The sequence below is a fragment of the Heptranchias perlo genome, chromosome X, assembly GCF_035084215.1.
Source record: "Heptranchias perlo isolate sHepPer1 chromosome X, sHepPer1.hap1, whole genome shotgun sequence".
Classification (NCBI taxonomy): domain Eukaryota; kingdom Metazoa; phylum Chordata; class Chondrichthyes; order Hexanchiformes; family Hexanchidae; genus Heptranchias; species Heptranchias perlo.
In genome coordinates, this window is record NC_090370.1 from 27,458,466 (window position 1) to 27,530,554 (window position 72,089).

The 72,089-nt window shown below is 45.4% G+C and overlaps 3 non-coding genes and 1 pseudogene across 3 annotated transcripts; 1 reads left to right on the plus strand and 3 right to left on the minus strand.

The window, feature by feature from the left end:
- Positions 1–16,939: 16,939 nt before the first annotated feature.
- Positions 16,940–46,804, minus strand: LOC137306998 (protein FAM200A-like; annotated as a pseudogene).
- Positions 29,388–29,459, minus strand: trnag-ucc (transfer RNA glycine (anticodon UCC)). The gene has a single exon. It is a non-coding gene; the product is annotated as a tRNA-Gly (tRNA).
- Positions 46,805–47,972: 1,168 nt separating the features above from the next.
- Positions 47,973–48,043, minus strand: trnag-gcc (transfer RNA glycine (anticodon GCC)). Its single transcript has one exon. It is a non-coding gene; the product is annotated as a tRNA-Gly (tRNA).
- An 11,256-nt stretch (positions 48,044–59,299) lies between these two features.
- On the plus strand, positions 59,300–59,381 carry trnas-gcu (transfer RNA serine (anticodon GCU)). The gene has a single exon. It is a non-coding gene; the product is annotated as a tRNA-Ser (tRNA).
- Positions 59,382–72,089: the final 12,708 nt, after the last annotated feature.

Genomic DNA, 72,089 nt, shown 5'->3' on the forward strand with positions numbered 1-72,089 from the left:
CCTTTATCCCATTACAGCAGGTGAACAATTCCAATTATCCGTCTATATTTAAACAAAATATAAACAATCTAGGGACACAGCCTTAAAGCTCCGGTGTCGGATTGATAATAATAGCATTCAAGCCCATTTTGATTGCACAAAACTTACGGAGGGCCGCAACAAAAGTTCAATACAATAACGACTCGGATGGGGTTCGGGCCAATACATACAGAGCACAATGGATTAGCCGACCATTTCTGAATCGAAACAGCAGAAATAAAGTCACTTTTACACTATGTCCTGCCCGTGCACCCAGATCGACAATATTGAAAATGTCGAGTCAACTTCTGCAAGCAAAGGAATTTACGTTCCATCAGGTCAGTTACTGCAAGAAACGGCCCGGTGCGGAACAGTTGCGGTGCACATTGGAACAAGTGTAAAAACGACCGCGGCTGGATTCGAACCTGTAATCTTCTGATAACATCACGATTAATACCGAAGTAAAAAAAAACGCCTTATCCATTAGGCCACGCGGCCGCCGTAACAGCGGTTTAGCAAAAGATCTGAAACCGGGGCAGGAGTGGTGCAGACACTGCTTGCTTCTTTCTCTTCCTTTCACTTTGTTGATGTTGTCCATTTATTGTTTTCTCTCTTGCAGCAAGTTGGCTCTGCTCTTTCCGAATTATCAGGAAACGACAACTGAACTTCCACTGGGTCTCCGAGAAACCTGCAATCAGAATAAACAAATCTTTGATCAAAATGTTTTGCCTCCAAAGCGAATCTCTTTCGCACTCAGTCTGCAAAATAGAGAGAGGGGAAATAAAATAAAAGACAAATCGGTAAACTAAAAATGTACACGGAGAACAACACCGAGCGGAGAATGTGAACAGAATTTACTATCCAAGCTGTTGACCGGAAGTCACCGGTTAACGGTTTTAGCTTAGTACACAGAGGAAGAGTCAATTCTCTCTTCATTCTCAATTCGCTTTATTAACGTTATTAGATCATGTACATACTGCTTACACGTCTAGTTAGATATAGGCATGTAGTTTACAGCAGGTTATACAGGTTTATACTCAAACTAGGATTTTAACGCACACCCACTAGGTTTCTCTATTAATACTCCCCGAGTATCAAGCTTTAAACGCACACCCACTAGGTTTCCTGACGACACTCCCAGAGTGGTCCCAGAATAGAAAGGATGTTATATTACCCGGAAAAGAGAGACGCTGCTGGCCAGGCAATTCTCCCTCTTACTCCCGACGTCGTCTCCACGTCCTTGACGCAGGGTTCCTACTTCCACGAGGGTTAGTTTCCAGAATCTCCCAGAGTCTCCTTCACAAACAAAGACACACCAACAAAAACACACACACACACACACATACACACACACACACACACACACTCTCTCTCTTGCTCACAAACAAACAAAGACACACACTGACTCAAAGCCAGCAACTCCTCAGTTTTTATTCCCCAAGTCTGTCTTTTCGAACGATGCTGTCTTCTCCGGTTGGCTCAGAGTTGCTGGAGTGACCGATGTCATCCCCTGATTGGCTCTGTTCCAAGGGCTCAGGTAGCACACCGTCCCTTTGTCTCTCTAAGAAGCGGAACGAATTCAAACCGGTTCTGGCCAGTTCAGACCAGTGACTGAACTCCAGGTCACCTCAGTTCAAAAGGTCAGTGTCTTTGTTAGCACTTTGAATCCAGCTCAGCAGTCTTCTGCAGCCTCTGGCCAACATCTCCCCCCTTTTGATCCAAAGATGCCTATCTTAGGATCATTATTCTCCCTTTCTGGGTACCACTCCTGAGGCCGTCATTGTCCCCCAATGGGCATGTTACATCCACGATATAGTATGATTATAGAAAAAATAATATGAATGGTTACATAAACAATACAAAAAGGAAGCGTATAAAATATACTTCACACACTGTCCTTATGTTGATAATCGCTTCTTCTGTTTCATTATAGCACTAACATTCAATTGTTGCAAAATTTCAATTTTCCACCTTCTAAGCTGATATACATTAAATATGACAAGTATTAATGCACATAAAATCACAATTACAGCAGCATGTGATAAAATCCTGACTCATGGATGTATTTGAACATTAGATCCCCAATTCCAAAACTTATTCCAGAACCCAGGGTCCCGTAACAGTTCATCTGCTTTATCAGCATGAGTTTTAATTATTTTTGTGTGTTTAGACCATCGATGAATTATCTCATTGGCTTCCTCCGCTATTTGCATCCAATCTGCAGTCAGGTGCGGAATGGGTGGTAGTTCGGTCGGAACATATTTCCACAGATCTTGGTCTATATCGGTACGCTGGACTGAGGTTTTCATTTATTACCATCCTCATTATTGGCTTAGGCAGAACTTGTCCACCGACAACCAGGTCTGAGGTCACATTGTTAATGGCCACATTGTGTCCTTCCAGAGGGCACTGTTTCCATCCTTTGTTATAGCTCATAGCCGCTATGGTTATGTAATACATTTGTCCCACAAGGGCGTATTGTAAAAAGGACTGGTTGTTAACCGGCAAAATGGACAATGAACAATTTTCATAAGTACTGAACCCACAATTAGTAAGTCTCTGTCTCGTTATCTCTTCTGGACAGGCCCAGTGATTCCCTCCTTGGTGACACTTTGACAAATCTACCCCTTTCTCAGCACCGTCCATTACAATAGCATGAGATGGTGGATTGCTCAAAGATATCCAAGTACCCTCATGATACTTGCCCACGTTATGAACTCTTTTTAAAGGATAGGTCAAATTGCTTCCGTGCCGGGGAATATGAAGCACCGCCCCAACGTAATATTTCCCTTTTATTCACTACCCCAATCAATATTTACATAGGTGTGGTCCCAGTGGACCATAATTTTACCTCGACCGTTGCTCCCCGATGGTCGCTCCATAAATGGACCCACAAATTGATTAATAATATTTCCCTCTGGGATTACCGATAATGTCACCTCTAGAACTGTGTTACATGAAAACTGTACTCCCGCTCCCTCCGGTATACCCAAAGTCTTTCTTACACACGCTAACCCATTCACTCCCGTATAATACAAATTTAAATCCCCTCTTTTCCCTTTGTTGGTTCGGACTGTCTTATTCTGCAGAGCAAAGTTGTCCCTGGTCTCGGGATATCCCTCCGCCGTCGACACTGCTTCAGGCACGTTCATTCGTCGTGACGGCTCCGAGGCAGGTTCAACCACAGTTCTGATGACGATCAATCCGATAGCAACAAAATGCATCATCCCCTTCATTCTAGGCTGGACCTGGAATAAACAAGCGTAACTTCTGCTCTTATGTACAGTTTCTTTTAGGTACTATCATCAGTCCAGTCTCTCCATATACTGAGCCAGACCGTCCAAATCCTGTTCCCAATTTCTTTCAGATTCTAACCGTCCGTTTCTTCGAACCCACTTCCTCTCCCTTTTTGTTTTATTTTCCCTTCGTTTTGTTCCTGGATTCGCCTCTGCATGCGAACGCACAGTATCAAATTTGTTTTCGATCACCTCCTCTTGGACCTGTAACTGGTCCAGTTCTTGATCTCCCTGACCTTCAGAATTCAGAACATCGTTAGCATCGAGCAGCACATGCCAATGATGGTTATCTTGTTTTTCTCCTACCAACTGTAGCTGATTAATGTGGTACCAGCCACTCTTATCTGGTGCCGTTAATATCCTGTATACAGATGGACTAGCTTTGTCTACTATCTCATAGGGACCGGCAAACTTTGGACTCAGGAATGAGGTGGGCTGATATATTCTAATCATTACTCTCTGTCCAGGGCTCAACTCTATCGGACTGGCTTTTGCATCGAAATAAGCCTTGCTTTGCTGTTTCTTCTTTCCCTGTCCTGTACTGATGAAGAGCCATCCACAAAAATTTTAAAAGAGGGTTCTTCCTTTCCTGTTTCCTTTGTCTTTCTGCTTTCAGGCCCCGTCTTACCCCCTCCTTTTTGTTTTGATACAAATGGGCCCTTGGGGTCATTTGCTATCATCAATTGACACTCATGTTTTTCTCCCTGATAAACTAAGTTGTCTGCTAACATAGTAGTGGTTTTTACCCCCTTTACGGTTATATTTCTCCCTTGCAGCAACAATGTCCATCTAGCGATTCTATTTTGGCTAACTGAACCATCCTTAATCCTTTCATCTAACAGTAACTGTACTGGGGTGTGTTCTGTTAATATTGTAAGTGGGTTTAGTCCCACTATATAAGTAAAATGCTGCACTGCCCAAAAGACAGCATACCGTATACCCCTGCTCTACTGGTGAGAGCATACGTGAGGCGTACGCTACTGGTCGTAATTTCCCGTGTGTCTCCTGTAATAGAACCACCGAGAGGGTGGTGTGTGTGGTAGCCACCTCCAATGCAAACGGTTCCGTTGGATTTGGGGTTTTTAAAGCAGGCGCGGCAGCTAGTGCTTGCTTTAAATCAGTCATGGCCTGGCTGTGTTCTGTTTTCCACTCCCAGGCCACATTCTTTTTTAATAATTCCATCAGCGGGGCCGCCTTTGTGGCGAATCCATCAATATGGTCCCTGCAATATCCCACCAACCCTAAGAAGGACCTTAACCCTTTTACATCCCGCGGAACAGGGAGTCTGCCAACTGTCTCTACCCTTCGCTTGTCAATGTCCCTTTGTCCCGGCGTCAGAATCACTCCCAAGTAAGTAACTTTTTGTTTCATGATCTGCGTTTTTGTAGGGTTAATCTTTAATCCCAAGTCATGTAACAACTGCAGTAATTCACTTAGCAGTTGATAATGTTCCTTCTTGGTTTCAGTTTGTAGGAGTAAGTCGTCTACATACTGCACTAGACATTCAGGCCTTGAGAATCCTTTTAACCCTTCCCTCAGTCGTTGGTGAAATATGGACGGGGAATTGTGAAACCCCTGCGGCAGGGCGGTCCATGTATATTGCTGTCCTTGGAAAGTAAATGCAAATTTATATTGACATTCTTTCTCCAGTGGAATAGACCAAAAACCGTTACTTATGTCCAAAACCGTAAACCACTGCGCATCCTCATTTTGTCGAACTACTGTCTCTGGGCTAGTTGCTACTGTAGGGGCTGTTAACGGGGTGACTTTATTTAATTCTCTGTAGTCTATCGTTAGTCGCCAGCTACCGTCGGGTTTCCTTACTGGCCAAATAGGTGCGTTATTAGTAGAAGCTATTGGTCTTAATATCCCTTGCTGCAGCAGACTCTGTATCACCTTCTCTATCTCTTCTTCTGCTTGTTTTGGGAAACCATACTGCTTCTGTGGTTTGGGGTCTGGACCTTGTATACACACACTCCCGGTCATTTTCCCACAATCATGTTTATGTCGGGCAAATACGATTGAGTTTTGTACAATAATCTGTTGTACTTCACGATCGTTACTCATTTCTGCTGGTTCTATCCACATTTCCCCGATCATGCATATCCTATCCTGATATTCCCCCACTGGGACGAGTGTGTGATTTATACTGCCCATGCCCAACGGCATTTGCCAAATCATACAATTAACAGGGTCGAAGCAGAATCCCGCTTTGGCCATAAAGTCACTCCCTAATATATGTTCTTGTTCTCTAGGTAATTTAATAAGGACCACTGAATGCTCTATCACTATGTCTCCCACACCGACTTCCAACGGTACACTCACATATCCCACTTGTGAATGCCCTGTGAATCCTCTTAGAATAATTTTGTTTTGAATTTTCCAATCTGTGTCATTGATCTGAGTGGTGTTAACGGTGGTTCGAGATCCCCCTGTGTCCCAAAGAAATGTAAGAGGGCGGCCTCCGACCCTACCATTCACTAGGGGTCTCCCCGTGTCATCCAACCGCGCGTCACACACCCATAACGGAGAGGCCTGACACCGTCATTGCAGTTCAGGGTACAACCCGGAACTCGGTGATATTTCTATCGTATCACACTGAGGACTTGGTCTATTCGGCCCTTCCACGGGTCGGCTCTGATTCCTTCCCCGACCTGCACTCTCTCGTCTTGGGTTCGGGCAGTCCCTTGCGAAGTGTCCCTCTTGGCCACAGTTATAGCATTTGGACACCTCGTCTTGAGTTCTCCCCGTTCCTGAGAAGTTTCCTTTGCCTCTACCTCTTCCCACTGTCTGATAAGCTGGAGGGGGTTCCCCCTTAGTAGGTCCCCTCCCTTCATTTCTCCAAATTATCACCTGATCTTTAACAGGCATTGCTCTGTCCCCGGATGCCTTGGATCGTTTGGGTATTTCCCTTTCCCATACTCTAACCATCTTCCTGATTATCCAGGGTTCCGTATGTGTGTCATCAGCGGGGTCAAATTGATCTAGTGCCTTCCTCGACTCCTCAGTGCCATGCGACACTAGTGTTCTCAACCATCGGTTCCTAACCTCCCGCTGTAAATTCTCCCAGTCTAAGTCTGTACCATAGACCCCCTGAAACACCGCCCAAATGCGAGCCGAAAATACAGTGGGGTGTTCACCTTTCCTTTGATAGCATCTCATCAGCGCCTCCACTGGATCCCCTCTGTTATCGCCCATGACAGATAATACCTGGTCCTTTAAGGCTTCATTTGTGCCTCTACCAAGTTTTTGTTCCTCCGGTAGGGCGGAGTGTATATGTGGGTGTAGGCATATTAGGATTAATTTCCTTTCCTCAGCATCATCTAAGCCATGTATCGCTCTCTGTTGCCTGACCGCTAGGAACAACTCCCTAGGATCATCCCCAGGTGCACACGTTCCAATATCTTTCGCAATAACCCTCAGTTCCTGTACCCCAAGTGGGGTGGAATATGTCATATCCTGACCATCTTCCCCCATCTGTGCTCTAGTAGTTACAAGGGGGGCCATTGGGGCAGACGGTTTTTTCTGCTCTGGAGCATATGCTGGCGGTGGGTCCCCTAGTGGAGGTTCCCTATCACCGCTGCTGTATCTATCCGCCTTGTCTGCTAAATCATCCCAATCTACATCCCCTAAACACTTTCTTCACCTCTCCCGGGTGCAAAAGCACACAATATGCCTCTCTGTGCGGCTAGCTGATCTTGCAGCCTCCCTATCACTTTCTGACACGTTGTGTGATCGCCAGTACTACTCCTCTTCTCCTGAGCTGCTCTGTGAATCACATTCATAGCAGTTTTTAAATCACTACATTGTTGTTTCCATCTCTCCACCTCAGCTTTAGCTGCTTGGGCTTCTCCCTCTCTCTTATTCTTTTCATTAGTCAATTTTTCGCACTGTAACTGATATTGGTTCATGTGCATCAAATCTGCACTTCTCTGTCCCTGTCGATCAGTTACCTTCTCACTAAGGCGGGCGATCTCCTCACGGAGTTTTTTATTCTCTTCCCCTAATTCATCTTGGATTTTCTGAGTCTCTTCTTTCTCTCTCCTAGCCTGCTGTCGGCATTCTATCCATTCCTCAAGTAAACATCCGATCGCTACGGACTTTTGTATATTTTAAATTTCCTATCTGACATCTTTGTTTGCGCAATTTTCCAAAGGACCTCCCCAACAGGCGTTCCCTTGTCTCCAATGTGACCCGCAAACTCCCCGTATTGCAGCCACTTCCCGATTACGTATTTTTGAAGGAGTCCCTTCCAATTAAAACAGTCCAAGTCCCCAGGGCTTGGTGATTTCCCTTTATTCGTCATCTTACGTTATTAACTATGAATTAACTCAAACTCCTGTTCTCTGTATACTTTGCCAAATTCGGTTCGCCTCGAGGCTCCCACTGACGCAACGGAGAGATTTATCCTCGAGCCCACCCAGGGACGCCAAATATGTTGACCGGAACTCACCGGTTAACGGTTTTAGCTTCGTACACAGAGGAAGAGTCTATTCTCTCTTAATTCTCAATTCGTTTTATTAACGTTATTAGATCATGTACATACCGCTTACACGTCTCGTTAGATATAGGCATGTAGTTTACAGCAGGTTATACAGGTTTATACTCAAACTAGGATTTAAACGCACACCCACTAGGTTTCTCTATTAATACTCCCCGAGTATCAAGCTTTAAACGCACACCCACTAGGTTTCCTGACGACACTCCCAGAGTGGTCCCAGAATAGAAAGGATATTATATTACCCGGAAAAGAGAGACGCTGCTGGCCAGGCAATTCTCCCTCTGACTCCCGACGTCGTCTCCACGTCCTTGACGCAGGGTTCCTACTTCCACGAGGGTTAGTTTCCAGAGTCTCCCAGAGTCTCCTTCACAAACAAAGACACACCAACAAAAACACACACACACACACACACACACACACTCTCTCTCTCTCTCTCTCTCTCACTCTCTCTCTCTCTCTCTTGCTCACAAACAAACAAAGACACACACTGACTCCAAGCCAGCAACTCCTCAGTTTTTATTCCCCAAGTCTGTCTTTTCGAACGATGCTGTCTTCTCCGGTTGGCTCAGAGTTGCTGGAGTGACCGATGTCATCCCCTGATTGGCTCTGTTCCAAGGGCTCAGGGAGCATCACGGTCCCTTTGTCTCTCTAAGAAGCGGAACGAATTCAAACCGGTTCTGGCCAGTTCAGACCAGTGACTGAACTCCAGGTCACCTCAGTTCAAAAGGTCAGTGTCTTTGTGAGCACTTTGAATCCAGCTCAGCAGTCTTCTGCAGCCTCTGGCCAACAAAGCCCAACGGGCCGAGTGGCCTCATCCTGGCCTGTAAAATACGAACAATCTCCAATTCTGCTGGGTGAGATTATTATTTTCTCATTTTCTTTTTTTGGTAAATATAAACGCGGACGGGGTCCCGCACCACGTGGTAAACGGGTCAGATCCAGACCTGGCGTTCAGTGTTAGTGTTAATATTGAGCACGGTATTCTATCCGTGTAAAAATACAATCGCGGGTTTCTTTCTATATATTCGATATTATCCCTTGCTGTGTGTTTAATCAGGGCAGGGAATGTTTTGCTGGTTTCGTGATCATCACTTTTCAGGAAATTAGTAAACTCGTCTCGAAACATGAGTTTTCCACTTTCTATTTCGCTAAATGGAGTTGAGGTGCAGATCAGCGATGAGCTGCTGTGACTCCGCCCCGTCGGTTTAATAGGAATTCGACGTTTCAGTGAAGTGAACCGTCTCAATCCGGTTTATTTCTTTATTTATAACATTGTTTATTTTGAGTGACAGATTTATCGAAAATTCATTGAGAGTTCAGTTCTCAGTTCTCTGATCATTTGGAATCTGAAGAAGATAAAAATAAGGAAAGAAAAAACATTCCGAAGGTCAAAACTCGAACTGATCCAATCAACTTGTCTCCGTCTTTAAAGGTGATTAATTCTCCCCGGAGAACAGCCACATCACCACAACACATTATCTGCTCATTATCACATCGCTGTGTTTGGGATCTTGCTGGGTGCAAATTGGGTGCCTCGTTTCCTGCATGTCAGCAGTGATTACACTTCAAAAAATGCTTCATTGTCTGTAAAGCGTTTTGGGACGTCTGAGGTGGTGAAGGGCGCTATCTCAATGCAAACTTTCTACCTGTGGCCCCATGTGCCAGATACCATATTGGAATCCTGTCGGCTGGCATATGCAGGAAATTTGGGGGTAAATTGGATAAAGGCCTTATTTCGGCGCAGGTAGCGTGATGCGCTGTTTCCCCGCGCCCAATGACCCTTCCGCAGGCAGGATGCAAGATTCGACTGTCCCGAAGACTCCCCTGCTTTCAGCGTTCCATTCCGGGCCTTGCACGTGGGATCAATGCAATATGCGCTTTCCACCACCAGGGGAGCTCAATCTCTTAAAGGTTGGATATTTCTCAGAAATCGATCAAAGGTCGCTGGTACCTGTTATTTGCTGAAAATAACAGTCTACTGTCTGCACGGAGTCTGAACTGAGATGAGACATCACACACGTAAAACACAGCTGCAGGTTCCATCCTTCTGTTCACACGCTGATGAGTTATGTTAACACATTGAATAAAGGTTGTACACAACTAAATCCCACATCCTCCAATCTGCACGCCAGTCCTCACCAATCTGTCGATATCAGTTGGTACCAAGCCTGGAGAGTGCATGCACCAAGCTCCTCTGCTGATGCTGAGAGACCTGGTTGCAAGAGGTGGGCAGAAGGAGGGACATCCTATATTTGCAGAGGTTGGGGGGTGGGGGTGGGCAAGAGGCCCTCCAGACATATATCCAAAAGGCAGCGGGAGACAGTGGGGGACGAAGTCATTGCCAGGCGCACAGTAGCATGGACTTCGATGCAGTACAGGAGGAAGTTCAATGCTTTGACATTAGTGGTCAAGGTGAGTGAGGTCAACTCTCAAATGAAGTCACCTACCAACTGCACCACGCACGACATCCCCATCACCCAGATACCAACAAACTCTTTCCATCAGTACTCAACTCTTCAAACCAGAGACTTCCTCTCACCCTTACACGTTACCACTGTTGCAAGCCGCCCACCAACAACTCACAGTTCACACACACTGGCAGCTATCAGCCATCACACAGACACACGTCCCGCTTTCTTGCAGGTGAAAGTGGCGCATATCAGGAGGCAGCAAGTGGCAGCGGCATTTAGCCCGTCGAGCCTGTTGCACCATTCAATGAAATCATGGTGGAGCTGTGACCTAACTCCAAAAATCCGTCTTAGCCTCATATCCCTCAATAACATTGGTTCACAGAAATCTATTAATACCAGATTTAACAATCACAAGTGAGTTCGCATCAATTACCGTCTGAAGAAGAATGTTCCAACCGTCTCATTCTTTCCTTGCAGAAGCCGAGGTGACGTGTGTGCAACACACCTGGAAAAAAGAAAATGTCTCATGATGTTGTGAAGATTGAAGCTGAATATGAATTTATCCCATTTCACACATTGTCATTAATGCAGAATGAAAATGCTCTTGGGGGGTAATCAAACCCCAGATTTCTGTGTGGCAGGCAAGAATTCGACCACGAAAACATCAATGCCCGAGCGGCAGTTGGCTGCATGTGTCCACTTGGAAACCTGTCTGAAAGAACATACAATCTTACAGACCGAAATTGAGGTTGTTTGATGAGAAACAGACAGCCATCCAGCGCAATCGGTTAGCGCGCGGTACTTACATAACAATATCAAGCTCGAGCAATGTCGAGGTTGTGAGTTCGAGCCTCACCTGGAGCAGGTGAAGCTTTAGCATCTGAATATTTCCACCGGAGTTCAAGGTGCAGCTTGTCTGTTCCAAAAACATCTCCTTCTTCGTGTTCTCATGTGGGCACTTTGGTTCCTCTGGTCGGCCGTATTGCAATAGCAGGTGTGAGTTTAGTTTTTAACAGGCGGGAGAAGGAGCGATTGGCGACAGCATGAAATGGCAAAGGAGGCGCCACGAGATCTGAAAATCTAAAAAACCGAACACACAATTCTTCATTTCGTGAAACAGGCATTCTTCTGTTTGAAGTGCCGTGTGGGAATATGGGGGTCGGGCGGGAAAATAAAGTCGAGGTCGAAGATCAGCCATGAATGGCGAAACAGGCTCGAGGGGCCGTCAGGCCGACTCCGGCTCCTATTTATTATGTTCTCATGTAACAGCTGACACGCTCCTGGTTGCTTGGCTGTTTGTTTTGCAATATCCCTCCCCGCCTATCCGCTTAATCCAGTTTGTTGCTCCCACTTTCAAATACAACTTGTTTCACTTCCTGATCATGTGATAAAAATAGTGGAGTGCAGAAGGTTCATAACCCGCAGGAAGATCAACGGTGGAAGGAATGAAAGCAGCGATTTTGCTTCGACAACAATGACGAAACAATCACTTTTCCTTCATTTTTCTCTCTTAGAGTAAACTTTGGGGAAAGTGAAACGAACTTGAGTGACTGTAAAATCACCAGGGGTTCTTGCTGCACAAGATGAAATTGGCGACATCGGCATCTGAAAGGCTGAAATCGTGAACATTGTTCCCGAGTTTCGGTAAGAGGCGGCACGGATTGATTTGGAGCGCTGAATGTCTCTGCATTCTACCGCCCACGTAGATGATGCTGGAAGTGTCTGCAAGGAGTGGGTGGGGGTTAAAAAGTATCCAATTTACTCGAGCAAAGAAATCAGATCAGCCCAACTAAACTCCGTGTTAACCATCCAATTAACAAGCTACAGATAAATGCACCAATCCAAATATTTCCAGATAACGATGGAAGAGACTCACTTTGAAGCAGTTTAAACACTAAGCAATCTCTGTACAAACAAGGGACGGGTGGTGTGAACGGGCAATCAGTGGTCTGTCGAAATGATCATCGACAGTCCGAATGTTTCTGGGAAAAATGTTGATCAGAGAAGAACAAAGTCCATTTCTGAGAATGCTCACCAAAAGTCAACATATTGACACACATCGTCTCTCCGGCAGTTGTTCCTCCGCTGGAGGACAAGAACTTGCCAGCTGTTTTTAATTTAACAGCCTGAAACAAGGATTATGAACTCTGGACCCTCAGATCACGACTTGGCTGAGCTGATGCTTTCCGGACTGAGCTATCCATGTTCACGGTTTTGTAACACTCCATCATAAAGATTCATGGTAGGTCTGTAAATTATCGCTTGTGGGCGTCGAACTCGAGTGAGGTTCCGTTTGACAAAATTCTCAGTAATGTCTTAAGGAAAATCTTTGTTTGTTTTGAATCTGATGTGAGAAACATGGAGAGGTAACTCGTGAGTTTACAATTCTTCCTGTTTGTGCCAAATGTCTTGTCATTCGTTTGAACCAATTAAAAAAAACACTTTACCCAGTTGCTCAAAATCTAAACTTGTCCCACACGGGAGCTGGAATAGTCTCTCGACCTGTCAGCGGATCAACAACTGAAATCGGAATAATTCCACCCGTTACTCAGTGACACCGGGCAACACATTAACCTTCCGAATTTTCCGAAACGGCACTTCAAACAGAAGAATGTCTGTTTCACGAAAAGAAGAATTGTGTGTTCGGTTATTTAGATTTAAGGATCTGGTGCCGCCTCCTTTGCCATTTCATGCTGTCGCCAATCGCTCCCTCTCCCGCCTATTAACAAATAAACTCACACCTGCTATTGCAATACGGCCGGCCAGAGGAACAGAAGTGCCCACATGAGAACACGAAGAAGGAGATGCTTCATGGAACAGACCAGCCGTGTCTTGAACTCGGGTGGAAGTGTTCAGAAGCAAAAGGTAAAACTGCGCCACGTGAGAGTTGAACTCACAACCTCGGGCCTGATACTGTTAAATAAGTCCCGCGCAGCTTACCGATTGCGCCACGAGAGCTGCATGCGATTGTTTTTCACATCAAACACCCTCATTTTCGGCCTGTGAGATTGTATATTCTTTCTGACAGGTTTCCAAGTGGAAACATGCAGCCAACTGCCGTTCGGCCATTGGTGTTTTCGTGGTCAAATTCTTGCCTGTCACACAGGAAGCAGAGGTTTGATTACCGCCCAATGCAGGAGCATTTTCATTCCGCATTCATGACATCGCGTGAACTGGGATAAATTCACAATCAGCTTCAATTTGCACACCATCTTGGGACATTTTCTTTTCTCCACGTGTGTTGTGTTGAGGAAACCTCGGTATTTTGTCCTCTGGAGCTGAAACTTGCTTTGGAATTCAGGTAATCCTGCCTTCTGTATCGCTGAAAAAATGTGAGAAGCAAATGAGTGAATTTTCACCGTAAGTTGCGACACAGCCGTGCTGGATTTGGATTTAAACCCGGAGAACTCTCGCGCAAAATATCAGTGAAACCTCCGTAAGCGATAATTATACCCCAAGACCAAACAGCCGCCAGGAACAAGGCCGTGCAACTAGTGTACAATTCGCAGCCACCCACAGCCGACCAGCCAGCCTTTCAGATCCCTTCTGTTCATCCAATCTCGTTTTCTATTCCGATGTTCAGCAATGTCAAGTTGAGCACCAACCATTTCAAGTCACCAATATTAGGCTCTCTTTACCACATTCGTTTTGAATGAACGACTTGAATTATCAAGTAAAACTTTGTAGAATTTACTGCTCTAAAGCGACATTGTCATCTGTCTCGGCATCCGCAGGTTATACACTGAACCATAAGTATAATAAAATTGTTACTTTTTCACTGTGAGGGGGAAGAGAGATAAATGTGGAGACATTCGCTCCGAATTCAGCTGGGATGTACTTTTGCTTTTCCTACCGTCTCAGTCTTTCTTTCTTTACCCTTCTCTGTTGGTTTTGCAGGTTCGATCAGCCTTGGCCGTTCAAGGAAGCCTGAGAAGTCCATCAGGGGAAAATACAAAGAGTCAAGAGACTGAGACAGGGAGAGATAGAGAGATTGAAGTATAGGAAAAAAGAGTGTAATTGTCAACTTTTGCGAATAATCAGAATTTAAGATGGAGCTGGGAACAATTCCTTCATGTATTTTGAAGTCTTGCAAGAGATCATTGGATTCCCAACTGAAAGTGCCCGCGTTGCGGAGAATCTTTCCGAGAGTTGGAAAGACGATTATTTTGCTTGAACCCAAACACTGAACATGCCTTGGAAAAGTCGATTAAATTATAAGTCTAAAGCCTTAACCATTCAGCCATTTCTATACGGCTGTGCATCAGAATGCATACGGTTATCACAGGCGATCTGGCAGACTGCAAATTCTTTCAGACAGGTTTCCAAAGCGATATATGTAACCTGCTGCCGTTTAAACATTGAGGGTTAAGTGGGAGAAATCTCGCTTTCTTTGCAATTCAGTAGGTTTCGTTTCCCAGCCATTGAGGAAACTTTTTGCATTAAGAACCCATGAGATTGCCTGAATTGGGATCAATTCAAACTCAGATTCAATCCACACACCATTTTGAGACGTTGTCTGTGCTGCCCGGATGTTGCGTCGATGAACACTTTGCAAGGGTGGGAGACGTTTGGAACGCACTTCTGTTGATGGTAGTTGATGGTAGCTCACTTGTGAATGTTAAATCTGAGATTGATAGATTACTGTGAACCAAGAGTATTCAGGGATATCGGGCTAAGCCGGGTATATGGAGTTAAGTCACAGGTCCATATCTAAATGCCACTGCCACTTGCTGCCTCCTGATTTGCGCTAGCTTCACCTGCAAGAAAGCGGGACGTGTGTCTGGGTGATGTGCCTGTCATGGTTAAATAGCTGCCAGCGTGTGTAACCTATGAATTGTGGGTGGGCGGCTTGCAACAGTGGTAATGTGTAAGAGTGAGAGGAAGCGTCTGGTTACAAGAGTTGAGTACTGATGGAAAGAGTTTGTTGGTATTTGGGGGATGGGGGTGTATTGCATGGTGCAGTTGGTAGGAGATGCCACTTGAGAATTGCCCTCACTCACCTTGACCACTCATGTCAAAGCATTGAACTTCTCCCTGCACTGCATCCATGTTCATGATGATGTGCGCCTGGCATTGAATTCGTCCCCCGCTGCCTCCCACTGCCTTTTGTATATATATCTGGAGGGCCTCTTGCCCGCACCCACCCCTGCGGATATAGCATGCTCCTCCTTCTGTTCAACTCCTGCACCACAGTCTCTCAGCATCAGCAGAGAACCTTGGTGAATGTACCCTCCAGGCCTGGTACCAACTCAGATCGGCAGATTGGTGAGGCCTGGCGTGCAGATTGGAGGATGTGGGATTTACTAGTGTGTAACTTTTATTCAATGTTTTAACATAACTCATCAGTGTGCAAACATAGGGATGGAACCTGCATCTGTGTTTTACGTGTGCAATGTCTGATCTCCGATCAGACTCAGTTTAGACAGTAGACTGTTATTTTAAGCGATTTCGAAGAAAAATCCTCCCTTTAAGAGATTAACCTCCCCCGGGCGGTGGAAAGTGCGAATTGCAAAGATTCCACGTGCAAGGCCCGGAATGGAACGATGAATGCAGGTGAGTCATCGGGCCAGCCGAATCTTGCGTCCTGCCTGCCCAAGGGTCAATGGGCGCGGAGTAACCGCGCATCACGCTACCTGCGCCCAAAACGGCCCTTATCCAATTTTTCCCCCAACGTTTCCTGTTTGCGCCAGTCGACAGGATTCGGATATGGTACCTGGCACATGGGGCCACAGGAAGAAAGATTGTGTTCAGATTGCGATATTCACCAACTCGGACGTCTCAAAGCGCTTCACAGACAACGAACCACTCTTTGAAGTGTAGACACTGCTGACATGTAGGAAACGAGGCAGCCAATTTGCACACAGCAAGATCCCAAACACAGCGATGTGACAATGACCAGATAATGTGTTATAGTGATGTTACTGGAGCGATAAATATTGAACAGGGTAGCAGGGAGAACGAATTACCCTTAAAGGTGAAGACAAGGTGATTGTATCAGTTCGAGTTTTGACCTTTGTAATGTTTTTCTTTCCTCATTTTTATCTTCTTCAGATTCCAACTGATTAGAAAACTGACAACTGAACTCTCAATGAAATTTCGATAAATCTGTCACTCAAAATAAACAATGTTAGAAATAAAGAAATAAACCGGATTGAGACGGTTCACTTCACTTCACTGAAACGTCTAATTCCGGTTAAACCGGCGCGGCGGAGTCACAACAGCTCATCGCTGATCTACACCTCAACTCCATTTAGCGAAATGTTTCGAGACGAGTTTACTTATTTCCTGAAAAATGAATATCGCTAAACCAGCAAAACATTCCCTGCCCTGATTAAACACACAGCAAGGGAATTTGTCGAATATACAGCATGAAACCCGCGATTTTATTATCACACGGATAGAATACCGTGCTCAATATTAACATTAACACTGAGCGGTTCAGCCCGTGCTGCGGGACCCCGTCCACCATAAAGAAAAAAAAAATCAGAAAATAATAATCTCAACCAGCAGAATTGGGAATTGTTCGTATTTTACAGGACAGGATGAGGCCACTCGGCCCGTCGGGATTGGATAGTAAATTTTGTTCACATTCTCCGCTCGGTGTTCTCCGTGTACATTTTTAGTTTACCGATTTGTCTTTTGTTTCATTTCCCCACACTCTATTTTGCAGACTGAGTGCGAAAGCGATTCGCATTGGAGGCGAAACATTTTGATCAAAGATTTGAACATTGTTTATTCTGATTGTCGGTTTCTCGGAGACCCGGCGGGAGTTCAGTTGTCAGTTTCCGGATCAGTCGGAAACAGTGGAGCCAACTTGCTGCAAGAGAGAAAACAATAAATGAACAACATCAACAAAGTGAAAGGAAGAGAAAGATACAAGCAGAATCTTAACCATCCCTGCCCAGCGTTTAGGATCATTTGGTGAAACAATTTGTTATCGGCCACGTGGCCTAATGGATAAGGCGTCTGACTTCGGAATTGAGTTGTTGTGAGAAGATTGCAGGTTCGAGTCCTGTCGCGGTCGTTTTACTCGCTGGGTGAAAAATTGTCCGACGTGCGCCCGAACTGTTTTGCACCCGCCCGTTTCGAACAGGCGGATGGAACAGAAATCCGTAAATTACTTTGCTTTCAGAAATTGACTCCACATTTTCAACATTGTCGGTCTGGGTGCACGGGCAGGACATAGTGTAGAAGTGAATTTATTTCTACTGTTTGGATTCAGAAATGGTCGGCGAATCCATTGTGCTCTGTCGGTATGGGTCCGAGTCCCATCCGTGTCGTTATTGTATTGAACTTTTGTTACGGCCCTACGTAAGTTTTGGACAATCAAAATGGGCTTGAAAGCTATTAATACCAATCCGACACCGGTGTTTTAAGTCTGTATCCCTGGATAGTTTATATTTTGTTGAAATGGAGAGGGACAACTTGTCTTATCAACCATGATGTGGAGATGCCGGTGATGGGCTGGGGTGGACAAATGTAAGGAATCTTACAACACCAGGTTATAGTCCAACAGATTCCTTACATTTGTCTTATCAAGTAAGACTTTCTAAAATGTAAATGCTCTGAAGCTACATTGCCGTTTGTGTGAGAATAGATGCACCAGGTAGACGAGCGCTAATACGCATTTCCTAATGTAAAACACACACATTAAACTATTGTGCAGTATTTGTAGGAGGTCACCCACAGGAGGAGGTCAGGGCCTGGTGTGTCACAGACATTACTCACCAACATTTTGTGGGAAGAGATGAGAAATGTAATAGGACAAGACCAGATTGTCTGGAGAGAGTGTGGGAATACAAAAGGATGAATATAGCGAAATATATGATGTACTGACAGGAGATAAGGAAGAGAAGATCATGACTGATACCCATGGTTTCCCATGCAGAGACCGATGAACAAAAGATAGATGTTATTGCGCAGACGTTTTGAGGGAGAAGGCGCAACAAAGTGGCTTGGCAAATGTGTCAATACCATAACGTTTGGAAATAATCACAAACATGTGGGCGCCATGGCTCAGCGGTTAAAGCACCTGTTGTATAAACCGAATATCGTCGGTTCAAATACCAGCAGTGCATTTCGCAAAGTTCTCCACAATAACATCTGGGGACTTGGTTAAAATTGGGCAGAATTGTCCGACAGACTGGTCAAGTAACAGCCTGACATGGCCATGCTCACAGAATCATAGTTTTCAGCCAATGTCCCCGACGCTTCCATCATCATCCCTCAGGCGCTCTTGTCCCACCGGCTGGACAGACCAACCAGCGATGGCAGTACAGTATAGACGGGTCAGGCACCAATCAAAGGTGAAGAAAAAGACGTCAATATTTCCCTCCTGCCAATATTCCCCCCTGGGTCCCCACTCAGAGAGCCAGGGGACAGCTCCTTCAGACGGCTGGGCGAATGCACCGTCCAGGGCTGAGCCCCAGAGGTTCGAAAAGTCCAATGCTCGAGCTCGGGCCTGCTGCTGAGGTTCCAATTCTTGCCTTTGACCTCGGCTGCACTTGTCTCAGTACCCTCGGGCTTCGGTTGGGGGGGCGGGGGTTTGTGGGGACAACTTGTGAGGAGGAGAGTGTGCCAGGCAGCTCCTTAACCTGAGGAGTGGGTGACGAGGAAATTGACTGGAATGGTGCCAGGGATGAGGGACTCCAGTTACGGGGAAAGACTGAAGAAGCTGGGGTTGTTCCCCCTGGACCAGTCAAGGTTAATTACACAGAATCACTTTGAGATTACAGAACGGGGACAGGCCATTCGGCCCATCAAGGCCATGCCGGTGCTTATGCTCCACACGAGCTTCATCTCACCCTATTCTTCTATTCCTTTCTCCATCATGTCTTTATCTGCTGTTCGCCCCAACCACTCCTTGTGGGAGTGAGTTCCACATTCTCACCACTCTCTGGGTGAAGAAGTTTCTCCTGAATTCCCTTCCTGTCTGAAATGCCTTTATATCTTCTTCGATCTCTCCTTCCAATGTCCTGCCCACCTTGCTGGTCTCTGTGGTAAATAGAAACATCGAAAATAGGAGCAAGAGAAGGCCATTCGGCCCTTCGAGCCTGCTCCACCATTCAAAATGATCATGGCTGATCGTCTAACTCAGTACCCTGTTCTCGCTTTTTCCCCATATCCCTTGATCCCTTTCGCATTGAGAAATATATCTATCTCCTTCTTGAATACATCTAATGACTTGGCCTAACTGCCTTCTGTGCTGGAGAAATCCACAGGTTCACCACCCTCTGAGTGAAGAAATTTCTCCTCGTCTCTGTTCTAAATGGCATACCCCGTATCCTGAGACTGTGACGCCTGGTTCTGGACTCCCCAGCCATTGGGGACCATCTCCCTGCATCCAATCGGTCTGGTCCTGTTAGAATTTTATATGTTTCGATGAGATCACCTCTCATTCTTCTAAACTCTAGTGAATATAGGCCTACTCGACCCAATCTCTCCTCATACGTCAGTGCTGCCATCCCAGGAATCAGTCTGGTAAACCTTCGTTGCACTCCCTCCATGGCAAGGACATCCTTCCTCAGATAAGGAGACCAAAACTGCACACAATACTCCAGATGTGGTCTCACCAAGGCCCTGTATAACTGCAGTAAGACATCCCTGCTCCTGTACTCAAATCCTGCTGCAATGAAGGCTAACATACCGTTCGCCTTCCGAACGGCTTGCTGCACCTGAATGCTCGCTTTCAGCGACTGGTGTACAAGAACACCCAGGTCTCGTTGCACCTCCCCTTTTCCCAATCCATCACCATTCAGATAATAATCTGCTTTTCTGTTTTTACAACCAAAGTGGATAACCTCACAAATACTGCCGCAAAGTAATTATTGAATATTCCCACCATTTCGCTGTCATTACCTATGAGTTTATCCAATGTATCCCTCAGTGGCCCGATCCCTATCCTGATTTTTCTTCTGTTATTTTTGTGTCTGTAGAATCATTTACTAATTTTATACTGCTTGATAATTTAATTTAATCTCGACGTTCCTCTTTGCTTTCCGAATAGTTTTTTTTACGTCGTTCTCAATCTTCTCACATTCCCTTTTCCCATCCTCTCCTTTACTGTCTATTTACTCAGCGGAAGCCTTTTTCTTTAGTTTTAATTTTATTCAATATTCGCGGGTGACTCATCTCCTGACTCCCCAAAGACTTTCCACCATCTACAAGGCACAAGTCAGGAGTTTGATCGAATACTCTCCACTTGCCTGGATGAGTGCAGCTCCAACAACACTCAAGAAGCTCGACACGGTGAAGGTTCCCATCTCTCTCTCTCTCCTCCCCTGACGGTGCTGACTCTGGCTGGGTTCAGTTCTGCACTCACTGATTCACCTCGCTCTCCTCCCCTGAAGGTGCTGACTCTGACTGGGTTCAGTTCTACACTCACTGGTGCCCCTCTCTCTCTCTCTCCTACCCTGAAGGTGCTGACTCTGACTGGGTTCAGTTCTACACTCACAGGTTCCCCTCCCTCTCCTCCCCTGAAAGTCCTGAATCTGACTGGGTTCAGTTCTGCACTTGTTGTTTCCCCTCCCTCTCTCACCTCCCCCCCCCACCCCACAACCACCACGAAGGTCCAGGCTCCGACTGGGATCAGTTCTACACTCATTGGTTCGTCTCCCTCTCTCCACCCCTCTCCCTCCACCACGAAGGTCCAGGCTCTGACTGGGTTCAGTTCCACACTCAGTGGTTCCCCTCCCTCTCCTCCCCTGAAGATCCTGACACTGGCCGGGTATATATGCTCTCCCACTCATTTCGACATTACGTCCCTCCCGATTGCTGCCGGTAAGCTGTCCATCTGTGGTATCTCCCACTTTTGGCGACGGACTCTCTCTGACCAGTCACCATTTCTCCTTCATTTAAAGACGGTCCCAAATCTGTCACTATTCTCCTTCATTTGCAGATAATCCAAGACCAGTCATAATTTTTCTTTCAACTACAGACACTCCCTGACCAGTCACTATTTCTCCTTAATTTGAAGATTCACCCTGACCCGTCACTATTTCTCATTCAGTTACAAACATTAAATGACCCGTCGCCATTTCTCCTTCATTTACAGACACTGCCTGACCCGTCAACATTTTTCCTTCATTGACAGACACTCCCTAACCAGTTCCCTCCTCTCTCCGCATCTCCCTCCAGATGTCCGTTCACTTGTGAACAAGGACCTTGCCATCCACAACCTTATTGCGGGTGGCTGCATCTGGAAACATAGGAACAGGAGGAAACCATTCCGCCCCAGCCTGTTCCGTCATTAAATTAGACCATGGCTGATCTGTATCTTAACTCTATCTGCCTGGCTTGGTATCATAAATCATAATACACTATCAATCTCAATTTTCAAATTTTTAATTGACCCCCAGCCTCAACAGCATTTTGGAGTGAGGAGAGTTCCAGATTTCCACTGCCCTTTGTGTGAAGAATTCCTTCTGAAATCACCCCTCAACAGCCTCGCTCTAATTTTAAGGTGATTCCTCCTTGTTCCAGACTCTCACAAAACAGAAAATCGTTTCGCTTTATCTCCCCTAACAAATCCTTTAATCATCTGAAACACCTCAATTCGATCACCCATTAATCTTGTATATTCAAGTGAATACAAGCCTAGTCCATGCAACGATCCTCATAATTTACATAAGTGATCACTGTAAGTACAGGATAGAAATTCGGAACAGACAGTTTGAGTTTTTGTGGAACATTATTTTCCACATAGCCCCAAGAAGATGTAAATCCCCCGTCCCACACTCTCCCTCCTTGCACCGAAAAAGCTGTAAATCCCCCGTCCCACACTCTCCCACCTTGCTCCGATAAAGCTCTAAATCCCCCGTCCCATACTCTCCCTCCTTGTTCCTATTAAGCTGTAAATCCCCCGTCCCACACTCTCCCTCCTTGTTCCTATTAAGCTGTAAATCCCCCGTCCCACACTCTCCCTCCTTGTTCCTATTAAGCTGTAAATCCCCCGTCCCACACTCTCCCTCCTTGCTCCTATGCAGCTGTAAATCCCCCGTCCCGCAATCTCCCTCCTTGTCCCAATTAAGCTGCAAATCCCCCGTCCAAACACTCTCCCTCCTTGCTCCTATTAAGCTGTAAATCCCCCGTCCCACACTCTCCCTCCTTGTTCCTATTAAGCTGTAAATCCCCCGTCCCACACTATCTCTCCTTGCTCCTATTAAGCTGTAAATCGCCCGTCCCACACTCTCCCTCCTTGCTCCTATTAAACTGTAAATCCCCCGTCCCACACTCTCCCTCCTTGCTCCTATTAAGCTGTAAATCCCCCGTCCCACACTCTCCCTCCTTGCTCCTATTAAGCTGTGAATCCCCCGTCCCAACACTCTCCCTCCTTGTTCCTATTAAGCTGTAAATCCCCTGACCCACAATCTCCTTCCTTGTTCCGATTAAGCTGTAAATCCCCTGACCCACAATCTCCTTCCTTGTTCCTATTAAACTGTAAATCCCACGACCCACACTCTCCCTCCTTGCTCCTATTAAGCTGTAAATCCCCCGTCCCACACTCTCCCTCCTTGTTCCTATCAAGCTGTACATCCCCCATCCCACACTCTCCCACCTTGTTCCTATTAAGCTGTAAATCCCCCGTCCAAACACTCTCCCTCCTTGCTCCTATGCAGCTGTAAATCCCCCGTCCCGCACTATCCCTCCTTGTCCCTATTAAGCTGTAAATCCCCCGTCCCGCACTATCCCCCCTTGTCCCTATTAAGCTGTAAATCCCCCGTCCAAACACTCTCCCTCCTTGCTCCTATTAAGCTGTAAATCCCCCGTCCCACACTCTCCCTCCTTGTTCCTTTTAAGCTGTAAATCCCCCGTCCCACACTCTCCCTCCTTGCTCCTATTAAGCTGTAAATCCCCCGTCCCACACTCTCCCTCCTTGCTCCTATTAAACTGTAAATCCCCCGTCCCGCACTCTCCCTCCTTGTTCCTATTAAGCTGTAAATCCCCCGTCCCACACTCTCCCTCCTTGTTCCTATTAAGCTGTAAATCCCCCGTCCCACACTCTCCCTCCTTGTTCCTATTAAGCTGTAAATCCCCCGTCCCACACTCTCCCCCCTTGTCCCTATTAAGCTGTAAATCCCCCGTCCAAACACTCTCCCTCCTTGCTCCTATGCAGCTGTAAATCCCCCGTCCCGCAATCTCCCTCCTTGTCCCAATTAAGCTGCAAATCCCCCGTCCAAACACTCTCCCTCCTTGCTCCTATTAAGCTGTAAATCCCCCGTCCCACACTCTCCCTCCTTGTTCCTATTAAGCTGTAAATCCCCCGTCTCGCACTCTCCCTCCTTGTTCCTATTAAGCTGTAAATCCCCCGTCCCACACTATCTCTCCTTGCTCCTATTAAGCTGTAAATCGCCCGTCCCACACTCTCCCTCCTTGCTCCTATTAAACTGTAAATCCCCCGTCCCACACTCTCCCTCCTTGCTCCTATTAAGCTGTAAATCCCCCGTCCCACACTCTCCCTCCTTGCTCCTATTAAACTGTAAATCCCCCGTCCCACACTCTCCCTCCTTGCTCCTATTAAGCTGTAAATCCCCCGTCCCACACTCTCCCTCCTTGTTCCTATTAAGCTGTGAATCCCCCGTCCCACACTCTCCTTCCTTGTTCCTATTAAGCTGTAAATCCCACGACCCACACTCTCCCTCCTTGCTCCTATTAAGCTGTAAATCCCCCGTCCCACACTCTCCCTCCTTGTTCCTATCAAGCTGTACATCCCCCATCCCACACACTCTCCCTCCTTGTTCCTATTAAGCTGTAAATCCCCCGTCCAAACACTCTCCCTCCTTGCTCCTATTAAGCTGTAAATCCCCCGTCCCACACTCTCCCTCCTTGTTCCTTTTAAGCTGTAAATCCCCCGTCCCACACTCTCCCTCCTTGCTCCTATTAAGCTGTAAATCCCCCGTCCCACACTCTCCCTCCTTGCTCCTATTAAACTGTAAATCCCCCGTCCCACACTCTCCCTCCTTGCTCCTATTAAGCTGTAAATCCCCTGTCCCACACTCTCCCTGCTTGCTCCTATTAAACTGTAAATCCCCCGTCCCAAACTCTCCCTCCTTGCTCCTATTAAACTGTAAATCCCCCGTCCCACACTCTCCCTGCTTGCTCCTATTAAACTGTAAATCCCCCGTCCCACACTCTCCCTCCTTGCTCCTATTAAGCTGTAAATCCCCCGTCCCACACTCTCCCTGCTTGCTCCTATTAAACTGTAAATCCCCTGTCCCACACTCTCCCTGCTTGCTCCTATTAAGCTGTAAATCCCCCGTCCCACACTCTCCCACCTTGTTCCTATTAAGCTGTTAATCCCACGACCGACACTCTGCCTCCTTGCTCCTATTAAGCTGTAAATCCCCCGTCCCACACACTCTCCCTGCTTGACACGTCCTCGCTGTTTGAAATCCAGATTCATCGCAGGCTCTAATTTTCTGCCTTTCTCTCCTGAAGATGCAGCTTGATGGTGGGGTTCGGCCCCAGTCACTGTCTGCCCTCCAGTACCAGGCCAAGTGGTAATTCTGCAGTTGTGAGCCGAAACAGCGACCTGCCGGTATTTCGACCATCGGTAGCCGCCGTCTCTGGCTGATTCTCTCCGGCAAAGCTGAGGCCAACGGTGGCAGATCAACAATCACCTGCATTCACACTGAGCGGAGTCTCAGCAACACCGAGTGCGGCTCAGGCCCCGAATCAGAGCCGGGGGACCCGGCGGACGGACGGGCGGAGGGCCGCGGGCACCATTAAACCGATCACCCAACGCCTCTCACGTCCAACCCGCCGTTTCCCGATTTCTTCTCCCGTTTCCACCGAGTCCGACTGGAGACAAGAGACAGGGCAGAGGCGCTCACAGAATGCGGGGCGGGCCTGGGGAGCTTGCGCCGTCTGAGCGGAAATGCAGCGCCTTGGAGAAATAGAGGGGTTTCTGGGGCGCGGTGGATTGTGGGGCCATCAGTGTTTTGTTGCCCGCGTCGCGCACAGAACCGTTTCCAGAAATGCAGACTGAGGAGTTCAGAGCCGGTTTGCTGAACAGACACTGACCGTACAATGTCGAAGTGTTTTTCAAACTATTTTTCTCGTGACCCAGTGAATGAAAAACACTTCCCTCAGGGACCCAAAACAATAATATCTTCTGACTGGAGTTTTCATCAAATCCCAATAGAGGACAATCCATGCTCGCTCTTCACTTCACTTCAAGGAATAACTAAAATTAGACATCGACGTTACTTGAAAAACATTTTAAATACAGTATTAATAAAGTAAAAATAGATCAGGTTGAGTTTCACTTTCTTCATGTGAAGGGCTGGACTCTCGCTTGTTCATGATCTCGTTCCAATCTGGATCACACGATGAAAGCTCTACACGCATGTCAGGTGCGCTCTTGAGTCGGTTTCTTTCTCTTGTTTTTAACCTTGTCAAAGTCGAAAATCCAAGTTCGCACATGTCGGTTGTTGTGAAGGGCAGCAAAAACAGAACGCTAATCTTACTTAACAGCGGATATTCTTTGAAAATACTGATCCAAAAAGATGACAAACTGAATGACTTGTGGCGTGTTTTCAGTGTGCAATCACAGGTGAGTCGCACCAGCTCGTTTTCTTGCTCAGGCATCAAGTTTCGCTTCATTATTGATTCAGGGTTTTCGAAAACAAAATGACCTTTCATCCAACACTTTGCCTTCAAATTTTCAAACCTAGCTGCAGGGACCTAGCGACTGAAATGGTCAGACAGAGCAGCGAGATGGAACTGTATGACACATTTCATTTCATTCCCTTTTTCTTCATTGATGCTGTTCTCCTCAGTGTGTTGTATCAATGTTGGGAACATGGAATAGCTCGGGCGATTACTTTTCACTCCGGCTTGCCACAGTTCTAATGATTTTTGAAAGTTTGTATCTGTTCACAATGTCGAAACAAATCATTGCCTCTTCCTTGTAACTTCAAATTCAGATCGTTTAAAATTGAGAACATGTCAGCCAGGTATGACAACTTCATTAACCAACTGTCATCGTAAAACAAATTTGTCATGTTAGACTGTTTCTCTACCAGAAAAAAAATGTGAATCTCTTTCCTGAGGTCGGACACCCTTGTAAGCACCCTGCCCCGTGACAGCCATCGTACTTCAGTGTGAAACAGTAAATGAGTAAGCTCGGCTCCCATTTCTCAGCAAAAACTTCAAAAAGCCTGCACTTCAGTGAGTTTCCTTCAATGAAATTAACAATTTTCACTACTTCCTTCATAAATGCCATAAGATCAGGGGGAATACCGTTGGACGGCAAAGCTTCGTGGTGAATGAAACAGTGATTCCAAACATCATGATCAGCTGCCTCAGATATTCTTCTCATGACTCCACTATTTCTACCTGTCATATTTGCTGCTCCATCACTTGGAATTCCTTTGCAATTAGCCCAGTCCAATTTGTATTTTCCATCTACACAGTCATGCAGTGCTTCGAATATTTGTGCTCCTGTTGCATTTATTGGTAAAGTTAGACAACACAGCCAACCTTCCATAAAGTCATCTTGCCCGACATATCTCACAGATACTAACAGTGTTTCACAATTTGAAATATCAGCACTCTCGTCAAGTTGGATCGCAAAATCCCCGGCTGACTGTAACCGAGTAATAATCTTGGCTTCTGAATCCTCAGCAACAGAACATATTCGCCGAGACATTGTGCTATCACTGAGAGGAACGCTTCTCAATTTTTCAGCAGGCTTCTCGTCGAAGATTTCCGCACCATATCCAGAGATGCTGAAATTCTTCCAGCATCTCTGAAAAAGTTTTTCGGCAACTGTAAGGGTCATTTTCTCTTTTGCAACACTGTATGCGACCAAATGTGACACCAGTTGTGCCTTATCATTCAGAGCATTTGACCGATTAAGAACTGGTGCTGATAACTTTAATCCCCGTTGCTTCCTTTGAAAATATTCAAGCGGGTGATCAACGAGTTCCCCATGTTTTGTTTCAAAATGTCTTTTTAATTTTGACGGTTTTAAACTCTCGTTTACAAGCACCTCGCTACAAATAACACACTGGGGCTTTGGATCATGGTTTGCGTTTGCACAATTGATGAAACCACATTTCAAAAAAGCCTCACTATACTGCCGCGTCTACGATTTGGTTTTCTTCTTAGTGGACGGTTCAGGCCAGGTCGACATGGCAGAAGTTTGTCCCTCATTTCTCGAACTTCCTGTTGGAGACGACGTACTTACACATGTTGCTTTTATTGTCGGATGTGGATGGGTTTGAGAGCTGTGTTTTCGAACTTCTTTGTTTTATTATAAATTGATCAATTTTGGGAATTAAGGTTTGGTGATTAAGCCGCCGCTGGCTCCTTTCCCCGTGAGACTGGGCCGAGACCAGCGCCACTCACCGTGGCTTTGGTGGCGAGGAAGTACGCGTCCTGGGTGATGCTCGGAAACACTAAACCGAACAGAATTACTGTTTCACTGGAACAAGATCATCGCTCCACAGAATGAAATGACTGCCTGTTATCTGCCCAACGGGAATTACCGAATAAAAACGTGAATGTGAACTTCAGTCCAACATTCAACCAATCAACGTCACGCAATCACAAGTTCTGACTACAAAACTGCCTGTGACATTTCATCTCTTCATTAAATAATTGTTTGCCCTTTTCTTACTTAATGTCCAGTTATGGTTCATTTGATTTTCTTGTGTTTGTATTGTGACCGTACCCATTTAATGGCAGTGAGCTGATATTGCCAATCGGGCTCAGCATTCTCTGGCGAGCAGTTACCTGCCCTATAAGCTCCGCTGATTATCTGATATCTGACGAATTTCCTTTCCATGTTCCATTACATTTATGCTTTTCTTTTTCGGGTTCAAACGAGGGGGCACAAAGTTAAACACAAAGCAATTTGGCAACATGCAGGTCTCCCTATCAATGCGAGAGCACGCAGAAGGAATCCCAATGGACCAAACCCCTTCTCATTCACTGCCACTGGAAAAAATCCGAATCGACTAAACCCTTTCCGATTCCCTCCCATTGCATAGAATCCAAAAGAGAAAAACCCCTTCACAGTCCAAGCCATTATCGAGAGTGCGGTGCCCAGAACTGAACAGAGTTCTCGAAATGAGGTCTAACCAGAGCCTTGTGTAACTGTGACATAACTTCCACTCCTTTTTATTCCAGCTCCCTTGAGATAAAGATCAAAATTTAATCTCCATTTTACCTTATATTTTTTATGAATTCTGTACTTGGACCCCTAAATCTCTCTCCTCCCCCACAGTTCCTATCTTCTTGCCATTTAGAAAATACTCTGATCTATCTTTTTAAGGATCAAAGTGGATGACCTCACACTTTCCACGTTGAACTCCATCTGCCACTGTTTTGCCCACTCACTGAATCTATCAATGTCCCTTTGCAACTTTCTGCTCCCATCTATAATGCTTACTCTTCCACCTAACTTAGTTTCGTCAGCACACTGGGTTATAAGGTTCTCTACATAAGAACAGAACAAATAGGAACAGGATTAGGCCCGACGGCCCCTCGAGCCTGTTCCGCCATTCAATCAGACCATGGCTGATCTTCAACCTCAACTCCACTTTCCCGCCCGATCACCATATCCCTTGATTCCCCTCAAATCCAAAACTCGATCGATCTCAGAATTGAATATACTCAACGACTGAGCGTCCAAAGTCCTCTGGGTGAGAGAATTCCGAAGATTCACAACCCTTTGAGTGAAGAATTTGTTCCTCATGTAGGTCCTAAATGGCCGACCCCTTATCTTGAGACTATGACCTCTAGTTCTTGACTCTCCAGCCAGGGGAATCAGCCTCTCAGCATCGACACTGTCAAGCCGTCGAAGAATTTTATACATTGCAATGTGATCACGTCTCTTTCTTCTAAACTCCAGCGAATGTAGGCCAATTTTACACAATATCTCCGCACAGTAAAATTACAGCAAGTCCTCCTTGCTCTTATATTCCAACACCCTTGCAATAAAGACGAATATTTTATTTGCCTTCCTCACTCTCATTGGACCCTTGGTAACTCACTATTTCCATTTTGTTTTTCCTCCATTCCTTCTGTTGGGAAAATAAATCAATGTTGAAAACATTTCACTCCAATTATACCCGTTTAAGTTTGGGGAACAAATTCCAGCTGAACTGCAAACTTAGAGTTCCTGAAGAAAGCGGATTAATGTGAACGTTGAATTGCGATGGCCGGGGATCGAACCCAGATCAACTGCTTGGAAGGCAGCTATACTCACCACTATACCACCATCGTTGAAACAAATTATCAATAAAATGGTTCCCAACCATCAGATCCTGAACAGACACTGCAGGGTGTTGCATTTTTATTCTTAATTTGAACTGGTTTCTGACGGATCCTTTCTCGCTCTATTCCAGTTCCCGTTTCCGTCCAGTCGATGACGCCAAGCCCCAATCAATGGAAATTACACAACAGCCAGTAATTCTTCACCTAAAATCGGACTGAAGAGATAGTCGATACCTGCAATACTTGACCAGCTGGAAATACACATTGCCGCAACTCACATCAGCGATTGTGTCAAATTGAGTAATTTCATTCAATCATTCCGGAGACCTGACGACGAACTGGGCACAAATGGCAGCTTAATATTCAAGTCTATAAGATCTTTAGAAAGGACCGAGAAGCAGTGAAAGGAGTAGGAGTAGCAATATTGCTAATGGAAAATATTACAGCAGTTGAAAGATCGAATATCAGTGAGGGTGAGGGGGCAGTGTAAACACTCAGAGAGAGACCGATCAAAATGGCCCCACTGTAATCCTCCAGAAGGTATAAGAAGGGCGAGTTCGGGAGGATTTCTTCATTCTTTGTGAAAGTGTTTGTGAGATTGTGGAAATGTCTGAAAGAGGAAAATCCGGTGGGAAAACTCGGGCCAAGGCCAAGTCTCGCTCATCCTGGGCAGGACTGCAGTTCCATGTGGGCCGTGTTCACAGGTCCTGTGAAAGGGGAACAATGCTGAATGTGAAGGTGCCGGAGCTCCGGTCAATCTGGCTGCTGTGCTCGAGCACCTGACGGCTGAAATCCTCGAGCTGGTTGGTAATGCGGCCCGCGAGAACATGATGACGCGCATCATCCCCAGACACCTGCAACTGGCCGTCCGCAACGACGAGGAGCTCAACAAGCTGCTGTGAGATGTGACCATCGCTCAGGATGGGGTGCTTCCTAATATCCAGGCCTATTTCTGTGACGTAATTTCGATGTAAATGCTCTTTTCAGAGCCACCCATTGTATCTGTGAAAGGGCTGGTTACTGTCTGAAGGGAGACGCTGATATCATGCTACTAGTGTTGCTTTGAGCTGCTTTTTTTCTCGTTGTGGACGAGATGAGGTATTAATGGGACTGGAGTCGGTGCACCGACCACATTCCGATACTTTAAACCGTAACTTATGGAACCCAGTCCACACATCACCAGATTTCAAATACTTGTAATGCTGGGCTCGTAAAGCATCACCAGAACTGCTCGACAAAAACTTTTCACATCTGTGGGATTCAGCGCTTCGCTCCGTTTCTGTTCTATTTTGTTGGATTATTCAATAACTCATCAAACTCACTGGGGAATCACTGAAATGTAACTCTGTACAGAAACAAATGACAGTGAACGGCCTGGTGCCCAGGAGATCAGAAATATTATTCGCCTTTCGCCTTGTTGACCAGAAAACCGTGTTTAGAGTCCACCTACCCGCATTGGTTCCACATGGGAATCAAATAGAGAGGGCGGGAGGGGAGGAGACAGAGTGATGGACAGAGCAGAGAGCGGCCTCTGATCTTCCAGCTCCACCTCCAGCTTTCTCCACCCGCCAATTTCAAACCGTTTATTGATAATTGAACCGAAACACAGCGGTCCGCACAAACCCTTGCAGACTCGGGCTTCATATTCAAGGATTCCCAGGAACCCGGAGCTTTCAAATAAGCCCCGTTACAAATAACAGGCAGTAATATTCCTGCCTAAATACAGTCCCTTCGATAACAAGTCAAACCGTCTCCTTCCATTTCAGTCCCACACCCGATTCTATCTCCCCACACATCCCCTCCCAGACGGGTTCGGCGTTTTACAAACACCTTATTCTAGCTGATTTGGAGAATCTCATATATTGGGGTTTGAGTTGTGACGCGGAGTTTCTCCGCCAGTGTTACCGTCTCACAGAGAATCTCGCCCTGAATCTGTGAAAGGAAAATGAGCCGAACACATCCCCAGTTACAGAGAGTCTCGGACACCCCATTCTCTCTGTTTTATATCAGACAGTATCCCACATTCATGTCCAGCACTACAGAGAGAGAGAGACTGTCGGTCTTACACTTCCTATCAGTGTGTTCATATCACGCTCAATAGCTGTATCCAACCTTCAAATACAGCACCAGAGAGTGAGAGAGAAAGGGAAACAGATACGGTGACAGAGTGAGCGAAGAGGCACAGTGCCACAGTATCAGTTCCAGACTGACCTGTAAAGTTGCGTTTTAACCAGAAAATCCCGTTGGAGAGACAGAAGGTACATTCTTATCTCTCACGGATATACAAGAGACTGACACGCTATTAATCCCACACTCGGACAGTGCAGAGTGACAAAAACAATGTGGGCCGAATGTTACCCTCTCTTGCCTGTTGTACTATATTCTGTTTTGCAGATCAGGTCCGTTCGCTATTACTCTCAGTGACCGAGAGTTTCACACTGATTATATTAATCTGGGACTGTTGCTGTCTGATATTAATCCTACACGGTCCCAGCAAATACACCGACTCCCGCTTTCCTCCCATGTTTCTCCAGGATTGGTTTGAGAAATCCTCCCTCCAGTTTCGGGTTCACGCGTTACTTTATCAGTGAAGGGACAAAGAATAAACAGAACCCATTGGCTCCTTCCACAGCCGTCCACGTTATCTCTGAAGGACCCTTTACCATCAAAAGATACCGAGAGAAACAGCAGGGATGGAAACATCTAGTTTAATAGTTGGAGATTGTAAAGTCAGTCTGGATTCCAGCTTTAGGCACTGGTGGAATCCCATCTGTTTTCCATTCTGGTGCCTGTTCCTGCACTGCCTGTGGACCCCATTCCCTCTGACCTTTCCCCCAGCCCCACTTTCTTAGCTCAGACTCTGAAAAATTCCAATTGGGGAAAATTTCTATCGATTTTTGTATTGCGACTTAAACCAGATATCTGCGCATGCGTGTTTCAGCCCCGCCCCCAGCGCCGATTGCTGGCGAGCAAAAGAGCGCATGCGCGCTCCTCTCCCCCAATTCGGCCTGTGAGCGCCATTCCCTCAGTGAGCGGAAGAAGATGGTTCGAAACAGCCGGGAATGGAGAGATCACGGCCCCCGGGGGAAGGGAGCAAAGAGCAGCCTCGTTACAGCAGCTCATCGCTTCGGGACCGTGTCCGCAGATGGGCTCAGAGATCGGCATTGAGTGAGGGGGAGTCCGGGGGCTGTTTTTAATAGGCGGAGTGGATCACGAACTGGTCCCGCAACATGGAGTGAGCGGGGGAAGGGAGATGTCATTCTCGGGCTGTGTGTGTGCAGGGTGTGTCCAGCGTGAGGGAGACAGAATGGGTAGAGCAGGTTGTTTGAAATCATTGCTGCTTTCTCTCCCCAAACCAGTGGTGAATTGTTCCTGGTTCAGTTCCAGTCTCACCCTGTTTATTGTTATTGGACAGTGAACAGTGGAAACAGAGCCGGACAGTCAGGATATGGGGAGTGAAACAAAGAGCATCTATTGCAGGCACCAGGTGACAAGTGTGAACACATTTTAAACAGCGGCTGTTCTGTGTCGATTGAACGGTTAGTCCCATGGGAGAGGGGATTAGAAACCTGACCTGTACAAAGGTCCCTGCCCCATCGGGTAGTCCCATTCATGGATCAGTGCAGGGGTTGTGTTGTGTCTGGATGTCACCAAATTGTTGTCAAACAGCCCAACACACCTGGTGTGCAGAAGCTGAGAGCTGCAGTACTGCAGTGGAGTCAGACACTGACACTGTTTGTATCGCTGGTTTTCATTTGTGGTTATTACAATGATTATTAACGGAGAGTTTCAGTTGATCACTTCTGTATTTTCTACTTCACCTGTTCTTGAGTTACAAGAGATACTTTTTCTTCCTACAGTCAAATCCTTGAAGGACCCAGAATCAGTGTGATGTTTACTCCACCCGAGCCACAAGGAGCAGTCAGTGCAGCCAGCTCCTTCTCACACACAGTAAGTACATTATCACTCACAGAGCACAGAGACACAGACAGGTCATCAGTCCCACAGTCTCAGACAGCAGAAATAGTCAGTCGCACACTGACCCCAATCCAACACTCAAACAGAGCAGGAGAGACAGACGAAATTTCCATTTCACAACGACTCAGCACTGCCGATCAGCAGATAAATAATTCCAAGTCCAAAATGACGCCCAGTATCAGATTGAAAGGCACTGTGTCAATCTCTCTTTCGTTCAGCCTCAGCTACAAATTAAATACCAGATAGAACTGACACATGGTACTGATTGATCGGTACAGAATGAATCAGAATAGTGTACTCCAAGATTCAAATTAAATACCAGCCCACAACTCTCACACATTATGAGTTTAAAGATGCAGTATTCATGACACTATTGTGCACTGAGATACAAATTAGATACCAGTTCAGATGTTACCCATTTTTGACTCACATATATATATTTTTTTTTTTTTATTCGTTCACGGGATGTGGGCGTCGCTGGCAAGGCCGGCATTTATTGCCCATCCCTAATTGCCCTCGAGAAGGTGGTGGTGAGCCGCCTTCTTGAACCGCTGCAGTCCGTGTGGTGACGGTTCTCCCACAGTGCTGTTAGGAAGGGAGTTCCAGGATTTTGACCCAGCGACAATGAAGGAACGGCGATATATTTCCAAGTCGGGATGGTGTGTGACTTGGAGGGGAACGTGCAGGTGGTGTTGTTCCCATGCGCCTGCTGCCCTTGTCCTTCTAGGTGGTAGAGGTCGCGGGTTTGGGAGGTGCTGTCGAAGAAGCCTTGGCGAGTTGCTGCAGTGCATCCTGTGGATGGTGCACACTGCAGCCACAGTGCGCCCGTGGTGAAGGGAGTGGATGTTTAGGGTGGTGGATGGGGTGCCAATCAAGCGGGCTGCTTTATCTTGGATGGTGTCGAGCTTCTTGAGTGTTGTTGGAGCTGCACTCATCCAGGCAAGTGGAGAGTATTCCATCACACTCCTGACTTGTGCCTTGTAGATGGTGGAAAGGCTTTGGGGAGTCAGGAGGTGAGTCACTCGCCGCAGAATACCCAGCCTCTGACCTGCTCTCGTAGCCACAGTATTTATATGGCTGGTCCAGTTAAGTTTCTGGTCAATGGTGACCCCCAGGATGTTGATGGTGGGGGATTCGGCGATGCTAATGCCGTTGAATGTCAAGGGGAGGTGGTTAGACTCTCTCTTGTTGGAGATGGTCATTGCCTGGCACTTATCTGGCGCGAATGTTACTTGCCACTTATCAGCCCAAGCCTGGATGTTGTCCAGGTCTTGCTGCATGCAGGCTCGGACTGCTTCATTATCTGAGGGGTTGCGAATGGAACTGAACACTGTGCAGTCATCAGCGAACATCCCCATTTCTGACCTTATGATGGAGGGAAGGTCATTGATGAAGCAGCTGAAGATGGTTGGGCCTAGGACACTGCCCTGAGGAACTCCTGCAGCAATGCCCTGGGGCTGAGATGATTGGCCTCCAACAACCACTACCATCTTCCTTTGTGCTAGGTATGACTCCAGCCACTGGAGAGTTTTCCCCCTGATTCCCATTGACTTCAATTTTACTAGGGCTCCTTGGTGCCACACTCGGTCAAATGCTGCCTTGATGTCAAGGGCAGTCACTCTCACCTCACCTCTGGAATTCAGCTCTTTTGTTCATGTTTGGACCAAGGCTGTAATGAGGTCTGGAGCCGAGTGGTCCTGGCGGAACCCAAACTGAGCATCGGTGAGCAGGTTATTGGTGAGTAAGTGCCGCTTGATAGCACTGTCGACGACACCTTCCATCACTTTGCTGATGATTGAGAGTAGACTGATGGGGCGGTAATTGGCCGGATTGGATTTGTCCTGCTTTTTGTGGACAGGACATACCTGGGCAATTTTCCACATTGTCGGGTGGATGCCAGTGTTGTAGCTGTACTGGAACAGCTTGGCTAGAGGCGCAGCTAGTTCTGGAGCACAAGACTTCAGCACTATAGCTGGGATGTTGTCAGGGCCCATAGCCTTTGCTGTATCCAGTGCACTCAGCCGTTTCTTGATATCACATGGAGTGAATCGAATTGGCCGAAGACTGGCTTCCGTGATGGTGGGGATATCGGGAGGAGGCTGAGATGGATTATCCACTCGGCACTTCTGGCTGAAGATATATGTCCAAAAACCTCATAGTGTCAGAATGAAATGTAAAGTTTCAATTCCTTTACTGCAGACTGAGGTACACATTAGATACCAGTCCAATATTCTCATACAGTATAAGACTGAAAGACACAGTATCAATCCCATTCGTGCAGACTGAGCAACACATCACATACCAGTCCAAAAATCTCAGTGTCAGGTTGAAAGATACAGTATCAATTCCATGAGTGCAGATTGAGCTACACATTATATACCAGCCCAAAATTCGCATAAAGTATCGTACTGGAAGATACAGTATCAATCCCATTAGTGCAGACTGAGGTTTATGTTAGTTACCTGTCCAAAAATCACATTGTGTCAAATGAAAGGCACAGTATCAATTCCTTTACTGCAGACAGAGGTTCACATTAGATACCTGTCCAAAAATCGGGTGGCCCTTGAGAAGTTGGTGGTGAGCTGCCTTCATGAACCTCTGCAGCCCGTGTGGTGAATGCTCTCACAGTGCTGTTCGGTCGAGAGTTCCAGGATTTTGACCCAGCGACGATGAAGGAACGGCGATATGTTTCCAAGTCGGGATGGTGTGTGACTTGGAGGGCAACGTGCAGGTGGTGGTGTTCATTTGCGCCTGCTGCCCTTGTCCTTCTCGGTGGTAGAGGTCGCGGGTTTGGGTGGTGTTGTCGAAGAAGCCTTGGCGAGTTGCTGCAGTGCATCCTGTGAATGGTGCACACTGCAGCCACGGTGCGCCGGTGGTGAAGGGAGTGAATGTTTAGGGTGGTGGATGAGGTGCCAATCAAGTGGGTTGCTTTGTTCTGGATTGTGCCTCGCTTGTTGACTGATGTTGCAGCTGCACTCATCCAGGCACGTGGAGGGTATTCCATCACACTCCTGACTTGTGCCTTGTAGATGGTAGAAAGGCTTTGGGTAGGCAGGAGATGAGTCATTCGCCACAGAATACTCAGTCTCTGACCTGCTCTTGCAGCACAGTATTTATATGGATGGTCCAGTTAAGTTTCTGGTCCATGGTAACCCCCAGGTTGTTAATGGTGGGAGATTCGGCGAAGGTAATGCTGTTGATTGTCAAGGGTAGGTGGTTAGACGCTCTCTTGTTGGAGATGGTCATTGCCTGGCACTTGTCTGGCGCGAATGCTACTTGCTATTTATCAGCCCAAGCCTGAATGTTGTCCATCTCTTGCTGCACGCGGGCAGCGTCTACAATTTGTCTCTTGCACTTGCAGTGAAGTGGACCGCAGTTTTCACTTTTAAACCAAATCTATGAAAAAATGTTTCCGAGAAAGACTCGATTTCAGCGGGTGACACTGGGCCAATCGGTTAAAATTTGTAATTGCCGACTGGCGAGAGGGTGGATTTGGAGCTCCTGTGTGGCTGCACTGCGCTCTGTCCCGATCTGTTTGGAGCGACATTCCCTTCAACTCATCAGTTACAAGGACAGTTCGACTCTATGTTTCCTTTCCCTGGCGCCTAATGAGATTTCAAAAATTGGATAAGACCGTGCCTAGTCCAACCTCGTCACTTACAGGCAGACAGATAGAAAGTGGCGACACTGTGCTTCGGTGAGATGAAGGAGGAGTCCGATTTCAGGTTCGAATGTAATGTCGAACAAAACTTATTCAAAGAAAGTGCAGGTCATTGAAGTGCCTTTAAATTCCTGATTGTTTGCACTGAACTTCTTTCCCAAGTGTTTGAGATTCACGTGGAGCGATTTGGGCGCTTCTTTTCATTTCCTGCAGAAGTTTCAACTGTAGTTCAAGATCAAAAGTCCTGGGACCACTGTTGTTCACAATTTATCGGTGCTGCGACCACTGTTGTTCACAATTTATCGGTGCTGGGACCACTATTGTTCACAATTTATCGGTACTGGGGCCGTTGTTATTCAGAATTTACATTATTGATTTGGACACGGGAATCGGAAGTACATTTTGAAAATTTGCGGACGGCGCCTAATTGGGAAAAATGCGAAAAATACAGGCAATCATTCGTAACCTTACAGCATGGGCGTGTAAATGGCAAATTAATTTAAATATTGCTAAGTGTGAGGTGGTGCATTTTGGTCGGTAGAATAAGTGGGCCACATACTGCTTGGATAATAAGAGTCTAAATGGGATAGAGGAGCAAAGGGATTTAGGGACACAGATACACAAATCACTAAAAGTCGCGACATTGGTTAATAAGGCCATGTGAAAACAAACGAAGCACTGGGGTTCATTTCTAGAGGGATAGAATTGAAAAGCAAAGAAGTTATATTAAACTCGTAGTGAACCTTGGTTAGACAAAACTTGGAGCACTGGGCAAAGTTCGGGTCTCCATATTATAAGAAGGATATAGGGACATTGGGGAAGGTGGAAAAGACTCACAAGGGTGATGCCAGAACTGAGAGGATATACCTATCAGGAAAGGATGAACAGGCTACGGGTTTTTCTCTGGAAAAGAGATGGCCGAGGGGTGACCTGATAGAAGTATTGAAGATAATGAATGGGTTTGATTGGGTATACATGGAGAAAATGGTTTCACTTGCTTTGTGGGCGAGTCCAAAACTAGAGGTCATAAGTATAAGATAGTCACTAATAAATCCAGTAGGGAATTCAGGATCAACTTCTTTACCCAAAGAGTGGTCGGAATGTGGAGCGCGCTACCACAAGGAGTAGTTGAGGCAAATCACATAGATGCATTTAAGGTGAAGGTGGATAAAATCTTGAAGGGTCCAGACAGAGTAGGTGCTCCCATTGGCAGAAAGGTCAAGAACCAGAGGACAAAGATTTAAGGTGATTGTAAAAGAATCAAAGGCGATATGAGGAAAAACGCTTTTGTGCCGCGAGTGGTTAAGATTTGGAATTCACTGCCTGAGTGAGCGCTGGAGGCAGATTCAATCGTGGCTTTCAAAGGGGAATTGGATAAGTACTTGAAGGGAAAAACATGAAGGGCTACGGGTAAATAACTAAAACTGCAGGAACCCGAGATATTCAGATCTTTAGTCTAACGCCCGCACAACTGAGTGATTTCCGCCTAATGTTAATTGAACTTTGTGTCATTCGTTGGAACAACATATAACCCCGGGTGGAATCGTCCCTTCAGATCATTCCGCACTTGATGTATAAACATCGCACTCATAGAAACACACTCTCAGTTCATATATAAACAGCTCACTCATATATACACACCCATAATTCATATATAAACATCACACTCATATCTACACACCCACAATTAATATATAAACATCTCACTCATATATACACACCCACAATTCATATATAGACATCGCACTCATATCTACACTCCCACAGTTTATAAAAGAACAGCGCACTCCGACTACACACCTAGTTAATATCTACCCAAAGTCCTGCTTATAGTTCTCACCAAAGTCTGAACACTGAAAGTTTAACTGTTTTCGAGATACTGTCCGTCCTGCTTTGTATTTTCAGCATCGGATTTCCTGCAGACCGGCAAATGTAGCGCGATATCGGTCCTGGCGGTGAATGCTGCTTCTGCCGGACGCCTCGATGTTCAGGAGGTGGCGGGGATTGGAAAGCTCTTGTCGACACATGAAGGCCATTAGCGCGGTGGCGACACCTCGTGCTGCAATGTTAGTGTGTCTGATATCAATAAAAAGGCAGCTTGTTGGAATTACGTTGTGGTCAAAGTTTCTTTTTTTTGTACATAACTGAAACTAAATCATTCAAAATCGAATGTTTTATTTGCTGCTTCACCATAAACAATACCGAATTATAATGTTTGACTTATTCATTCCCCCGTGTCAGGGGGAAAATTGCATAAAACCGAGCTAGGCAGGAGTCGAACCTATAATCTTCTGATACTGTAGTAAGACGCGTCATCCATTGCGCCACTGGCCCAACTGATAAGTAGGGCGTTTTATTTCATTTTTCATTCAGAATCAATCCACACATTGCCACAGAGAGCGAGACGGAGCGAGAGATAAAAACGGTATCGGTAAACACAGCGAAATGGACGCGACAAATAGAAAAGTACAAAACGGCCTCAAACTCCAATAGACAGTGGCGGGTATCTGACGGGTGTCAGTGAGGGGAGGTCGTGAAGTTGCAGCTTGATTTGGCTCCGTGGCTAAGCTGCTCAAAGTGCCCGTTTGGTCGGGGCCTTTTTTGACTTAAGTCTCCAATGTGATATTTACCCAATTTGTGAATTCAGCAACAAAATAACACAGGGCGGTATTTGTATTAATTCCGGAGCCAACAAGGAAAGGATTCCAGAGCTTCAAAGCGGAAATGTTCCTTCACTGTGCGGAAGGACCTCTCATACAATGTGTCCGAAACACGTTTCGAGGATACTGACCCAAAGGCCTGTGTGTACAAACTTCTTTACTTACAACCAGTAACCCATCTCTATTAAAGGTTGCAAAGCGAAACTCGTTTCAAAGTAGTTTTCGCGTGCAGCTTTTGTAAAATTGATAGAAACTCATTTTGAACACATCTTGGTATTAATGAGAATGTCAGGCACAGGATAGTTTGGATAGAACCGTCTCTAATAATAAGTACAAAGTTCAATAGATTACAAAGTGAAAAAGCCAATCCAATCTCTTAGTCTCTCTCTGTCACTTTCTCTGTGAGTGAACATAAACCAGCAGAAGAAGCTAAAACAAAGAACAGAGCAGTTTTGTTTGTTTCCTTTTCCTTCGGGCGAGTACAGTTGAAGAGAATGATTTCTGTTTCCTGCTGGACAAATAACTGGAATGAGCAGTGTATCTGGTTCCCATGGTTACCCAGTGAAACATCCACGTTTATATCTTACATTTACACTGATACCTTCCTTCCTCACTAATTATAGGAAACTTTTGGTAAGGTTCAATCACACTTCAGAAGTCCAGAAGCACAAACAAAGGTAGACACCTCATGGTGACGTCACCGACAGGCGAGACAGGTTTGCAGGTTCACCTGGAGCTGTAAATGTATAAACTCCTTCCAATGTACAAACTCCCCTCACCAACAGTAATTCAATTCTAACTGATCTGAGACTTTGGTCATTTATGGTGATTATACTTTGTGGAGTTAAACCAGCAGTAAAATCCGTTGTGTGTTATACACGTAGCCGTTCAGTCAACATAATACATTGTCATCCGACTTACCATGTGCAATGCCACAGGGGGTATGTTAGGTTACGGACAGTTCTGCCTCCAGCAGTTGTTCTCTCGGTCACACATCCGGCATCACCTCTCGGTCTCACACTTCAGTGTCACTCCTGAATATAAACACATTTCTGTTTCAGACTTTTACCTGGAGGTCAACAAATCACAAGTCAAGAGGGAGGGAACAAACAAATCAAATATTTAAGAACGTTAACAGGTAGAAAATTCACCATAAATGATTGAGGAAAAAATGAAGCAAACGGATCAAGATGAACAATTAGTAAAATGTAACAATTAAAGAAAGGAGAAGGGGAACCTACTAAATCGCTCCAAATATTTTTGGAAAAAATTCTTTCGGTTTTCATCTTAGTTTCTCCGTTAAGATGGGGACGAACATCGAGAAATATTTTCCGTAACATCATAAAGACAATTAGAATGCAAATTTCACAAAGTGATGATTAATCTGACTTCTACATTGGCATCATGTTCTGTGTTTGAAATCTGGAATTGTTTTACCATTTTTTAAGTTTAGTGGGCAGTTCTGAATGTATGTTCTACATTTAAACGTGAGCAAATAAAAAAATGCGGAAGTTGTTTTTAATGACAGGAAGAGCTGCTTTTCCATGTTACATGTCGAGATTTATTTATTTACGCAACTGTCATTTGCGAAATGAACGAATGTATTGATTCAATTGTCGGTACGGGTAAGGAAATCGCCACTGGATCATTTCCAGGAAACAGTCAAGTAATTAAATTAGTTTATCAAACCCAAAATACCCGCTGGGATTTGCTGATTGAAATTTTCAATGAAAATCGAGATGGTCACTAAGTATTGGAACAAATATACCCGATACGAGTTTGGGTTGGAGAAGGAATCGACTAACGTAGCAGATTGAATTGCACTCATACCACAAACATTGCACACTACAGTCCTTAAAAATTGAGACTTATTTCTATATTAAACTGGAGAGGGTCTAAATAGAAAGTTACAGAAAACGCCATTCAATGTATCAAATTGAATTACACTGATTCCACAAACATTGGACAGCACACCCCTTAAACATTGATATCTGTTTCTATATAAAACTGGAGAGGGTGTAAATAGAAAGTAACAGAAAAAAAAACATTGATGTATGAAATTTAATTTTGTTATTACTGCGCAAACGCTGAACAGCCAATCGCCAAAACACTGTCCCAATTTCGAATCAGTCGCAGAGCCCTGAGCCGGAGTGAAAATGCTGGGACCCAACGAAATTCAAACACGGAGCATTCGGATCTGGAGTCAGACGCTGCAGTTCTGCCACCAGCTCCACAGGAAACGTGTGGACCCGGATCTATAGGATGGAGATTGGTACCGACCACCACCGCGCCTCTCGGAATGCAGGGGACGGAAGCAGCAGCCCGCCACACTTCCTCACCAAAAGCGCAGGAATCCCACTCCTGACAGATTCACTTCTTTAAACGTTGTTTAGATTCAGTGAATTGCGATATGATTCAATCTTTAATTGACCTCCGCTCTGTCAGTTCATGATTTTATTTAAACCGATACTTGGAGCTCTGTTTCACAGGGTGCGGCTGTTTAAGCATTTCTCAGTCCCACTGTTCCCATTAATAACAATTTTTGCTGCTAACTTCTGTTTGATACAAAGCACCGGTCCTGTGAAATTGAACACCGGTTGCACCATGTTATTGGTGTGATAAACACTGAGCATTTTTACAAATACTTACCGTGTTGCGGTTTCTGTATTATAGCGGTTAGCACGTTCACCTCACACGCAAAAATCCCCCAATTCGATCCCAGCAGGTTTTTTTCATTATATTGGAACTTGCTCCATATATACCTTCAGGGGCGAGTTTCTTCTCCTGTGTTGATAGGTCGACAATCGGCTGTTCCTGTTCAATTTAACAACGGCTGCACCAAACTCCTGGTGTCATATACACTGACCATTTCTAAAATGCAGTCTGAAAAGTGTTTCATAAACGAAACAAATCGTTATTAAACTTGTGAGTGTCACTCGGTAACCACGTTAGCGTCTCTTTCAGTCTGCAACAGAAAGTTATAGGTTGGTTAATGGTGTTAACAGAAATATTCCTCTTTTCGTCGAGTTTATTTGGTTTCATGTAATTAATTATATAGGTATGAACGCCGAATCATAACCATGAGCCCACCAGGCACCTGTACAGACAGTTCACCCAATCCGGTTACTTTGATCATCTGCCCTACTGTGCTTGAAAAACAATAGGATGAACAGCCCTTGCCTGTGAAAATGTGTCCTCTCCCCTTGATCAAACTAATATCTGCAATTGATGAACTGGAGCGAATTGAGCTCGAAGCAGATCTGGAAAATGCGCAATGCAGCCGCACAGGAATTCCAAGTGAACTCTACGTGGAGGAAAAGAAGTGACACAAGCAGAAGGAGATGCCACGTGAAAGATTTGGACCCGGACCTGCTGCATGAGACTTTAAATGTTGTCAGCCTTTAACTGTAGCTCACAGTGTGAGAACAGTCATTGTTATCATTTGCCTTTTATGTTTCTTCTGGTACTGCATCTCTTCAATAGTACCAGGTTATCACAGCACTGCTTTCTTCAAATTAAATCCCAGTGTGAAAACTTACACGATTTCAAACCTAAGCAAGGTGTGTGAGATTGGAAGGAGAGTGCGAGTGGGGATCATGGGCCTGGGGGGCAGTGAGATCATCTCCTGAACACTAAGATATTCCACAAAGCAAAGAAGCAGGGAGATGAGACCTTTCCCGGCATGTGCAAAATCCATCCCTTCTCAATGGCCAGCACCGTTCTTGCCCTCTCTCTCCCTGCTGACCAGGTCAATATGGGTTTCATGTATTCGCTGTGTTTGCATCAAGCATCTAATTCAATTGGCATCTGAAGGAGTAGAGGAAGCAGGAAGGAAAGAAGATTCAGAAACAGAGAGGTCACGTGAAACGGGCCGAATCTTGTGTGTACCGGTTGCTTCAAATGATCCACAGCAGCCCTGCGTCGCCTTGCAGGTTTCCCAGGAACTGCAGCGATTCGGCCCGTTCGTGCGTGCATTTTGGAAATGGAAACAGAGACATCCGCTGCTTGTGGGAGTATTTCACCTCGCTTTTCCATTTCACGCGCAGGCCGACCCGCACTCGGCACTGTCATGGCCTGAACAAGCCTTTCGTGTTCTCACAGAAAATGCCACTTTGTGCGAGCAGCTTGTCTGGACTGGACAGCACTGAGGTGAGTCACTGAGGAAATCAGTACTTCAAACAGAAAACTTTCTTCACTCACTCATCCTGATACATTAGGGTCCCTGTACTTGAATTATTGTTCCATTCATTGGAACATAGGAACAGGAGTAGGCCATTCAGCATCTCGAGCCTCCAGTTTCAGACATCCTTCCTGAGGTGCGGCGAACAGAACTGAATGCAATCCTCCAGATGGGGTTTCACCAGAGCTCTGTGCAGCTGTAACATGACATCCACCCCTTGTATTCCAACCCTATTGAGATAAACGGGGAGAGTGAGAGCTCGAGAGAAAGCAAGAGTGTGCAAATGGGAGAGAGAGAAAGAGAAAGCAAAAGGGAGGGAGAGAGAGAGAGCACTATACATTGCACATACCATCGCTGTGTCGATTTCTCAGGAGCGCTATGAATCCACACTGACCTTTCGAACCATTCACTGCACCGCAGCAAACGTTCCAAATCAGCATATGGGTAACGTGAAATAACCTAATCGGTAGCCGATTTGTGGTGCCAAGCGTAGCACATGGGACTTCTAATCACTGCAAAAGTTGTGTGTCCGAATCTCACCATCGTTGAATTTTAGCTCAGGGTTCTGTGATTTCGGCGCTGGGAAGTGAAATTTTGCAGCAAAACTACAACAGGATCATTAATGCCCATCAAGGAAGGGAAACAACCCCCTCCACTTCATCTTATACAAGTGGCTCCAGTCCCACCCGAATTTATAATGCTTAATCCACTCTGAGCTGGATTGGCGAAACACTCTCAAGAAGGAGGCTCATCATCTGCTCACCGCAAAAGTCAATCTGCTGAACTTCCGGCTCTGTCAGACTGCATGTTCCTTCAGACTGGTTTCTAACTAGACACATTCATCCTGCTGCTTTTCGAGCATTTGTGCTTGAGGGGTATAATTCTTGCTTGCAGTAATTCTATTCCTGTAAAAGTAGCTCCTGATGATCGCAAGATGGAAAGTATCGTGGCTGAGCGTTCTAACGCGCTGGTTTAAAGCTCAAGCTAAATCCCATATTTTGTAGTTGGATCAAAATCATAGTTTATGGCTCCAATACCGCAGCCTCCCTCCTGTAAACGAATAACACTAAATATCTCATCACTATTGCAACAAGAGGAACCAAGTGGCGATACAAATAATTGATGCATTTTGGAGCACCTCAAATATACGTTCAGCTCCGTTCGAAATGTTCACAAGGAAAAGGATTCGTTGATCTTGGTGAGACTCAACCAACAACCTCGGCATTTCCCGACCCTGTACTGTCAGATAAGGAGCGTGCACTGACTGCGCCGCTGGAGCCCGGTCACCCTGATCACCTGTCCCACTCTGCTGGAAATAATATTAAGGTGAGAGGCCCTTACCTGTGGAAACGTGTCCTGTCCCCGTGATGAAAATAATATCTGCAGTTACACTTTCAGCTCCTTTCACATCCTCTGCTCCATCGCACTACAATCGGGATTTCTGTGAACAGAACAAAATAAACATTGGCAGAAATTCGAAAAGCAGCGGGATTCAAACCCACGCATCTATAGAAATTAAATTTAACACCTTAGACCGCGAGGCCACGCTACCATAATTTCACAGTAACGTTTAAAGAGCTGTTTAATGCTCAAATTAATGAATTGAAGCTAATTGATCGCATTTACCCCGTGCTGGAGTTGTTCTCCTTGGAGCAGAGAACGTTAAGAGGAGAATTGATAGAAGTGTTCAAAATCATGAAGGGTTTAGATAAAGTAAATAAAGAGAACCTGTTCCCATTGGCGGAAAGGTTGAGAACCAGAGGACACAGATTTACGGTGATTGGCAAAAGAACCAAAGGCGATATGAGGAAACACTTTTTTACCCGGCGAGTAGTTATAATCTGGAATGCGCTGCCTGAAAGGATAGTGGAAGCAGATTCAATCGTGGCTTTTAAAAAGGATTTCGATAAATACTTGAAGGCATAAAAATATAGAGCTACCGGAAGGAGCGGGGGAATGGGACGAACTGGATTGCTCTTAAAATGACACTGCACGGGCTCGATGGGCCGAATAGTCTCCTTCTGTTCTGTAACCATTTTATGATTGTATGATTCTATTGATAACCTTTATTTTCTTTGCATGCATTTCTCTATCTTTCCCTGTCTCTGTCTCTTGTGTTGTCGCCTGATGGACTTTGTCGGCTTCCTTGAACGGCGACGGCTGATCGAACCTGCAACACCAGCAGAGAAGGTTAAAGAAAGACTGAGACGGTAGGAAAAGTAAAGGTGCAACCCAGCTGCTGCAGCCAATGTCCACACATACATGTCTCGTCGCTCTCACAGTGAAACAAATCACCAATTTGATTAAAGTATTCTTATGGTAGAATGTATGTTATCACCATGCCGAGACAGACGGCAATCATATCAGAGAATCAGACAATCTTGAAAATTTACGCCAGCGGAGGCCATTGCGCCCATCGTGTTTGTACCGGCCGGAAAAGAGGTATCCAGCATCGCCCGACTTACCAGCGTTTGGTCCGTAGTCTTGTCGGTTATGGCTCTTCAAGTGCATATTGAAGTGCTTTTTAAATCCGATGAGGGTTTCTGCTTCTCCCACCCTCTCTGGGAGTGAGTTCCAGACCCGCACCACCCGCTGGGTGGAAATAATTCCCCTCTGCTCCATTCTAATCCTCTACCAATTACCTTAAATATATGCCCCCTTTTTATTGACCTCCCTGCTGAGTGAAACAGGTCCTTCCTTTCCACTCTATCGCGGCCCGTAATAATTTTGTACACCTCAATTAAATCCCCCCTCTGCCTCCTCGGTTCCAGAGAAAACACCCTCAGCCTATCCAATCTATCCTCATAGCTAAAATTCTCCAGTCCTCTAAACATCGTCGTAAATCACATCTGTACCATTTCTCGTGCAGTCGCATCTTTCCTGTAATGTGGTGACCACAACTGTACGCAATACTCCAGCTGTGGCCAAACTAGTGAATTATTCATTTCCAGAATAACCTCCCTGCTCTTACATTCGATGCCTCGGCAACACATGTAAAGTAAATAAAATGTCTCAAGATGATGAAGAGATTGATGCTGAATGTGAATTTCCCCCAGGGCAGGGGGTCTCATTGATATTGGATGACGGGATAGAGAACGAGATACCGAAGTTTGCCGATGGCCCCAAAATTGGCACGTTGTAAGCAGTGAAGATGAAAGCCTAACATTCCAGAGAGACATTAACATAATAAATGAATGGCCAAAACCGTGGCAAATGGATTTCAATTTCGGCAAGTGTGAGGTCATCCACTTTGGACTTCACAAAGATAGATGAGAATAATTTCCAAAAGGTGAAAAATTCGAAACTGTGGAGTTCCAAAGGAACTTAGGTGTCCATGTACATAGATCAATAACATGTCATAGACAGGTACTGGAAATAATCAAAAAGGCTAATGGAATGGTGGCCTATATATTTAGAGGACGAAAATACAAGGGAATGGACATTGCTCCAGAGCAACACAAAGCTCTGGTTGGACCACACCTGGAGTATTGTGTTCAGCTTTGGACACCGCACCTTAGGAAGGATATACTGTCCTTGGAGGGAATGCGGTGTAGATTTACTAGAATGATATATGGATTCTAAGCGTTAAATTACGAGGAGAGATTACACAAACTACGGTTGTATTCCCTGCAATTTAGTAGATAAAGGCTGATGTGATCGAAATTATCAAGATATTAAGAGGAACTCATGGGGTAGTTACAAAGAAACTATTTCCGCTCGTTGGGGTGTCCAGGACTTGGGGGCATAGCCTAAACATTAGAGTCAGGACTTTCAGGAGTGAAGTTAGGACACACTTCGACAAGCAAAGAGAGGAAATCTCTTCCAGAAACGGCAGTTTGATGCGAGCACAATTGTTAATTTCAAACCCGTGATTTAAAGATTTTTGTAAATTAAAGGTATTTAGAGATATGGGACTAAGGCGGGTAAAGGGAGTTCGGTTACAACTCAGCCATGCTCTCATTGAGTTGCGGAACAGGCTGGAAGGACCAAATACCGGAATCCTGTTCCGAAGTTCCTCCTTGGTGCAGAATGCTAAATGATCCTGCATTGGCCGGGATTCGAACCCGGGTCTCCCGCGTGGCAGGCGAGAATTCTACCCCTAAACCACCAATGCTAACTTGTGCAAAGTTTTCATGTTTCTAAATGGAATCCTGTCTGAACGAACATGCCGTTAACAGCTGCGATGGACGAGTGGTTGAAGCTGTTGGCTCAAAACTCCAATGGGGTTTTCCTGCTCAGGTTTGAAGTCGGCTCGCAGTGCTGCGGCATAAACATCTCTTCAATGCTCAAATACATTAATTGGAATTAATTGACCGCATTTACCTCTCTCCCAGCATGAGAGATACTTCAACGTGGCCGGTGCTTTTAATTGGGCGTCCAATCTTCTCTTCCAAGATTTCAAGACCGAGAAGCAATATCTCCCAATCTGTAACTTAAATTCTGCTAGCTTGCAAAACCTGACATTTATACTCTTTATTTTCTTTGCATGCATCTCTGTATCTTTCCCTGTCTCTGTCTCTTGTCTCTCTGTTTGACACCTGATGGCTTCTAAGGTTCCTTGAACGGTGAAGGCTGATCTAAAATGCAACACCAGCAGAGGAGGGTAAAAAAGGGACTGAGACGGTAGGTGAAGTAAAGGTGCAACCTAGCTGCTGTAGCTAATGCTTATACACTTATGTCTCTTCGCTCTCACATTGAAACAAAGCACCAATTTGATTAAAGTATACTTATGGTAGAGTGTATGTTATCACGATGCCGAGACAGACGGCAATCAAATCATAGAATCCGAGAAAGTTAGGCCACAGAAGGAAACCATTCTGCACATCGTGCCTGTGCCGGCCGAAAAATCGATACCGAGCCTCATCTCACTTTCCAGCGTTTGATACCTAATCCTGTTGGTTACGGATCTTAACATGCATATTAAAGTTTTTATTTTGTCAATGCGATTCGGGTTTCTGCATCTCCCACCCTTTTCGGCAGTGATTTCCCGACCCCCACCGCCCAATGGGTGGAAAAAAAATCTTCCTCTCCCCTCTAATCCTTCTATCAATTACCTTCGATCTATGTACCCTGATTATTGACCTCCCTGCTAAGGGAAATAGATCCTTGCTATCCACTCTATCTAGGCCCGTCATAATTTTATACACCTCAATAAAATCTGCCAACAGCCTCCTCACCTCCAGTGCAAACAACCTCATTCCATCCAATCTAATCTCATAGCTCGAATTCTCATGTTCTGACAACAGTGTCGTAAATCTCCTCTGTACCATCTCTAGTGCAATCACATCTATCCTGTAATGTGGTGACCACAACTGTATGCAGTATTCTTGCTGTGGCCTAACTATTGTTTTAAAATTTCTGCCATAAATTCCCTGCTCTTACATTCTCTGCCTCGGTTAATAAAGGAAAGTATCCTGTATGCATTTGTAACCACGTTAACTACCTGTCCTCTTACATTCTGGGATCTGTGGACATGCACTCCAAGGTCCCTCTTTTCATTTACACCTCTCAGTATCCTCCAAAGCAATGTTGTTTCAGAGCAACTAATTCTGAAACGTCTTACTTGATAATACAAGTCGTACAGACGAAACCAATTCAGTAAAGGGAAACTGATATTGGCGACAGGAATAAGTTAGTGTTCAACTTGATATTACCGCACACCGGAATAGAAAACTAGATTGGATGGATAGAAGAGGTCTGAAAGGATGGCCGATCGGCTTTGGAAGACAGCGAAACTTCACACTGGCTGCACGAAGCAAGTAAAAGCGCCTGGTTGATCTCGATGCATGATTCTCGCTTCGGGACTTTAGTTGATTAATATCCGAGAAGTTCCGGGTTCAAGTCCTGGATGAGCCTTTCTATGCCACTACTTTGAGTGAAAAGACACCAACTGGTTTCTGACATCTTCACAGAATTGCATTTGGTAGGATTGAATTACATGCAGATAATGTTTGAGCTCCAGAGGACAGAGTGCTGAGGTTCCCAAGGCGCAACACATGTAAAGTAAATAAAATGTCTCAAGATGATGAAGAGATTGATGCTGAATTGGAATTTCCCCCATGTCAAGGCGGTTTCATTGATATTCGATGACGGGATAGAGAACGAAACATCGAAGTTTGCCGATAGCCCCAAAATGGGCAGCGTTGTCAGCAGTGCAGATAAACGCACAACATTCCAGCGAGACATTAATATAATAAATGAATGTCCAAAACTGTGGCAAATGGATTTCAATTTTGGCAAGTGTGAGGTCATCCACTTTGGACTTCACAAAGATAAATCAGAATACTTTATAAAAAGTGAAAAATTCGAAACTGTGGAGTTCTAAAGGAACTTAGGTGTCCATGTACATAGATCAATAACATATCATGGACAGGTACAAGAAATAATCAAAAAGGCTAATGGAATGGTGGCCTATATATTTAGAGGACGAGAATACAAGAGAATAGACAAAATTCTAGAGCTGCACAAAGCTCTGGTTGGACCACACCAGGAGTACTGTGTTCAGTTCTGGACACCGCACCTTCGGAAGGGTATATTGTCCTTGGAGGGAGTGCAGTGTAGATTTACTGGAATGATGCTGGACCCTAAGCGTTCAATTACGAGGAGAGATTACACAAACTATGGTTGTATTCCCTGCAATTTAGTAGATTAAGGGCTGATGTGATCGGAATTATCAAGATATTACGAGGAACTGAAGGGGTAGTTACAAATAAACTATTTCCGCTCTTTGGGGTGTCTAGGACTTGGGGGCATAGCCTAAACATTAAAGTCAGGACTTTCAGGAGTGAAGTTAGGACACACTTCGACAAGCAAAGAGAGGAAGTCTCTTCCACAAACGGCAGTTTGATGCGAGCACAATTGTTAATTTCAAACTCGTGATTTAAAGATTTTTGTTAACCAAAGGTATTTAGAGATATGGGACGAAGGCGGGTGCAGGGAGTTCGGTCACAACTCAGCCATGATCTCATTGAGTTGCGGAACAGGCTGGAAGGACCAAATACCGGAATCCTGTTCCGAAGTTCCTCCTTGGTGCAGAATGCAAAATGGTCGTATATTGACCGGGAATCGGACGCGGTCGCCCGCGTGGCAGGCGAGAATTCTACCCCTGAGCCACCAATGCTGACTTGTGCAAAGCTTCCATGTTTCTATATGGAATCCTGTCTGAACGAACATGCCGTTTCCAGCTGCGATGGACGAGTGGTTCAAGCTGTCGTCTCAAAACTCCAATGGGGTTTTCCTGCTCAGGTTTGAAGTCGGCTCGCAGTGCTACGGCTTAAAGAACTCTTCAATGCTAAAATACATTAATTGGAATTAATTGACCGCATTTACCTCTCTCCCAGCATGAGAGATACTTCAACGTGGCCGGTGCTTTTAATTGGGCGTCCAATCTTCTCTTCCAAGATTTCAAGACGAGAAGCAATATCTCCCAATCTGTAACTTAAATTCTGCTAGTTTGCAAAACCTGACATTTATACTCTTTATTTTCTTTGCATGCATCTCTCTATCTTTCCCTGTCTCTGTCTCTTGCCTCTCTGTTTGACCCCTGATGGCTTCTCAGGCTTCCTTGAACGGCGAAGGCTGATCCAACCTGCAACACCAGCAGAGGAGGGTAAAAAAAGGGACTGAGACGGTAGGTAAAGTAAAGGTGCAACCCTGCTGCTGCAGCTAATGCTCTCTTCGATCTCACAATGAAACAAAGCACCAATTTGATTAAAGTATATTTATGGTAGATTGTATGTTATCACGATGCCGAGACAGACGGCAATCATATCATAGAATCCAAGAAAGTTAGGCCACAGAAGGAAACCATTCTGCACATCGTGCCTGTGCCGGCCGAAAAATCGGTACAGAGCCTCATCTCACTTTCCAGCGTTAGGTCCCTAATCTTGTAGGTTACGGATCTTCAGGTGCATACTGAAGTTTTTATTTTTCAATGCGCCTCTCCCCTCCTTTCAGGCAGTGATTTCCCGACCCCCACCGCCCACTGAGTGGGAAATATATCTTCCGCTGCCCTCTAATCCTTCGACCAATTATCTTAGATCCATGTCTCCTGATTATTGACCTCCCTGCTAAGGGAAATATGTTCTTGCTATCCACTCTATCCAGGCCCGTCATAATTTTATACACCTAAATTAAATCTCCCGACAGCCTCATCAGTTCCAAAGCGAACAACCCCAGCCTATCCAATCTATCCTCATAGCTAAAATGCTCCAATTCTGGCAACATTGTCGTAAATCTCCTCTGTACCATCTCCAGTGCAATCACACCTTTCCTGTAATGTGGTGACCACAACTGTGCGCAGTATTCTTGCTGTGGCATAACTATTGTTTTATAAATTTCTAACATAACACGCCTGCTCTTATATTTTATGCCTCTGCTAATAATGGAGAGAAACCGTTATGACTTCTCAACCACATTATCTACCTCTTCTGCTACCTCCTGGGATCTGTGGACATGCACTCCAAGGTTCCACTGTTCATCTGCATCTCTCAGTCTCCTCCCAAGCAATGCAGTTTCAGAGCAACGAATTCTGAAACGTCTTACTTCATAATTCAAGTCGTACAGTCGAAACCAATTTGGTAAAGGGAAGCTAATATTGGTCACTGGAAGTAGTTAATGTACAACTTGATATTGCTGTGCACCAGAATAGAAAACGAGATTGGATGGACAGAAGAGGTCTGAAAGGATGGCCGATCGGCAGTGGGAGGCAGCGCACATTTCAACTTGCTGCACGACTCCACTGGTAGCGGTTCGTGGGTCGAGGGGTATGATTCTCGCTTCGAGGTTTGCGTTAAATGATATACGCGGGATTTCAGCTTCAAATCCCGCACGAGCCCTCCTGTCTCAATGCTTTTCGTGAAAAATCAGCAATTAGCTTCCGACATCTTTTCGGTGTTGCTGTTGGGAGAATTGAATTGTCTCCAGAGAATGTTTGAGCTCCAGAGGACAGGGTGCGGAAGTTTCCAAGGCGCAACACACGTGAAGGAGCGGGTGAGTGGGACGAACTGGATCGCTCTTACAATGAGCCGGCACGGGCTCGATGGGCCGAATAGCCTCCTTCTGTGATGTAACCATTTTATGATTCTATGTATTCTCTTTATTTTCTTTGCATGCATTTCTCTATCTCTCCCTGTCTCTGTCTCTCGTATTGTCCCCTGATGGACTTCTCAGGCTTCCTTAAACGGCGATGCCCGATCGAACCTGCAACACCAGCAGAGAAGGTTAAAGAAAGATTGAGACGGTAGGAAAAGTAAAGGTGCAACCTCGCTGCTGCAGCCAATGTCTTCACATTAATGTTTCATTCGTTCATGGGATGTGGGCGTCGCTGGCGAGGCCGGCATTTATTGTCCATCCCTAATTGCTCTTGAGAAGCTGGTGGTGAGCCGCCTTCTTGAACCGCTGCAGCCCGTGTGGTGAAGGTTCTCCCATAGTGTTGTTAGGAAGGGAGTTCCAGGATTTTGACCAAGCGACGATGAAGTAACGGCGATATATTTCCAAGTCGCGATGGTGTGTGACTTAGAGTCATAGAGTCATAGAGTTATACAGCACGGATAGAGGCCCTTCGGCCCATCGTATCCGCGCCGGCCATCAAGCCCTGTCTGCTCTAATCCCATATTCCAGCATTTGGTCCGTAGCCTTGTATGCTATGGCATTTCAAGTGCTCATCCAAATGCTTCTTGAATGTTGTGAGGGTTCCTGCCTCCACAACCCTTTCAGGCAGTGAGTTCCAGACTCCAACCACCCTCTGGGTGAAAAAGTTCTTTCTCAAATCCCCTCTAAACCTCCCGCCTTTTACCTTGAATCTCTAGAACCCTCAACGAAGGGAAAAAGCTCCTTAGTATCCATCCTATCTGTGCCCCTCATAATTTTGTACACCTCAATCATGTCCCCCCTCAGCCTCCTCTGCTCCAAGGAAAACAAACCCAATCTTCCCAGTCTCTCTTCATAGCTGAAGCGCTCCAGCCCTGGTAACATCCTGGTGAATCTCCTCTGCACCCTCTCCAAAGCGATCACATCCTTCCTGTAGTGTGGCGACCAGAACTGCACACAGTACTCCAGCTGTGGCCTAACCAGTGTTTTATACAGCTCCATCATAACCTCCTTGCTCTTATATTCTATGCCTCGGCTAATAAAGGCAAGTATCCCATATGCCTTCTTTACCACCTTATCTAACTGTTCCGCCGCCTTCAGGGATCTGTGAAATTGCACACCAAGATCCCTCTGACCCTCTGTCTTGCCTCGGGTCCTCCCATTCATTGTGTATTCCCTTGCCTTGTTAGTCCCTCCAAAGTGCATCACCTCGCACTTTTCCGGTTTAAATTCCATTTGCCACTGTTCCGCCCATCTGACCAACCCATCTTGGAGGGGAACGTGCAGGTGGTGTTGTTCCCATGTGCCTACTGCTTTTGTCCTTCTCGGTGGTAGAGGGTGTGGGTTTTGGAGGTGCTGTCGAAGAAGCCTTGGCGGGTTGCTGCAGTGCATCCTGTGAATGGTACACAATGCAGCCACTGTGCGCAGGTGGTGAAGGGAGTGAATGTTTGGGGTGGTGGATAGGGTGCCAATCAAGCGGGCTGCATTGTCCTGGATGGTGTCGAGCTTCTTGAGTGTTTTTGGAGCTGCACTCCTTCAGGCAAGGGGAGAGTATTCCATCACACTCCTGACTTGAGCGTTGTAGATGGTGGCGGATTCGGCGATGGTAATGCCGTTGAATGTCATGGGGAGGTGGCTAGACGCTCTCTTGTTGGAATGATCATTGCCTGGCCCTTGTCTGGCGCGAATATTACTTGCCACTTATGAGCCCAATCATGGATGTTGGCCAGGTCTTGCTGCATGCCGGCTCGGACTACTTCATTATTTGAGGGGTTGCGAATGGAATTGAACACTGTGCAATCATCAGCAAACATCCCCACTTCTGACCTTATGATGGAGGGAAGGTCATTGATGAAGCAGCTGAAGATGGTTGGGCCCAGGACACTGCCCTGAGGAACTCCTGCAGCAATGACCTGGGGCTGAGATGATTGGCCTCCAACAACCATTATCATCTTCCTTTGTGTTAGGTATGACTCCAGCCACTGGAGAGTTTTCCCCCTGATTCCCATTGACTTCTCTCTTGATGTCATGGTTATTCACTCTCACCTCATCTCTGGAATTCAGCTCTTTTATCCATGTATGGACCCAGGCTGTAATGGGGTCTGGAGCCGAGAGGTCCTGGCGGAACCCAAACTGAGCATCGTTGAACAGGTTATTGGTGAGTAAGTTCCGCTTGATAGGACTGTCAACGACACCTTCCATCACTTTGCTGATGATTGAGAGGAGACTGGTGGGGCGGTAATTGTTCGGATTGTATTTGTGCTGCTGTTTTGGACAGGACATACCTGGGCAATTTTCCACGTTGTCGGTTGGATGCCAGTGTTGTTGCTGTACTGGAACAGCTTGGCGAGAGGCGCAACTAGTTCTGGAGCACAAGACTTCAGTACTACAGCCGGAATGTTGTCGGGGCCCACAGCCTTTGCTGTATCCAGTGCACTTAGCCGTTTCTTGATATCACGTGGAGTCAATCGAATTGGCTGAAGACTGGCTGCTATGAATATGGGGAGGAGGCCATGATGGATTCATCAACTCGGCACTTCTGGCTGCAAACGCTAACAGCCTTGTCTTTTGCACTCACGTGCTGCACTCTGCCATCATTAAAGGATGGTGAAATTTACAGAGTTTGCCGAGCCTCCTCCTCCCGTTCGTTGTTTCATTGTCCACCACCATTCACGATTAACTGTGGCAGGACTGCAGAGCTTTGATCTGATCCATTGGTTGTAGAATCGCTTAGCTCTAATCTATAGCATGTTTTTTTCCGCTGTTTAGAATGCATTTACTCCGGAGTTGTAGCTTGACCAGGTTGGCACCTCATTTTGAGGTGCACCTGATGCTGCTTCTGGCATGCTCTTCCACACTCCTCATTGAACCAGGGTTGATCCCCTGGCTTGTTGGTAGAGTGCGGAATATGCCGGGCCATGAAGTTACAGATTGTGCTGGAATACAATTGTGCTGCTGTAGGATGGCCACACTCCACCTCGTGGAATGCCCAGTTTTGAGCTGCTGGATCTGTTATGAATCGAACCCATTTAGCAAGGTGGTATTGCCACGTAACACGTTGGATTGATTCCTCAGTGCGATGACAGGACTTCGTCTCCACGAGGACTGTGCAGTGGTCACTCTCACCAATACTGTCATGGACAGATGCATCTGCGACAGGTGGATTGGTGAGGACGAGGTCAAGTTGGTTTTTCCCTCGTGTTGGTTCATTTACCATCTGCCGTCGGTCCAATCTTGCAGCAATGCCCTTCAGGCCTCGGCGAGTAGTGGTGCTGCTGAGCCACCTTTGGTGATGAACATTGAAATCCCCCAGCTACCCTCAGTGCTTCCTCCAAGTGGTGTTCAACATTGAGGAGGACTGATATCAGCTGCTGAGGGCTGGTCAGGAGGTGGTTTCACTTGCCCATTTTTGACCTGATGCCATGAGGTCCACAGTAAATGTTGAACACTCCCATCCTGACTGCATATCACTGTACCGCCACTGTCTGGTCGGTCTGTCCTGCCAGTGGGATAGGACATACCCAGGAATGGTGATGGAAGAGTCTGCGGCCTTTGGCTGAAAGGTATGATTCTGTGAGTGTGGCTATGTCAGGCAGTTGCTTGACAAGTCTGTGGGACAGCTCCCCCAATTTTGGCACAAGTCCCCAGATGTTCGTGAGGAGGACTTTGCAGTGTCGACTGGGCTTGGTTTGAGCCTTTGTCGTGTCCGGTGCCTAGTGGCACGTCCGGTTTCTTTATTACTTTTTTGTTAATCGAGATTTTACAACTGAGTGGTTTGCAAGGCCATTTTAGAGGGCAATTAGGAATCAACCGTATTAGTCGCTGTGGGTCTGGAGTCACATATCGGCCAGACTGGGTCAGGACGGCAGGTTTCCTTCCCTGAAGTGCATGAGTAAACCAGATGGGTTGTTACAACAATGCGGTCGTTTCTTGGCCACCATTACTGAATCTGGTATTTTAACTCCAGGTTTTATTATTCATTAATTGAATTGAAATTCTCCAGCTGTCATGGCGGGATTATGAACTCGTGACCCTGGATTATGAGTCCAGGTCTCTGGTTTATTAGCCTTAAACATGACCACTATGCTGCTGTATCTCTTCGCGCTCCACTAAGTCACTCTCTTTTCATTCCTCTTATTTCGTGCTTTTTCTTTCTGCCTCCAGCACCTTTGTCTGTATCCAGTTTTTGTTCTCTCATGTGTCTCTGCTGGATGATCCAAAATTCCGACCTGCCGCTTCTTCCAGCTTTTTCTTCCTTCCACAATTATGGTCCATTTCATTGAGACTTTCCTGCGGCCTTGTCTACTCTAACATTCACTTTCACATTCTTACGCCTTTAAGTTTGCTCCACATTGACCGCTGTTTCTCGGGGGCACATGTCCCGTTCGCACCAATGTTCATTTGTGCCTTGAAACCAATCGTTACATTTCGATCTGCGTGACTGTTCCAGAGACAAGCACTAAGAAAGCAGGGCTGTCATTCGGAAGGACAGCGGCATACTTTTCCGTGAAATTTCCATGGGGTATCTTGTGACACGGGGGATATTAATTGAAGAACTGGGTTTTGTTTTCATGGTCGTTTGCGCTTTTTCCCGAGCAGTTGATGTGCGGGAGAGACGGGCGGCGCGACATAGCTGCGAATGACGGCTGAAAGGTGCACTTTTGTCAGTCTGGGCGGTGCAGTAAGATCGGAAATGTTCCCCTTGATCTTAATAGGTCTGTGGAAATGTACGATTGAAAAGGAATGAGGAGAAATGAGAAGAGCGGCAATGGTGAAAAAGTGTCGATTTCAGGAGGTTGGCCGGGAGCGAAAGGTCCTTTGAATGTCCGGCGCGGAGGGGATTTTGTTCGGAAACGACAGACTTTAAAGCGCGTGGGGAAAGTGAAGTGCGAGCTGCGTCCTTGGGTCAAAAATGAAAACAGAAAATGCTGGAAACACTCAGCAGGTCAGGCAGCGCCTGTGGGGAAAGAACCAGAGGTAAGGTTTCAGCCCTCTGAACTGGGCAGACTGGTATGGAGGAGAGCAATTCAGCTGTCTAAGATGCTGGAGTCAATCTTTCGATTATGTGGGTTTGGATCCCCCCTCTGCTACAATTGGTAGAGCTGTTTATTTTGGCCGCGTCACCCAAAAATGTTCTTTCCAAAGAAGTGCGTTTCCGCATTGATGGCTTACATCTGATTGCACAAATCAGCAAATTCTGAATTGCCACCCAAAATGTTTCTTGCACGGAGGTGTTGGGAGTGTAAGGGGTGATCTCGGTGAAGTATCTATCAAAGTGCGCAATGGCCCCCTGGTAAACGATGTATCTCTTATGGTGAGCATAAGATGATAGATATGTACCATAATTATGTATTTCTTCTTTGCACCACACTAGGATTTATTATCAGGGAATGGACATGAGCAGGTCGATTTACGTCATGCTCCGGTCGCTTTGCATCGCCCCCGACACACAGAATAGAATCATAGAAAGGTTACATCATGGAAAAAGGACATTCGGCACATCGAGTCCGTACCGGCTCTCTGCAAGAGCAATCCAACTAGACCCCACCGCCCCGCCCCGCCCTTTCCCTGTCGCCCTGTATTTTTTTATCATTTCAAATACTTATCCAGTTCCCTGTTGAAGGCCATGATTGAATCTGCCTCCACCACCGCCTCAGGCAGTGCGTTCCAGATCCTAAACACTCGCTGTGTCAAAAAGTTTTTCGTCATGTCACCTTTGGCTCTTTTGCAAAACACCTTAAATCTATGTCCTCTGGTCCTTGACCCTTCCGCCAATAGGAACAGTTTCTCTCTATCCACTCTGTCCAGATCCTTCATAATTTTGAATACCTCCATTAAATCTCCTCGCAACTGTCTCTATTCCAAGGAGAACAACCCCAGCTTCTCCAGTCTATCCATGAAACTAAAGCCCCTCATTCCTGGAATCTTTACAGGAATCCCCCACCATCAACATCCAGGTGGTCACCATGAACCAGAAAGTTAACTGGACCAGCCACAAAAAATATGTGGCGACAAGAGCAGGTCAGTGGCTGGATATTCTGCGCCGAGTGACTCACCTCCTAACTCCCCAAAGTCGTCTCACCATCTACAAGGCGCAAGTCAGGTTTCTAATAGAATGCTCATGTGATGGTCATCTACATGAAATGTTCACTCTGTTTCTACATCTAAAGATTCTGCCTGACCTGCTGAGGATGTCCAGCATTTACTGTTTTTATTCAGTTTGGCAACATAGGCAGTATTTTCATTTTGAATAAAGGAGCTTTCGCAAGTTTGCGCATGCGACGAGGTGGCCGAGTGGTTAAGGCGATGGACTGCTAATCCATTGTGCTCTGCACGCGTGGGTTCAAATCGCATCTTCGTCGATATTGTGCTATCATCTTGTTTCTTTCATTCAGTCCATCCAGAAGGTCGGTTCCTTCCTTCTCGAAACTGCAGACGGAGGTTTATGCATTCTTTGCTGAAATCAGCAACAGTTTCAACCACGAAAGTGTTGAGATTGTCAGGTCGCGAATAATCAAAGTGTACAGTCGTGTCATTGTAAAACGAGTAAACCTTCTGGTCAACGTAAGAGAAACTTATGTACCATAATTATGATGTATGTCCGGATCATTCCGTGTCTGCATCTGTTTCAAAGGGATGTGCTGCAAGTCCCGGATTATTCCGTGTCGGTGTCTGTTCAAAAGGGATGTGCTGTAAGACGAGGATCATTCCATGTCTCCATCTGTTTAAAAGGGATGTGCTGTCAGTCCCGTCTCATTCCGTGTCTGTATATGTTTAAAAGGGATGTGCTGTATGTCCCGGATCATTCCGCGTCTGTGTCTGTTCAAATCAATGTGCTGTAAGTCCCGGATCATTCCGCGTCTGTGTCTGTTTAAAAGGGATGTGCTGTAAGTCCTGGATCATTCCGTGTCTGTGTCTGTTTAAAAGGGATGTGCTGTAAGTCCCGGATCATTCCGTGTCTGTTTCTGTTTAAAAGGGATGTGCTGTAAGTCCTGGATCATTCCGTGTCTGTGTCTGTTTGAAATGGATGTGCTGTCAGTCCCGGATCATTCCGTGTCTGTTTCTGTTTAAAAGGGATGTGCTGTCAGTCCCGGATCATTCCGTGTCTGTTTCGGTTTTTAATAGAGATATGCTGTCAGTCCCGGATCATTCCTTATCTGTTTCACCCGATTTTCTTGATACCTTTTTCCTTCTGAACTGAAATGACGATCCTCTCTGGAGAAGAAGATTCACCGCCTGCTGTTGAGATCAAATTCATTCTGCTAGGCTTCCATTCCAATCTCCGCACTCTATCCCCCATTCAGTCCCACCCCCGCCTGGACATTATAATCTGCGATATTCATAAGGGAATGGAGAAGCCGAATATCATGGTTATAATTTTCTTGGCTCCACAACACTTAATATTCTCAATTCCAACGATGCAGAAGGTAATCATAGAATCATAGAATCTTACAGCATAGAAGGAGGTCATTCGGCCATCGTACCTGTGCCGGCTATTTTTCGAAGACCTGTCCAAATTAGACCCACAACCCAGATTTTCCCCATAACCCTGCAAATTAGTCCTCTTCAAGCACATGTCCAATTGCGTTTTGAATGATCCCGTGGAATCTGCTTCCACCACCCTTTCAGGAAGTGCGTTCCTGATCTTAACAACCCTCTGTATGAAAAATAATCTCTTAGATTCCTCTCTGGTTATTTTGCCAATTATTTTAAATCTATTATCTCTGGTTACCGACCCAGTTGACAGAGGAAACAGTTTCTCCCTACTTGCTATTTCAAAACCCTTAATTTTGAACACCTCTATTAGGTCTCCCGTTCACCATCTCTGCTGTAAGGTGAATAATCCCAGCTTCTCCAATCTCTCCAAATAATTGAAGTCCCTCATCACTGGTATCATCCAGGCCAACCTGCTCTGAATCCTCTTCAATCCCTTTTCATTCTTCGTATAGTATGTTGCCCAGAAGTGTACAATACATTCCAGCTGAGGCCTAACCAGTGATTTGTAAAGGTTTAGTGTGACTTCCTTGTATTTAAATTCATTGCCCCTATTTACAAAGCCAAATATCCCATATGCTTTTTTAACTACCTTATCAACTTGCCCTGTTTTGTGAATATGCTCCCCCAGGTCGCTCTGCTCTTGCAACCCCCCATAAATTGTTCCATTTTGATTATACTGCCTCTTCTTGTTCTTCTTCCAAAAGTTCATCACTTCACACTGATCGGCGTTAAATCTGCCACGTGACTGCCCATTTCACCAGTCTGTCCATGTTCTCCTGAAGTCTGCTGCCATCTTCTTCACTATTTTCTACGTTGCCAAGTTTTGTATCATCCGCAAACTTCGAAACTGTACTCCCCATTCCTACATCCAAGTCATGCATATATAACAAGAAAAGCAACAGTCCTAATACCGACCCCTGGGGGATCAAGCTTCATATTTCTCTCCAGTCAGAAAAACATCCGTTCACCACTCCTCTCTGCCTCCTATCCTTTAGCTAATTACGTGCTCACGTTACCACCGGTCCTTTAATCCCACGTGCTTCTAGTTTTAGAATAAGTCTGTTATGTGTTTATTTCTAAAATGTGTCCTCAAAATAAATGTAACCCCGTAATTTTATTCTGAAGCAATGAGAATACGGATATTCAGACCGAGTGATAGATTGGGTTCATTCCCATTACCCGCAGGTGACGGGACCCGAGGAGATGAAATCCCATTTGGGATTATATTTTCTGAAAACGGAGACGGAAAATCGCAAAGCTCATCCCGTCGAAACACGACAATTGAACTGAAGATCCGACAGTCTGGAAACCTGGGCGTTCCAGAAACCCGTCTGGAACGCCCGGGTTTCCAGACCTGGCCGTTCAAAGAAGCCGGGTAAGTCCATCAGCGGGAAAGACATAGAGAGAAGAAACGCAGACAGAGGTAGAGAGATACATGCAAAGAAAAATAGTATACATCTCCAAATTATGTGATTGAGCAGAATTTAAGGTACAGCTTAAAGGCAATTTGTCGCATGTCGTGAAATCTTAGAGGTGGACATACGGCTGGATTATATTGTTATTTCTTGGAGAAATAAGCACTGCTTGGTAATTACAGCTCTGATTTATTTAACCATTTTTATAGTTGCGGTGTGAGCTGCCCTTGGTCAATTCTGCAATCATGTTGTTACTGCCCCCTTTATTCCATGGGCCGCAATCTTGATGATAAGCCTACCATGCGGCACTTTATCAAACGCCTTTTGAAAGCCCATATACACCACATCAACCGAATTGCCCTCATCGACCCTCTCTGTTACCTCATCAACAAACTCTAACAGGTTAGTTAAACTCAATTTGCCTTTAACAATTCCGTGCTGGCTTTCCCTAATCAATTCACCCTCGTCCAAGTGACTGTTAATTCTGTCCCGGATTATCGTTTCTAAAAGATCCCCACCACTGAGGTTAAACTGACTGGCCTATAATTGCTGGGTTTATACGTACACCCTTTTTTGAAGAAGGGTGTAACCTTTGCAATTCTCCAGTTCTCTGGCACCACCCACATATCAAAGGATGTTGATAGATTATGGCCAGTACCTCCGCAATTTCCACCCTTACTTCCCTCAGCAACCCAGCATGCATCCCATCCGGACCTGGTGGTTTATCCACTTTAAGTACAGCCAGCCGTTCAAGTGCCTCTTCTTTATCATTTTTTAGACCATCCAGTATCTCAACTACACCTTCCTTTGCTGAGACTCTGGCAGCATCTTCTTCCTTGGTAAAGACAGATGCAAAGTACTCATTTGGTACCTAGGCCATCCCCTCTGCCTCCATGAGTCGATCTCCATTATCGTGCCTATTCGGCCTCACCCCTCCTCTTACGACCCGTTTACTGTTTACATGCCTGTCGAAGACTTTTGGATTCCCTTTTATGCTGGCCGTCAGTCTATGGTCATATTTCTCTTTGCCTCTCATTTCCTTTTTCACTTACCCTCTGAACTCCCTAAATTCGACCTAGTAAAAAAAGTTAGCATTTCTTTCAGCCGGAAACAGAAAGTTACTGGTTGACTAATGGCGATTTGAACAAGTATTAGTCTTTTTTACAGAGTTTAATGAGTTTTGCGAAATTAATACAGTGAACTAATACAGTAAAGTTGAATTCCTGATCGGGAACCGCCTCAGACAGCGCATTAATGCCCATTCCTGGGAAACAAGATACTACCGAAACGTTGACAACACATCGCAGGTCCCGCTATAAAGACACAGCTTGCCAACTGTTCCGAAATTTGGAGCCTGGACAGGGAGTTAAACGCTGGAACTTCAGCTCACTACCCACATTAAAAGTCTGATACTCTACCGACAGGGCTACCCAGGCTCGATACGACATAAGCTTCCATCGTACATATTCATGGGACGTCCCTGAATTATCCCTGCAGCCGTCGAGCAAGGGTGAGGTCCGTTTTAAAAAATTCTCAGCAACGTGTTGAGGAGAATCCTTGTTCCTGTTGAACATGATGGAAGAAACATGGACAGTGAACTCGTGAGTTTACAATTCTTCTTGTTTGTGCCAAAAGTCTTGTCATTCGTTAGCACCAATTAAAATAACACTTTACCCAGCGGCTCAAAAGCTAAACTTGTCCCACACGGGAGTTGGAAAAGGCCTCTCGACCTTTCAGCATATTAACATCTGTCAGCTGAATAATTTCTCCCGTTACACAGTGACACCAGGCAGCAGATTTCCCTTCCAAATTTCCCCCACACGAAAATTCAAACCGATGAATATCGGCTGAACGAAAAGAAGAATTGTTTGTTTGGTTCTTTAGATTTAATGATCTCGTACCGGCCCCTTTACCATATGAGCTGCCGCTAAAAGCCCCCTCTCCCCCTATGAACAAGTAAATTGACACCTGCTATTGCAAGACGGTAGGCCAGAGGAACCCGAGTGCCACATGGGAACACTAAGACGTAGATGCGTTATGGAACATACCAGTTGTACCTTGAACTCAATTCAACATGTTCGGAGTGAAAGGTTTGATTGTTTCAGAAGACGCTCGAACTCCCAACCTGGTCATTTCAGGAGCCCATACTCCTATAAATAATTAACGCACGCTTAACAATTGTGCAACACGAGATCGGCGCAAAACCGACAGCATCAGCGCTCCTGCCAAACGGCTTCATTTTCGGTCTCTCAATTATCACTTCGAGATCTTTCTCAAACAGAAGCCTCCAATCAAGATGCTCTTCGTTAAATAACAATTCCTAAATCAAGAGAGTTTTGATCGATCATGACTAAAGCATGTACAATTTCCTCACCTGTTCCTTTTAATCACCTGGGGTGGTAACCGTCATGTCCTGGAGATTAGTCTAATTATTTCCTCCATTGCCATTATTTTACTTATACGAATCCCCTTGATTTATTAACAGTTTTCCTCGTGTCTCTGGTATGTTAGCCTCATCCATTTCTGTGACGACCGATGCAAAGTAAAAATTTAGCAACTCTGCAATTTCTTTATTTTCAATTACAATATCACCTCCATCTGTCTTTAAGCGGCCCACATTACTCGAAGCCTCCCATCTTTCTCTAATATACTTGTAAAATCCTTGAGAGTTGTCCTCATTTTCCCTCACAAGTTTTTCTCCTTTTCCCTTTTTGCTCCTCTTACGATTTTTTAGTTTCAGCACCACAATAAACAACACTTCGCAGTCAAGTTCGGCTCAATATTTCTCCAATGTCAGAGCGAGAATTGTCTGAACCCCTAATTTATTTAATGTTACAAATACAATCACACATAATTATCCGTGTATCAACGCACTGATGGATACACAAAGATCAACACAGCGAGAAATGCAGGCAGCATCGGAATGCACAGGGAAACGGACAAGCGAAATGGACAAAGATAAAACGGCCTGAACTCCCAATAGTGAAGTGTCGCTGATAGATATTAGTGAGAGGAGGTGGGGCGGTTGCATCTTTAATTGGCGCTGTGGCTTAGTTGGTTAAAGTGTCGATCTAATAAACAAGAGATTTTGGGTTCAACTCCCAGCAATGCGTTGTGCAGCTTATTATTTTACCTATATTTTGGAATTAAGCGACAAAATAATACTGTGGTGTTTGTATTTGTTCAGGTTTCAGGAGGAAACGGATACCAGAATGACTGTTCAAAAACGCCCTTTCATTGTACAGACAGACCTCTCATTGAATGTGTCTGTCACACGTTAATTTAAAGATACGTTCTTATTTCTGGGCTCGTTGGGGTCGGGGCATAATTCACGATTTGAGGTTCAAACCCGGAAGTGGTCCTAATTTGGACCGAGGCTTGCGATCTTGACCTGCGGTACAAACCTTTACAAATAGGAAAAAGAAGTCCACAAATCGCTCCACCTGAATCTCCAGGCCCTGTTGAAATATATCCCAGGCTGTTAACAGAAGCAAGGAAGGAAATAGCGGAGGCTCTGACCATCATTTTCCAATCCACCTTGGCAAAAGGTGTCGTGCCGGAGGATTGGAGGACTGCTGAATTTGTACCGTTGTTTAAAAAGCGAGAAAGGGATAGATCGAATTATTGCAGGCCAGTCAGCCTAACCTCGATATTGAGCACAATTCTGGGGGAAAGTATTAATCTTCATTTAGAAAGGCACGGATTAATGAAGGACAGTCAGCATGGATTTGTTCAGGGAAGGTCGTTTGAATTGAATTTTTTGAGGAGGTATCAATGAAGGTCGATGAGGGGAGTGAGTTTTTTGTAGTCTATATAGATTTTCGCGAGGCTTTTGACAAAGTCCTACATGGCAGATTGGTCAAAAATGTAAAAGCCCATTTGATCCAAAGGAAATTGGCAAGTTGATCCAAAATTGACTGATTGGCAGGAAGCAAAGGGTAATGGTCGACGGGTGTTTTTGTGACTGCAAGGCTGTCTCGAGTGGGGTTCCGCAGGGCTCCGTACTAGGTCGCTGCTTTTCGTAGCACAGATCATTGATTTGGATTTAAATGTACGGGGTATTATTAACAAGTTTGCAGAAGATACAAAAAATGGTCGTGTGGTTGATGGTGAGGAGGGAAGCTATTAGTGGACTGGACAGGTGGATAGAATAGTGGCAAATGTAATTCAATCTGGAGAATGAGGTAACGCATTTAGGGAGGGCAAACAAGGCAAGAGAATACACAATAAATATTGAAACTAATTTGCCATTTACACGCCCATTCTGCAAGTTTACTGATGTCTTCCTGCATTTTTCGCATTTTTCCTTTGTATTAACTACAACTCCCAATTATGTGCTGTCTGTCAATTTTGAAATTGTATTTCCGATTCCTGTGACCAAATCATTAATGTAAATTGTGAACAACAGTGGTCCCATCACCGATAAATTGTCAACAACAGTTGTCCCAGCACCGATAAATTGTGTACAACAATGGTCCCAGCACCGATAAATTGTGAACAACAGTGGTCCCAACACCGATAAATTGTGAACAACAGTGGCCACAGCACCGATAAATTGTGAACAACAGTGGCCCCAGGACTTTTGACCTTGAACTGCATTTGAAACTTTTGCATAAAAGGAAATAAAGTCCCCAAATCCCCCCACGTGGCTCTCAAACGCATTGGGAAGAAGTTCAATGCAAACAATCAGAACTTTAAAGGCAACTCAACGACCTGCACTTTCTTTGATAAGTTTTGTTAGCCATTATATTGGACCGTGAAATCGCTCTCGGCTTTCATCTTGCTGAAGCAGAGTATGGCCGCTTTGTATCTGCGAGCATGTCGGTGACGTGGTTAGCTTTGACACTGATCGCTTCCAATTTGTAAAATTTCACCAAGCGTCAGCCAAAAGAAACCGAGAATCGAATTGTTCCTGTAATTGATGAAGTGAAGGGATTGGTGCTCCAAGCAGATCTGGAAAATGCGCAGTGCGGTCGATCAGGAGTTCCAAATCCACCCTCCAGCCACTCGCCAATCATATTAACTGAGCTTTATTCTGGTCCGTTGTCACCGCGCTGAAATCGAGTATTTCTCCGGCATGTTTTTCTTCATAGTTGCTGCTTTAAGAGTGAAGACCGGCTGTTTGGATTTTCACTCCTGTGAGCTTCAACCATTCATTTTGGACTGACTGTAGACAGTTGTTATATTGGTCGCTGCAAATTCAAAGTTTAGCCCAATTAATTATTGGTTTAGCAGGTGACCTCTTCGCCTGTCTCTTTGGTGGTTCGAGCTCTAATTTGATTTTCCTCAGGATTCTTCGCCTCAAAGTTCCAGGGTTTCAATGTATGTTTTGGAAGCAAGAAAATCACAACTCTCCTTGGCAGACAAGCCCCCGAAAGGCCAGAAGGGAGGCCGCACTCGCTGCAGGCGAGCTGGTTCGCTGTGACATGTAGATTTCTGTAGTGAGCGAGACGAGACTGTTTCTATGTTCAGAGATTAAATGTCACACCCTTTTTGTTGGAAAAGCAAAACGGTGGGAATTTTTGTATCAGATGTTGCTCGTTGCATTACTTTCATCTTGATCGTAGAACCGGTTCGGGCGTTCCTGTGATAAACGGCGACAATTGTCCATTCATTTTAAATTTAACAACAGCTGCACTGAGCTTTTAATCACACCCTTAAGATACAGTCTGTAAAATGATGAAATTTGATCACCTGCAAAGCATAAAAATCTTACTAAAGTTTTGACCGTCTCTCGGTAACCACGTCAACATTTCCTTCAGTATGAAATAGAAAGTTATCGTTTGATTATTGGTGAATAAAACAGTCCTTCATCTACCAATAGGGTTTAATTAATTTCATGTAATTAATTTATTAATTTCATAACTCTTGCTAAAGTTAATTCCTTGATTTGGAATCGAACTCATGCGGTGGTGGGAGCATTGAATTCTCACCATCAGTCCATCGGAGAGCTACCAAGATTGCGCACGGAACACAGCGGAACTGGTAAGATTTACTTTTCTTTCACTCTTCCGTGATTCATTCAGCTCTGTGTTTATTCTCAGGCCTCTTATCTCTCCCTTCCTTTCAGCTTCTGACTGCGGATATTCTTGTGGTTAAATATGAATAACATAGAATATCTCACAGGCCCAATATATGTGCTCCTTGTCTGCACAGTTCTGTACAAAATCAAACTGTACGCTTATACCGAGGGTGTCTCTCCTTCACCCCCGACAGAAGCAGCAGGAGATGCCACTTTAAACTGCCAGTTGCTTCAAATAATTCATGATGAACCTGCGTGGCCTTGCAGTTTTGCCAGGAGCTGCATTCGGTTCGTGAATTTTGGAAATGGAAACATGTCCATCAACAGCTTGTGGTAGTATTTTACCTCACTTTCCATTTCATGTACATGCCTAGTTGCACTTGGTGCTGTCATTGCCTGAACATCACCTTCTGTCCCAATACTATTTCCAACAGAAAATGCCATTTTGTGCGAGCAGCTTGTCTGGCACAAAAATGACCTGAATTACAAAGGGGCGAGTGGGAAAGGCCGCGTTGGGCTGCTTGTTCACAGCAAAGAATTTTCAGCGTTTCCTTGTGGTCCAGTGTATAGATTCGGTCATCACCATGGCAACGGTTCGATTGGTGTCTGTCTTGACATCCGCATTTAAACACTGTAAGTGCACTCTACTCAAATTGCTGATTTTTCACTGTGAGGTCGAAGAGACATAAATGTGAGGACAATAGCTACGAATTCATCAGCTGGGTTGCACCTTTGCTTCTCCCCCGTCTCAGTCTTTCCATCTTTAACCTTCTCTGCTGGTGTTGCAGATTCGATCATCCTTGGCCGTTCAAGAAAGCTTGAGAAGTCCATCAGTGGAAAATTCAGAGCGTCAGGAGACAGAGGCAGGGAGAGATTAAAGTATAGAAACAAATAGTATAAATATCAAGCTCTGCGAACGAGCAGAGTTTAAGATGGAGCTTGGTAGATATTCTTTCACGTGGCGTGTAACTTTGCAAGAGACCATTGGGCTCCGAATTAAAAGCATTTGCCGCGCTGGAGCATCTCTCTGAGGGAGGGAACACGGATCGTCAACGACAGTTCAAATTTATTTGAGCATTAAACAAATCTTTAAGAAATTGTGCTACGAGGAGGTTTCGAATCTGCGCATGAAAACCCCATTGGATTTCGACTCTAACGCCTTAACCACTCGGCCATCGCAGCTGTAAGAAAACAGAACAGCTACTGCTACCAAAAGGGTACGACCAGTGCAGAATTCGGTGCCACCCATTGCCGATCTGCCATCTCACTGTCCATCCAATCACATTTTCTATTCCAATGTACAGCAATGTGAAATTGTGCACAAAATATTTCATATCAACAATATTAGCCTCTCTTTGCCACATTCGTTTTGAATGTGCAACTTGTCATGCCAAGTGAGACTTTGCAGAATTAATTGCTCGAAAGTTACATTGTTGTCTCCTTCGGCATCCGCAGATTATCCACTCGACCACAAGTATAACAGTGACGACACTTCAAAAATACTTCATTGGTTGTAAAGCACTTTGGGACGTCTTGAGGTCGTGAAAAGCGCTTTATAAATACAAGACTGTCTTTCTTTTTATAGTGGATAAAATTACTGATGTTTTCACTATGAGTACGAAGAGACATTAATGTGTCGACATTAGCTGCGAATTCATCCTCTGGGTTTGATTTTTACTTTTCCGACCGTCTCAGCCTTTCTATCTTTCCCGTTCTCTGCTGGTGTCGCAGGTTCGATCAGCTTTGGCCGTTCACGACTGCCTGAGAAGTCCATCAGGGGAAAACACAGAGAGAGATAAAAATATCGAAAAAACCTAACGTCAAGTTAGCAGCATTTAAGATGGAGATTGGGAGATATAGAATCATAGAATCGTCACTGCACAGAAGGAGGCCATTCGGCCCATCGAGCCTGTGCCAGCTCTCTTTAAGTGCAATCCAGATCGTCCCATTCCCCCGTTCTTTCCCCGTATACCTGCAAATATTTTCCCTTCAAATACTTATCCAATTCCTCTTAGAAACTACGATTAAATCTGCTTCCACGACCCTTTCAGCCGATGCATTCCAGATTATATCTACTCACTAGTTTAAGAAGTTTTTCCTCATATCGCCTTTGGTTCTTTTGTCAACCACCGTAAATCTGCGTCCTCTGGTTCTCGACCCTTCCGCCAACGGGAGCAGTTTGTCTTTATTTCCTTTATCTAAACTCGTCATGATTTGAACACTTCTATCAAATCTCCACTCAACCTTCTCTGCTCTAAGGGAACAACTCCAGCTTCTCCAGTCTACTCGCGTAACTGAAGACCTCATCCCTGGAACCATTCCAGTAAATTTTTCTGCACCCTCTCTGACGCCTTCACATCCTTTATAAATTGCGGTGCCCAGTTTTGGACAGTTGTGGAATATTGTGAAGTTCCCTTCACGTATCTTAATATTTTGCAAGAGACCACTGGGCTCCCAATTAAAAGGATCTGCCGCGGTGGAGTATCTCTCTGAGGGAAGGAATTGCAGCCCGTTATCTCCAGTTCATATGTATTTGAGCATTGAACAAAACTTTACACAATAGCGCTGATAGCACGATTCCAACATCTGCCGGAATACCCCATTGGGTTTCAGATCTAACGTCTTAACCACTCGACTACCGCAGCTGCAAGCGCCTTTGATGCACGGCTGTAAATCAGAATGCACAGGGTACTCACAGGAGATTTGTGAGACTATATGTTCTTTCAGACAGGTTTCCAACTGGACACATGCAGCCGCTACCGTCCGGACGTTGCTGTTTCACTGGTAAAATTCTCACCTGCCACCCGAGGATACGGGGATTGATTCCCGGCCGTTGAAGGAGCATTTTCTTTCTGCACCTATGAGATCGCCTGAAAAGGGATACATTCACCTTCAGCTTCAATATGCACACCACGTTGAGAAATTTTCCTTTCCCTATGTGGTGTTGCGTCAATAAACCCTCTGCATTCGAGCCACTAAACGTCAAAAATGCTCTAGAATTAAGTCAATCCTGTCTTCTGCAACGCTGAAAAGACTTGGAAAACAAATTAATGAATTTCCACTGAAAATAGTGAAATAGGAGTGCTCGTCCGGGAATTTGAACCCCGGACCTCTCATATATCAATTAGTGAAACACCCAAAGTGAAAACCATAATCCGAGATCAACGAGCCGTCAATAACACAGCCGTGCAACCAGTCGAAACTTTCCCTGATACCCACAACCGATCGCCTTTCCTTTTAGACCGCTCTGTCCATCCAATCATCGAATCATAGAATGGTTACAGCACAGAAGGAAGTCAATTCGGCCCATCCAGACTGTGCCATCTCTTTGTAAGAGCAATCCAGTTAGTCTCATTCCCCCGCTCTTTCCACGTGGCACTGCAATTTTTTCCCTTCAAGTAGTTATCCAATTTCTTTTTGAAAGACACGATTGAATCTGCTTCCACCGTTTCAGGCAGCACATTCGAGATCATAACAAGTCTCTGCGTAAAAAAGTTTTACTCATTTCGCCTTTGGTTTCTTTTGCCAATCACCTTAAATCTGTGTCGTCTGGTTCTCGACCTTTCTGCCAATGGGAACAGCTTCTCTTTATTTACTTTTTCCAAATCCTTCATGATTTTGATCACTTCTATCAAATCTCCTCTCAACCTACTCTGCTCGAAGAACAATCCCAACTTCTCCAGTCTGTCCACATAACCGAAGTCCCTCATCCCTGGAACCATTCTAGTAAATATTTTCTGCATGCTCTCTACGGCCTTCAAATCCTTCCTAAAATGCGGTGCCCAGAATTGGACACAATACTCTGGTTGTAGCCGAACCAGTGTTTTCTAAAGGTTCAACATAACTTTCTTGATTTTGTACTCTATGCCTCTATTTATAAAGCCCAGGACCACTTTCTCAGCCTTTCCTGCCACCTTCAAAGATGTGTACACATATGCCCCCAGGACTCTCTATTCCCGCACCTCATTTAGAATTGTATCATTTAGTTTATATTGCCTCTCCTCATTCTTCCTGCCAAAATATATCACTTCGCACTTCTCTGCATCAAATTTTATCTGCCATGTGTCTGCCCATTCTTGAAGACTATTATTATCCTCTTCACTGTTTACTACAATTCCTAGTTTTGTGTTATCCGC